Here is a 72,089-nt window from a genome sequence, read left to right as displayed (position 1 = left end):
GATATACCGGAACAGTTCTTATCTAGATATTCTTGGCCTTCCGCCACCCCCACCCCCCCCCCCCCATAGCTCGTTTGCGCTGTGGGGTGCACGTCACGAGCTCGACACCAGCTAATCATATAGCCCACGAGGCATAGAGCCTACAACCACGAGTCATACAGCCCACAAGCTAGACACTAAAGCCCGCCGCACACTATACGACCCACGACTCTACGACTGACAGACTTTGGATCCGAAATAAATCACAATAGCCTCAAATAAACACGTTTGTTTATTTCAGATTCAAAGTCTGTCAGTCGTAAAGTCGTGATTCGTAGTGTGCGGCGGGCTTTAATGAACAAGGCCCACGAGTTCGATATCAACCAAAATAGGCCCACGAGGTATACCGAGCTGGACACTAGGCAAAAAGGGCCCATGAGCCATCACCAGGGGTTTAAGGCTGTTTTTACCTTGTGTCTACATAGTGGGACTTTTTACGTGGTGTATAGCTCCTATAGGGCTGTATGACTCGTGGGTGTATGACTCAGGACCCTTTTTTCAATGTCTAACTCATGAGTCGTATGACTCATGAGTCGGATGACCCCCTATATTGTTCAGTGATATTGTCACCCAAATCTAATTGTGACCTGATCACAAAACAAGCAAAAAGACGCCAGGCATGGATTTTTTTGTGAAGGACAGACTCTGAAAGAACAGACTCTAAGTTTTTAAATGATGTATAACTCAATTCAAATTAACTCTCCTAATCTATCTAAATACTGGAAAGAAAGCACACACTCTGGAAAAGTTTGAACTGAGAAAAGAGGCTTTGTAGTACAGAGTCTATTCAAGCACTAGTCTTACCAAGCCGGGCTAGCTGTCCGATGAATGGGACAAAAACAAACAAACAAACATAATGTAAACCACCGGAGCAACAACAATGAAAAGAGTATCAAATTAAGCCTACATTGAGCATGCTCTATCAACACATTCTGTCCATGATTAACGCTAATTTTCAAAGCAGTAGCTTTCTCCTTTCAAAAGTTATAAGAGTTGAAAGTGAAAAATGTGCAAAGGATTTTCAAGGAATGAAAAGGGGCCCCTAAGACATACATGATCACACTACTTTAAAAAAAAAAAAAAAAAAAAAAAAAGGTTGTAGAAAAACTGCTGAAAACACACTTTCCCCGTTCATTTTATGATCCCAAACTCAGTAATAAAGTAGAAGAATAGCTCTTTCAGAAAACATGAGAAACTCAAGACTGACTTGGTTGACCCATTTCACCTTTTTTTTTTTTTCACGTAAAATCAAGGGGCGCGACTTTTTGTTGGGTTTTATGATACACGGTCATAATTTATTGCCCTAAACAATAGAGGGCGGTATAGAATTCAAGAGTGATGCGATTTTGTCTGTTTACTTTCAAAGTACAAACAGCGCTCGTAAATGCATGGTGACCTAGGGAATGGAGAGTCGATATTCAAAGAGGCGAAACTCCACTGACATCCCTCATCCTTGTGCACTAATGGGACAAAAAGACGATTCTGTACGTGGTGAACTGTCTCTCTGAGGACCACCCCACCCCTGAATGCCAGTGACGTGGTTTGTAAATATGCTATGACCTTTTTAAATTGCCCAATGGCATTTCACTACAATCCTAAAGAGAATCATTTCAAACCTTGGTACATTTGTCCTATATACAGCATCCATTATCTCCCATTCTTCTTGTCCTCCTCCTCCTCCGTTTTGTTTTTCTTCCGGCAATTTCAGTGACGTAAATGGTAGTAAGAATGTCTTATTTCATCATACATTAAAATAGATGATTAGATCATCATTATTTCTATCATAATTCATTCTGCTATACATTCCTCGTGAGGATTCTGTTGAAGTAATATCTATATTTGCTTATAATGAAAAAGTGCTCTCCTAAAAATTAATCATCAGATTCTTTTGTTGCAAACAAAAGGACGACTTTATACTCTTTCAATGAGGATATCATTACCCTCGTGCTTATCGATACTGTAACTTACACAGATGCATTATCCTTCTTTATATTCAATGAGTTGTCAGTGATATAAATTAAGATCGTGAATTTGGAGATAATTGACAGGTACATTATAACTCTTGAATAATAAGATCTTAGAATGCATTTGCTTTGGAACGCGGCTGGTAAATACAGTTCTCCGATTTATATTTGGAAATTTCCTGTATGTTATCACATTAATGATGTAGGCCCTATTTTGGTTCGTTCGTTTGTTTGTTTGTTTTTTATTATAGATTTTTGATTTAATACACAGATGATCTAATAATAAAGACCACAACTAACAGCAACAGTGGGTTTTACGCAAACTGTTTACTCGAGCAGTATTATAAGAGGGATAATCAAACTTTTCATATTTTTCATGAGCAGTGACAATAACAACTTCAAAAGAAATGAACCTGGTAATTCAATTTCAATTTATTCCAATGTTTCTTCCACAAAACATGTAAAAGATAATTACAAATAATCTTGAGCCTGTTAAGCACACACTGAAAATAAAAAATGAAAAACGAGTAAGGAATCGAAAGCGTTTATTCCAAACCAAACTTGTTGCATTATCTATGTTGTGAGAAATATGTTCCGGTATAATGCGTGACAGATCTCTGTGAGAGCAAATATAGACATTGGGTTACAACACTCGCTTCTTTTTTTTTTCTGTTCTTTTTAGCTTTAGAGCAAAACAAAAATGTCATATTTACGATAATGATTCTGAGGTTGGGATTTACTGAAACTTCGCTTCCTTAACTATTCCGAGAAGTTACATTAGTGCCCGTCGCATTAACCAGAATTCACTCTCTCGTCAGGAGCGGTGCCTCTGGTGTCCAGACGAATTGCAAATGTGTAATCTAGCGCCATGCTCTGCAAATTTGGAATAATTCCGATCGACATATTCGTTTACTTCCGAACTCAGGCACACACACTCTCTAAAAAGAGTGGTGTCAAGGAAATGATGATGGCGAGGAATGATTTCACTCGCTTCGCACGTGCACAGTTCGCGCCACTCCGGAATGGCTCTACCGCAATGAAATATAAACTACTACTATAAACAGTATAATGCACACTCTTTGACTTTCGGGGGTTTATTTTAGAAGCTCGCAGGTTGTTCTGCCTTTACTCCGAAAAGCGTGCATGTCATCCCAAAGAACATTTCATTGATTGCATCAATATTTCTGGCGACAATCGATCGCTTGTTTCGTGAAAGAAAAAAAAATCAGTTGAATGTCAGTGAGAAAAGCGTACAACATCTGATAATATGACATTGGTTTTCTGATTATGGAAGCAATATAATTCATTCAAACGCCCTTCATGTGAGACCATCATGTTGTGCACTTCGACCAGACAACCAAATGCAAGTGTTACAAAATTGAGGTATTGGTGAAGTTGATAGCTGGTTGCTGGCAGTAGAACTAACACACAGTCACAGAATGATGGTCATGTAAAGGTTACCCTAAATTTCGAAACATCAGTTTGATAGCTAGAGCAAAGAAAGAAAGAAAGAAAGAAAAAGAAATGACTCATAGTAGATTGTATTGGAAGCTCCGGCTACGAACATTCGTTCTAATTTATTTTATTTTATTCTATTTCATTCTATTTTTTGCTGTACATTTTCCTGATCAGATAAATCCCCATCAGACGCCGGCTGTGTAAGACTCACCAAGCACTCACAGGGAAAACGGAAGAAAACCTGAGGAGTAGAATCTTTCGGACTCGTTTTTTTTTTTTTCCTTTCTTCTTTTGTTTCTCTTCTCCCGCTAACAGTTTGGAAAATGACACTTCGAGATGAGTTTGACGGATGTTAGGAAGGCTCGCATGAGAAGACCGCCACATAATAAGCAAAGAATGCATAAACGCCGCATTTTTGGTGGTAACATCGATTCTCGTAGGCGGTGTGGGTGACCGTGGCTCATACTATACTGCATAGTGAATACTTCATACCTAGCTTTCTACGTGGGCTGCCGGCCGTAATGTTTGACTTGAATCCTAATCACCGTGATTACCCTTTCGGTTCCCTTTATTCTTAAGTCTCATCTGGTAATGGTCTTACTCAATTCCCCTTCTCGGTGCCACAGAAGCTATAAATCCTCAAATCATGGACGCCAATGCAAAAATATGGATATTGGTGATGGCCAACCGGCGACGTGCTTACCAACGGTAGACAGGCAGGGATGGCGACGGGGGGGGGGGGGGGGGGTGAAAAGGGGACAAGAATGGGCATGATGACAACTGATTGCATTGTTCACTAAAATAGAAATAAAGAAGGGGGAGAAGACAAACTGTTAGAAAGAAGAAATAGAGTAAACAAGAGAAGGATGATGAAGCCAATTCGAAAGAAGGACTTCAGGGAGGAAAGATATGGACAGACACAAAGCAAACAAACAGTATGCATGATAAGCTGCTTTAAGGGGGTCGTAGAGATTTGGTTAAGACCTAACTTCAGGTTTCTAACATTTTTTGGTGAGATGATGAGAAACCTCCCTGTGAAATATGAAATATCATGTAATTCCAAGAGGAATTCAACGTTTATTAATTGATGAAAATCGATTTTGAAATGGCCGAGATACCCAAAACAGTAATCCTAATAAAAGGTGGACCCATCAGCTTTTATTACGATCGCTTTGTTTTACTTTGTTTTTGGATGTCTCAGCCAATCCAAAACCGATTTTCATCAAATAAACTTTGACTTTGTCTCAGAATGGTATAATTTCTTTTATCTAGCGAAAAGCCCAATCATTGCCTTTTATCAATATTGTACCATCCCTTTAAATAATATGTTATCAGGTACGTTGATGTTACCAATTGACAATTCCCGTATTGATTTATATATTTTACTCTCTTTCTTTTCTTTGTTGCATACCCTATATCAATTTGTGTTAATTCCTCATTATACTTGGAGAAAGAAAATGCAGAAATAAAACCAAACTAACCAACCAGCAGATGACCCCCATAAAAAGTATGAAGTGAGAAAGGCAATATTTCTAAATAAAACAATTAGAAGAATTCTTGGGGAAACAAACAATATACACCAAATGTTGCGAACGGGAGGGGACTGAGGATAGAAAAAGAAAAAATGCAAGAATATGCACAAGGTGAGAAATTAAGGAGGAAGAGCGAAACAAAAGGAATGAAAAGGATAGTAAGAAAAATAAGACTGTTTGTTTGTCCGTTTGCTTGCTTGTTTGTTTGTTTGTTTGTTTGTTTTTCGTTAGATTACCCGTGTGTGTTTCTTCCCCTTTATTTGTGTCTGTCTGATGGCTGGATGGCTCATACTAGAGTATTCAGCCGCATTATCTGGTCTTTTATGGGATCCAGTTGTATGTACTGTCTGGGGCAGACCACTTCACCGGGTGTTGCACCCTACTCTTAAGAGTTTCTATGAATGGATTAAGAGGGATCTTTTACGTGCGTGGGTTGTGACTCTTTCACACACGCGACTTCAAAAAGTATGTCCTGTACGAGTGACAGAGTGCTTTGCCTCCACTAAAGGGGAGAGCATGATAACACTCAAAATTGATCAGTTATAGACTCACTGGAACTCGAACCTGAGCCCACGAACCTCGCTTACTTACTTTTTCTCTTTTTCCTTGACAGGAGAGCTGTCTCGAGTTTTTTTTTTTTTTTTGTGTGTGTGTGTGTGTGTGTGTCTGCGTGTGTGCACTTCTTTTCTCTCTTTCTTTTCTGTCTTTTTTCAAGCAATTTGCCAAGTTTTGTTAGTTTTGTAATTAGACATTTTCTTATAAGGCGACTTCAAACAACAAGCCCGTTTTAGTAGTCCCTTCCATTTCCAGCTTTCTTTCGGTATTTGTCAGAAGATTTACAACATTGTATCTCAACAAAAACAAAAATAACAACAGAGCCACTCGATGGCAAGGCAAATACGCTAGCCACCACGCCGCCGTCAACAAAAGAAGCAAAAACAGCTAGTGTGTAAACATATGAATGAACAGACGACAGAATGACAAGAAAGGGTTGAGTTCAGAAATGTGCATAGATTCAACTGAAAACACACACACACACACACACACACACACATCATAGCCACCGTGCAAGAGCTTTGATGAAATTATTCATATTCTTCTCATACAAATTATTATTTCCATAATATCTTCTCTTGGTATTGAGCTTCGCCTTTGGTTTATCTACAGACGAAAAGAATATAGCTAAAAACAAAAATAATCCAGCGTGGGTGTAAAATTCAGAGAAGCAGGTGAAATGGATAGCTTATCACGAGGCAGTTGGACAAAAGCATCTTCAAGAAATTATAAACTTATTTTTCTGTACACCTCTGCTTCGCAGCATCACACAAGTTCCTTGCATGACAGCGATTGCTTCAAACAGAGTTAACTTATTGCAAGAAGGGCATAAGGTCACCGGTCAGGGTCAGCGACAGAGCGCCTTGGCGTCAAGCCTTGACAGCAAGGAATCAGGCGCGAGAGGCACGTGAAGAATGAGAGTATCCATTACGCAGCCTTATAGTCACCTGCCGGCGGTATATCACACAGGGATTTCTTCCCGATTCATTTGTAATGGTAAGAACGACGTATGTCCAGGATTACTTAGTATGATGCGCGCCGTGGTTTTCATGACAGGGAAAGAGCAACATGACTGATATCACTCTTGAAAGGAGAGAAATAAAGAGGGAGCCGAAAAGAAAGATGAAAAGTAAATGCAAGATGGAAAGCAGAACGAGGAGAATGATGATACGAAGATGATGAAGATGGCTGGTGATAGAGGAGGAGGAGGAAGAGGAGGAGGAGGAGGAGGACGACGAAAGAAGAGGAGAAACCTGAAAATGGGGAGTCGGGGATCAGGAAAAGACATAATCATAATGGCGGCAGCGCCAACAACCATCACGAAGATGGGGAAAATGGGACAAGACGAAGGAGGAAGGAAAAGCACCCCAAAAGAGTTAATATCAACGAGAAAGACGAAGACGACTTCAGAAAATATATAGCATATTAGCAATGATAATGACATTGTGTACAGCAAAGAGAAGACATAATCATGTGAGAATGATGTGGGATATTTCTGGCCCTGTGAATAAGAGCATGCTTATAACATGAGGTCCAGGGTTCGAGACCTGCGATGGCACCATAGTGTCCTTTAGAGGAAGGACGCATGACTAGTCACAATGTTTCTCTTATTGAACCAGGCGTACAGGTGGATGGAATCAAGCATAGTTTCAAAGGTTAAGTATCATGTGATTATCTAATACCTCTGCTTCTTCTTTCTTTCTCCTCTTGTTATCATTATTATCATCATTATTATTATTATTAGTAGTAGTAGTAGTAGTAGTAGTAGTAGTAGTAGTGTTTATGTTATCATTATCATTATCTTCGTTATCATTATCGCTATCATCATCATAATCACTATCATCATTGTCATCACTTTCCCCATTAGCAGCGATAATTCCAACACACTATTTTTTTTTGCATGCACAGACCTTTCTGTTCTTCTCTCTGATCTCTTCCAGCCACAGCCATGCTAGCTGTTACTTTTAACCCGACCTTGTAGCTCAAGATATCAAGCATAGTGAATAGTGAAGTACATTCCTAAACTACGAGACAAAAAGATTCCTTCTATCTATCTCTCTTTCTCTCCTACGAACTGTAGTTCAATGAAACGGGCGCTCATTTAGATGTTCTTCTCTTATATTCTTTGACATATGAATTTTTTTCTCTTCACAATTTGTCATTCTTCAAAACTGTCAATTTCGGGTAAGGATTTATTTCAAATCAGCTTCTGTGAATATAATGCTTCTATGTAGATTCCTCATATTTCTGTTTCAGTTTGGTGGGGTTTTTTTCTTTAAATATACAGAACATACAATAAAAACAAGAAGGTACAAGATGAGATGAAAATACACGAAGTTCATAAATCATACAATATACAATTTGAAAAAAATATGGAGGTATGGACATCAGCAAAGACAGCGCAATTGGTGAGGGAAGCACTAAGAAAGGAAAAAAGCACTTGTGAGTAGCTGACTCATTTGCTGTAAAATGCATACCATTGACAGATTATAAAAGTGTCATTTAAGTTGACAAACCCGGACAAGTCAAGACAGTACAAACATTACAAAACAAACTATACGAAGGTATGAACGATAGCAACAGAAAAAAAAAACATTCCCAAAATACTCCTAGAATTAGCTTAATGTATAATTCTATTCTATTCTATTTCTTGTTATGTTTTATGGTTTATTTCGAAAACGTGGAATATGGAACAATAAAAAAAAAAGTGTATAACGGTGAGGACGTTATCAAAGTGGGACAAAACTAACATGCTCACATTCAAAATCACATACTGGAAATTTCACTCGGATAATGACGTATATTGTTAGTATAACAATAGGGAAAATAATTGTAATACACCATGCTTTGTTCATCTACCCACTCCTTTCAAATCCCAAAGGGGATTGTTCAGTCTAACAAGGCCCATTACATCAACGGCTTTTAAAAAGATCCTCCCTCACAAAGTTCAAACTCGGAATTTCACTTTTCTGAAAGGTACAAGATGCTAATCCACCATGGACGCAAATATAGATTTGACTTCGATCTGAATCATCGTTATAATTGCATATGTACTTACATTTGCAAATTGTAGTTGTTTCCCCATTACGCACACACACTCTCACACACACTCTCACACACACAAACATCCACCCACACACACCCACACACGCACATGCAAGCAGACACGCGCAAGACTATTGAACAACCAATCATCACTGACAATACCTTTCTCTAGCTTGGACAAGAACATAATTGCCTGATTGATTGATTGATTGATTGATTGATTGATTGATTGATTGATTGATTGATTGATTGATTGATTGATTGATTGATTGATTGATTGATTGATTGATTGATTGATTGATTGATTGATTGATTGATTGATTGATTGATTGATTGGTTCAGTCGGTAGCGCTCACGATCCTAAGGGCCTGGGTTCGAGCCCGAGTCTTGCCTGAGCAACGTTGCGTGTCAGCATACCGTCCCCTCGAGCAAGAGGCAAAACACTCTGTCCCTCGGATAGGACATAAAATGGCGGTCCCGTGTATAAGAGAGTAAAAACTCATGCACGTAAAAGATCCCACTTCATTCAATCATCGCAAAGAGCAGGGTGTTTAACCCGGTGAAGTGGTCCCACCTCACACCAAACTGGACCCCATGGAAGACGAGCTTAACGTAGCTGAATATGGCCATCTTCTCAGATGGAAATGAACAAACAAACAAACAAACAAACAAACAAACTGATTGATCGATTGATTTATTGATTTTCATAAATGATTACGTGTGATATTTGAAGCATACAATATATTTGACATTTATAGATAATGTAAACTATGGAAGTGATGATCGTTACCCTGGAGACGAGCACTGTGTGCCAAACATCATTGTGATAAACTTAATAAAATTTCCATACGGGGAAATTCGTGATGAATTACGAATTATAACACTTGCGACATTGTGCCAATACACAAAAGAAGTCGGCCAAGGGGACTCAGCATCGCCCACTTCTCTTCACACTGAATCAGATTTTCCCTCCTTGCCTTGTTTTGCTAGTTTATGTATTCCTTTTGTCTGGAGTGATATTCTATTTATGGCGCTCTATACCCTTAATAAAACAACAAGGAAAAAAAAAACATATTGCTGCCCGCATTGTACGTTTCCTAAGGAAGAAAGTGACAGCGTCCTACATCTTGACAGCGTCCTGCCGTTGGGAAATATTATGACACAAGGAAAAAGACATCGCTTTTTAGCATGGTTTTCACGCGTTCCTGCTTCGCGGAACCTGTATAATAGTCGACCCATTCCTGGAAATTAGGATGACCTGCATCAAATCACCATCATCGAAAAGGGATTATGATATAGATTAAATCTACCACGAAACTCCCCTTTTTCACTGAGTGTTAGGATTCTGCCCTCGCCAAGAGATGCAGTATACACAACAGTTTTCTGGGAGCCGGTGAATACACTGGGGTATACATACAGTATCTCGCGCTGTCACAAACGTGAAATGTTACACGTTGCATTAAAAACGCTATGAGCCAGGACAACATCATAGGCGTAGACCCCCTAGTTTAGCCTCAATGCCTCTTTCATATGTCTAATAGTCAGTTATCACCTTTAGCTTACAAAAGGAAAAGAATATAAGAAATACACAACATAGGATTGAAGGCACTATAAGAACTTGTTCAAAAAAAAAAAGTCAGATCACACATTACTGTGATACAAAGAGATGCTGAAATACCATCCATTTGATAGCCAGAAATAATTTGATTTCGTCCTCAGGCTAGAAATAAGTAAAATCCAATCAAATTTGACTGTTTATTAATCATTCTTGATGATCTGTGGGATAGACAATTTGAAGAAATACATGTCTTCTTGAGTGATGGTCATGCATAAAAAACGACTAGAAATGTGGATGATTAGCATATCTGTTCATCTTATTCTTCTACCCTTTGACAGATTTACTGAACTGAGCTTTAATAAACGAAACTGAAAACTGAACTTCGATATTCGGGAGCGTCCATATTTATCCGTTGTTTGTAAGGTTTGTGTATTTGTCAATATGCAGTTCATATAATGATCATCAAGCTGTGATGTTTTCCTTAGCAAAAATCAAAAGAACAGGAAAATTTTGCTCTTTAATTTATTTCATTTCCAACAAACATAATTATAACATTTGAATATACATAAGACCGCAACACTGTAATAAAACAAATTAACTGTAAACTGAGATGCAATGTTGTTTATTTCATGACAAATACCGAAAGAAAGCTGTTGTAAATGGAGGGGACTATTAGCCATGTCAACATCACAGGCGTAGACCCCCTATAACAAATAGCCATACTACAATATGCCTCTTTGATTATGTATATTAGTTAGTCATGCCCAAGGTAGCCTACATAAGGTCAAGAAATACACAACATAGGGTTAAAGGCAGTATAAGAACTTGTTGAATTTTAGATTAAAATCTAAATTAAAAAAAAAAGGGAGATCACGTTGCCAATTTTGGCATAAAGACATACTGAAATACAATCCAGTTGATCGCTAGAGATAATTTGATTTCATCCTCAGACTTCAGACAAGTAAAATCCAATCAAATTTGACTGTTTGTTATCATTCTTGATGATCTGTGGCATAACCAATTTGAAGAATCCTGGGCGTCTTCTTGAGTGAAGGTCATGGATAAAAAAAAAACAACAACAACTAGAAAATACGGATGAACGATATACATTGTATCTGAACATGTTATCGTACTACACTTATACAGGTTAAAGTAATTTCAATAAAACAAACTGAAAATTGAAACATGGTTGTCAGGAACGTCTATGTTTATCCGTAATTGTTTGTGAGGTCTGAGTGTCTGTGTTTTTGTCAATATGGCAGTTCATTTAACATTATAATGATCAAGTTTGCTTACAAGCTGTGATAGTTTCCTTTGCAAAAATAGAAATAACACAAAAAAAAAAAAAAAAAACAGAGGTCTTGCTCGGACAAAATGAAAATGTGCCATCTGCCTTGAATTGTATTACATCAGTATTCCGCAGCTGGGTTTACTGGGAATCTCTCAATAGTGATTCCCATTTATGGCGGCTTGAATGAAACGTGATCAACCTCATGTGGGACTAAAGGCACTCCCATCTCTGAACAGAATGTCAAGTTTAGTGTGCTGAGGCGCCGTAAGCGATATATTTGGTCCCGGATATCATCTTAATCCAGTCCGGAGACACGGAATTATACTCTCGGCTGGAGTGTGAAACGTAATTCTGCCGGATCCTCATGCACCAGCTCGGCCGATGTCCACCAAACTGCATTAATAATAGGACAAGGAAAGATGTAGTCCGTATAGTCCCTGGAGCGATTGGTCCCAGCTTTACGGTATGAATTCTCCTGTTCAAAGGAGATGAATACCGGTAGTGACCTCGTGACGAATCTTGAATAGCCATAGAATTGAAAACCTTGTATCATGCTTGCCGATTATCCATTCCCGCCTCCCCGTGATAAAGGAGTGCACATGCGGCAGCAAAAACGAAAAAAAAAAAAAAAAGAGGAAATCTATTCGTATCATTCTGCTCTCCCCGCACCATTTACGTAGGCAATAGCTTGAGCTATTTAAGGACATAAGACTTATATCGATATACTGTATTGATAATGGGACACGAAGTTTTCTTGTATCATTATTAATACAGTACATAGATAAACATCTTATGCCTTTTACAAACGCACACACACACACACACACACACACGTACTTATATTTACATAATACGAACCCAATATGTAGGCCTATTATGTAAGTTAATATTATATGGTGGAAATTATATTCATTTCTGGTCAGTTTCCTTTTGTTTGCGGTTGGTGATATAATATGAATACACATAATAGTAAAGAGAGAGAGAAAGAGAGAATGAAAACATTTTGAACATGTAACAAGAAAGTCTTACGTCAGTGACAACTTCACAATCAGAGAAATGTATTGGATTTTTCTTTTGGGGGATGACAGAGAGAAGTGGCGAGAGGAAGAGGGAAGTGTAGAGAGAGAAAAAAAAAAAGATAAAGATAGATCCATGCAGAATGACAGGGAGGGAGTGAAATGAGGCTGATTATTGTAAGACTGTCGGGGATAGAAAGTTCATAACTCATCTACCTGTGATGGATGTCTTACCCAAGGCAAAGTGAAGGAAGAGAACGTCGCACATCGGCGATAAGAGGCCATTCCACAGTAATTATAGCTTTTATTTGAGGATTAAAGGAACTCTTCGTGAGAGTAGATCTTCCGTTTGCCAGACTTGGGATATCACCCTAGGTATATCTCTTCAATTATTAATGGAAAATGTTAGAAATAAGGTGTATCTGATTTTGTGTATACAGAGTTTCTCTTTTAGATCTCACACTGTTTAAAGGTTAAACATAACTATTAGGGCCTAAATTTTGGAAGTCGAGAATATGCATACATCTCACTGACACTGCGGTCATGGCGGTGAATGAGATTGACGTCTGATGTTATAGATATTGTTACATCATGTGGCTTTTCTGTGTTTTATTCGGTATCACTTATTAATTTTGAATGTTTTTTTCTTTGTTTTAATCGGTCTCCCCCCCCCCCAGTCATAGTATGGTCTAAATAGATATATGTATTTTATAATTCCCCCTACTAGTATCTGATTTTCACAAGACCTGCGGCTGTACAAGCTTGCTTTTACGCAGGCCCCATTAAATTTCTCGCATTATGACCATAGCTCAACCTTACTGTATACAGACCTTTGTGTTTATACTGAATAAACTGATGTACATTCCGGTGAAGTTTCATCTAATTTACGCCTTGTATAATTTTGGTATTGTAGTTATAATTACATTTTGTTCTGTGCTATTTGTGAGAAATATGAAAATAGATTGAAATTGAAATTGAAATATACTTCAACCTCTATAGTCTCCTTCATAATCATTTTGAGAATATCTAGAACGTTTCATCAAATACCAAAAGGCATCAGCTTATCAACAGAAAACTGGCTGGTTTCATCACACAGCAATCACCATAAGGCACATAATTTTGTAACAGACTCGTGATTTCTGCCATTCTGCCTTTAAGACAATGATATTTAATGGTTGCACACAATTCATGTCGGGATGTGAGACACTCGAATCCGACGTGCACTCGTGAGTTTCTATGAAGAGCAATCGTTTGAGGCTTCGCCTTCAAGCTGGTCATGAACGGAATGAAAAGACTGGTACACATCCGTTTTACTCTCGAACCCGTTGTGCAACAATAAGACAGTACAGATGCACGGTTGTGTTAAGTACGACAGTGAAATGAATTCACAGCAGGAATTCCAAACGAACTTGCGTTGCGTTTTCATGAGAAGTACACTTGTAACAATCGGTCGTCGTGCTTCGTATTAAGGGATCTCTTTGACCACCACTTTGCGAGCTTTTTATAGTTAACAGGGTGAAGAATGTCTTCAACGTCTCGAACCTCTCGAATAGCATATGTTGGAAGGGCCCCACAGTACAGCACTCCACTATTGTTGTTGTTATTGTTGTTATTGTTTTGATCGATACCTTCAGTCTTAGAATAGTAAGTGGAAAGATAAATGCATTAGTGACATTTGTTGGGTATATAGATTGATAGAGAAACTTACCTCTGTCATAAGATCTCTTTGTTTTTGTTTGTTTTTCTACACCATTCTTCCATACAACAACAGCAAAACTACACGAGTAGATGTAATAGATTTAGAGCTTACGAACGTACTAGAACAACAATTACATTTATTTTGCCGGTTGGATTGTTAAACCGCAACGTCGGAGGTTCGTATTTTCCTATATGTCGAACCTGGTCGAAAGAAAAACAGGGTGAACAGGAAATCGTGCATTTTTTTTTTTCATTGCATGTACACGACTAAATTTCTTTGGTCTTATGATTAACCACCCAACGCATATTGTGTTCAGTTTTCAAATGTGGGTCAAAAAGGTGAACTTTGATTCTGTTTCATGAACAGTGTGAGAGACTGTTTTTGTTTTTTGTTTTTTTGTTTTTGTTTTTTTGTTTTTTGTTTTTTTGTACGAGGGCAAGCTAGCATTTATCACTATTCGAAGCAGGAAGTAACAGCAGTGAGGCATGGGCAATGTAATAACATGGCTTGTGGGTTTCTGTACTTTAGCACAACCGCAGTTTTGATTTCAATCCATACTGAGGCTGCCTTCCTTTGCCTGATATTTACATCACGTGGTTTAGGAAACATGAACGTTTATACCCCTGTATACCTTCTCGCGACAGAAGTTCTGCTTCCTGTAAATATATTCGATTTCTTTCTGGTTTGAGATGAGAAATCGACAACAGCAATAACATCAAATGTTAGTGCATATATGCTTGTTTTCCTCATGTAGAGTCTGGGTTTCGTGTTTATTATATCAAAAATACACGTTATTGACGTGAAACGTTTAATCTTGTTCGGGTTAACCTTCATAGATGAATGCTTTCACTCAGATTTCACATCTGCTCCTGATAGCCATACGTTTCGTAACCATATCGATGTAGATCAGGGACAGCGGAAGGGGGAGGGGGACTGAGGGCTGCAACCCCTCCCCCCCCCCCACATCTTAGGCTCTCTCTCTCTCTAAAAAAAAAAAACCAACACATTATAAACATATATATATATATATATATATATATATATATATGTATATATATATATATATATATATATATATATATATATATATATATATATATATATATATAATCTACGAGACTTCAGCCCGGAGATTCTTTCCGTGTAAGGAGGGAGTTCTATTGATCCTTGATCCCCCATTATATTATTTATTATATTATATTATATTACTTATATGCGGTGTATTTATGTAAAATAAGCATTTTGACAAAAAAGGAAACACTGTGTTTTGTTTTATGACGGATGGGGCTTTCTATTATCATTCATGATCAATAGTTCATATTTGCAACGCCCAACAGAGAGTGAGAAGTCCTACGTCGTTGTTGCAACATTGACAAGCACCTTAGCAATGTTTCATCCTTCACTTACTTGGCATTATAGCACTCTATGTGTGTTTCCCGTGGACATTGGTGTACTATTAAAGTATAAAACTCTATGGTGCTTTCACATGGCTGCTTCCGAAACAGCCTGGCTCTTTTAAACAATAGATGGCGATATTTCAGCTTACTGAAGAAAAAACCCATCTCTGTCAATTTTTGCGGAAAGGTGCGCCCACACAGTGACCCTTTAAAAGAGCGTCCTTCCTCTCAAACTGTTGCGAATCGGTGACTGTCTCACCATTGAAGAAAATGAGCAGCTTTAAGCATACAAATTAGTTTTAGTATCCGGTCGATCCAGGTATTTACATACTGATCAGCAAAAGGATTTTGCTATTTCCTGTGATTTTTTTTTTATTATTTCTTTCTAGGTCATTGACTGGACAATGGATTTTCTGAACTTCCGTAGTGCATATCTGAACGTTCGCTGGTTGGAGAAGGAATAAGTTGGTATTACTAGAAAGACCTTGTATAGATTGAAGATTTGTCTCATGCTTTCGTAAAGAGGATTGAGCGAAGTGCACCAACCTTGTTCTGCTTTCTTCAGTGACATAAGTGATTTTTTTTATTCATTTAACTACTTCAAGACCATGGTATCTGTTGCTCATTGCGAAACGAGTGTACTTGTGACTAATTGTTACATCCTGTTAGTCAACAATAATTGTTGGTCAAAAGAAGCTATCGACTTCAAACATATAAGGTGTGCCCTGCTTACGACCAAAACAAAACAATTTTCAATATCATTATCATTTTGTACAACATCTTCTTGAAACTCCAGTGGTGACACATATGAAATGTAATAACAATCGTCATAATCATCTTTAAATACAGTGTTACAGAGGTTTTACACAACATTTTAAGTAAGCACAGTATGAGCCATTAGTCTTTAACGGGAACACACGAGTTCCATAAGTTCCACATGATTAAAAGAAATGTTAATTTCAACCGCGTCGATGATACGATGACACGTGTCATCGCACCACAATTCACTCAAAGGTTTGTACAGTTTGTTCACCTCTCGCGTTACGAATGCACACACGTCGTTATATAGGGTGCTGTTCGTTATTCCGAAGGTTCGTTATTCCGAAGTTTCGTTAATTCGAAACACACAAATTCCCCACACCTAGAGGTTCGTTAATCTGAAAATGAAAAAGGGTTCTTTAATCCGAACATTTGTGGCGCTATTCCGAAGGTTCGTTATTCCGAAGGTTCGTTTACCCGAAAATGAAATAGGGTTCGTTAATCCGAAGGTTTGTTAATCCGAAAATGAAAAAGGGTTCGCTATTCCGAAGATTCGTTGATCCAAAAATGAAAGATGGTCCGTAACGAACCTTCGGAATAACGAGCCTTATTTCATTTTCGGATTAACGAACCTTCGGAATAACGAACCTTATTTCATTTTCGGATTAATTAGCCTTCGGAATAACAAACCTTATTTCATTTTTGGATTAGCGAACCTTCGGAATAACGAATCTTCGGAATAACGAATTCTCGGAATAAAAAGCCTCAGGAATAACGAACTGTAACCGTTGACCTACAGACCTACCTTGGCGGCTGCCTGTCTATAGCGGCCGCATGCCAATAAGAATTCCCTTCAATAGAAATGCCGTGCAAAAGATTCTGTCCATAGCGGCAAACTTTTTCGTCTCCTTTGGGTGGCCACTATGGACAGGTTTGACTGTGTAATGATAAGTCCTAAAAAGTTTGGAAATGTAAGTTTGATCAATTACTGCTCTCAGTTTCTGAGTAATTGAAACATATGCTTGGTAACCACAGAAAGATTGTTGAATTCTATCGAATGATATCCTACATGTCATGATTTTAGCTTATATGGAGGTTAAGAGGTTTAAAATATGTTAATTAAAAAGTTGCAAAATGACCCAAGTTTGGTAAGTCACTCAATGTTGTTGTTTTTTTTTTAACTCTTGTTATTCCTTCATTTGGATACTCTGTGATGTTTGTCCGCAATCCTGTACAGAGCAACGGCCTTGATGTATTAAATAAAACCGTCTTGCTGTTCCGTTGTGAACTTCGGAAGTCCGCTCCTGGGTCGGTCCTTGACATCTCCTTCTGCTTGGATTTTTGTTTTTCCATTTGGTGACGGTCCAGAGCTTACACCTAGTCTCTCAGCCACATCTTTTTGAAGCATCCCAGCTTCGATTTGCCCTATGGCGCGGGCCTTTTCAACATTGCTTTCACGTGACAAGATGAACAACCAAATACAAAATGAGCCTCAACCTTGCCTGTCATGGCACCACCATAAGCTAGAATGTTAAATTCAGAAATTTATTGAAATCGGCATTCATGGCTGACCAGCTGAGAGGAAAAAACATGATATTATTCCATACAAAAGAACGTGTTCTTTATGGTTTATTCATGACCACTGGTGTTCATTTCAAAACTTTTTTTTTTTTTTTAAATTTAGACCTTATCCCATATTTTCTTTCTGATAGTGTCACGACTGTATTGATAATTATTGAGAAAAGGGGAAATAATACCTCAGATTTCCCCTTGGGCGGCTGCTGTACACATTTTTTTTAATGTAAATGTTTGTGTGAGTGTGTGTGTGTGTGTGTGTGCGTGTGTGTGTGTATGTGAGCGCGCGTGTGTGTACATGGTATGATTTGCATAGAATTTATTATTTTATCGTATGTTTAAAAAAAAAGAATTTGATTCAACAACACAAGTGAGAAGAATACAGCTGCTTGGTTTGGTTCATACTAATTTTATTGCGAAAATGAACCTGATATTGAATGAAATTCAAATGAAGATTATCATAAAAAATAATGTGTGTGTTTGAGTATGAGTGTAATGTGCAAGAACGAATTACATCAGTTGCTGAATGTTTCTTTTTTATTACATACTGATCATGCTTTTGACCCACTGATACCAATTTCCAATATGTCCAATGTTTTGTTTGTGTAACACGTACACTCTGTATAAGCCCTGTCCCATCTAATGTCGTACGTAACCAAGCACTTACACCTACATCAAGCAAATATGGGAAAAAGAGATACTTTTCGAGGCAAGGTAGCAAAGTTTTGCAAGCATCCTTGTTTGCTACGGATGACCTAGAATGCCAGGTGAACCGGAATAGGGTTGGCTTGGGGACGGTCCGTTGTTATTCCAATGCTTCCTTACGATTACCGTTATCTGTCTACCTTAATTATGACTGACTGATTCAGGTCAACCTTTTTAACTTACTGTTTCTCAACCTGTTATGGTCTTTATCATCCACATTAATGGTATTTTGGGACATATTACCGCCCCCACCTTAAGAACAGAATGTAATGTATTCTGTCCGTTAGGACAACGTGGATTATAAAGACCAGAACAGGTTGAGAGACAGAGACATCAAGGCATGTTGATATTATCTACATTGCTGGAGTGTCTCCATATACCTCGAGGAACAAGGTCAATAAAGAGCGAGATACGTAACAGCAGTTTTAGGAAATTTGCATAAAGGTGAAACAGATTCAGTCAGTTTCTTAAGTTTTTAAGTGCTTACCGCTGTCTAACAATCCCGCTTAGCTGGTGATTAAAAAAAAAAAACAACAACAAACAAGCAAGCAAGCAAAATGAAGAAATCGACAGCATCAACAACTCAATCATAAGTATAAGTATTAGTAATTCACGTAGTATGGAAGTGACGTTACAATAGCATGAAAATGAAGTGTGCGGCCGGCGTTGTGCTCGGGCAAATATCTCTTGCCGGCTTAAAATGGTATGTTAGCATAATAATTATCTCAATTCATGATTTTCATTATCATTAGAGAGGAAATAGAAATAGCTGCTGATGGGAATAATACAGGTTTTACATAAGTTCTGACTAAAGACGGCCAAGTTTTCGTGGTGGGATTTTTTTTTCATTATTCAACTTTTATGGGCAATCCCAGCTAACAGGAAGTCGTACAGTTGATGTAGGTAAAGACTGCGTCTGCGCGGATTTCCTTTTTTGAAAGGAGGCGCGCGCTCGCCTCTTGCATGGAAGTCACGTAACACCTTGTTACCAACGTGGAAGCAGCGAAACGCTCCAAGGTTCTCCCGTGTAGCCAATGCAGGTCTAGGCTATATAATGAATAACAAAACATTCCGTGTGTCAGTTTCTAGTACCTCCTTGGTCAGTGTGAAGAGCAGAGGTTCAAACCAGTATATGAAAGAGACTCAGCCAATCTGAAGGGAAAACATGGCCACAATTACATCGAACTTAATGTTTCTGTGCGCTGCTGTCTTGTGTACTTTCATATGCAGTGAGTATGATTTGTTCTTACCTTCTGTCTATCTTTGCTCCTTCCTCTTTCCCTAACTTTACCATCTCTATCATTAGCACTTTGTCTCAATTAATCATTCCATATTTTTTCTATAACCGATTGTCTCCCCCCCCCCCTCCCGTCTTAAATGAACCATTGTAATGTTTTCCTAACCCTTTTTCCAACACGGTCTAAAATGTTCTCTCGGTCAGACGTAGTTGACGTTATCCAGGAAGGAATTTTTCCTGAATGCGTATTATGATACCAAGTCACATAAATGACTACTCTTAGTACTTCAATCTCTGTGAAGTTGAGGTGAGCGTATGTTAAAATGTCAAGGGTATCCTTTGTAACATTTCATTTCAAATAATATGACTATAGTAACTCTTCTAAAGCCATCAAACTGTACACGTCTGAAGACCGTCTTGGCTGAAATGTTTAGATCTGCGACTTTTTAAGTATTCTGAGAGGGAAACAATTATTAGATCTTCAAGAGATGTAAACATTCTATCGTTTCGTCTGTTTTATCTTACTTTGTAAACACATTTTCAGTGCACTTAAATAACTATTGTTACATGCACATGCACACACATATTCTCTAGTAAATTTATTTCATGTCTATAATACTTGATTTGCCTGTAGGTATCATGTAATTTGTACTACCTGTTAAATTCATGTAATCTATATATTTCTTCATCACTGCTTTCTATTCAATTCAGGTATTGTGGCAAGAGTACCTGATAATGCAGGAACAAGCTTTGTCATTCCCGCCTTTTACACGACGTACGACGAAGGCGTCGAGTACGACGGCAATCCTAAACTCTACATTAGTGGTCTGGAGTCGTCTGCCAGTATCAACCTGACCATCGCGGGAAATGATGAAGAGAGATTGACGTTCTCAGTCGGCGAAGGATGCACAATACCCGCCCTGATGAACTGCAGGTTATCTGCCAAGTCCATTGGCAAGACCCTGAGCGCCATCAAAATCAAAGCCGACAGTCCGATCGCTGTCCGTATGCATCAGGAACATCTGAGCCCGAACATGCCGACATCGTTTCTTTCCTTTCCGACCTCGATGCTCGGCACGGACTACTTTGTCGTTGATCCCGGGAATGTCGCGTCACCGACGGAGCTGTTGATTACGGCCGGTGAGGCTGGAGCTCGTCTGGACTTTGCGCCTAGTTCTTCGGTAGATTTTGACGGTAGAAATCACCACAAGGGTGATGTCTTGCAGATAAATCTTGGCGCGTTTGAAACACTAGTTGTTCGAAGTCCCGGTTATCTGACGGGAACTGAAATCAACTCAGACAATCCCGTATCGGTAATAGTTGGTGATTTTTGCTCGCCAAACATGCAAGAGGGTACGCTATGCCGACAGCCGTATCAGTTACTCCCTTCGGACAGATGGGGGCAGAGATTTGTCATGACGTCATTCTTAACTTCTGAGGACAGCATCTACCAGATATATGCAAGTTCCGACGACACCACAGTCCGTCTGCTCGGCGGAGGGTCCGAAGTCTCGACGGTGCTGAACCGCGGCGAGTCGTCACTAGAGACCGCGCGTGCCGGCAGCGTCTACGTGGTGGAATCCGACAAGCCTATTTACATTTTGCATCATGCCGAAAACGGACAGGCGTTGACGGCAATCAGTGCAGACAGTCAGCGGGTGACTGGTCGCACCTCGGTCCCCGTAATTGCTGACGAGACTCGAAACGCAGAAGCCCGCGTCCTCATAACCACGGATTGTGCAAACTCTGAAGGCTTCCTACTGGACTTAGAGCCTCTGCCTAGGTCGAAGTCAGTGTTGAGGTCGAGCGATGGAAACGACTGTGTGGTTAGTGTTCCCATCGAACGCGGTAATCACATGGTCTATCATGACTCACCTGATGTCTCATATTCTGTGACTGTTTACGTCACTGATGACGACATGTCTTATGCATACCAAGCCAGTTTGTCAACAGAGAGCGGCAATTCAGACTCGAATCCTTTGCAAGGTGAGGAAGAAATCTCATATGATGACGGAAATCTTTCTATCGTAATGATAATAATATATAAGCAAGTTAAAAAGAAACGGCAAACATCGCAACCGGATAATTTCCACTTCTTTCTTAATTGTTATTGATATTTATACATCTTGATAAGGGACAAATTATTGAGTTTATTGCGTATCGAAAGGAAAAGGTACTGATATACTATAGGATTTTAGCTATTGCTTCATTTGTTTGAATATTGAGCTTAATATAAGATACGTTATATTTATGATTTTGTTTTTCATGTTTTATGATGTTGGTAAAATGATGTCTCTCTTATGTCTTATATGTCATTTGAATGTTGTTTGTGTAATTGTACTGTATACTTTTTTGTAAAAAGCATGTGAACAAAACAAATAGCCATGATATGGAAAATAAATGAGTGAAATTGAAATTGAAAATTGAAATTAAGGGGATGTCGGCCTATAGGCCTACCAGGTACTAAACATTACCCCAACGCGAGGACACACAACAGATAATAAATATAACACATATACCCCAAAACAAAATCACCCAAACGTCGATCAAATACAACTTTTATTTTTCACTTCAAACGGTCACTAAAAATGCATTTTCATTAAGACAAGAAGCTATAATCTGTTGATACAGGATTGGTGCACCATATTGTCTAACTGAAAATAATCGTGTTTTGGAATGACAATAATAGTGATCTCACCTGACTGTAGGTATAGTATTAAACGAGTGACTTTGGAACTGACTGGTTTCTAGCAGGTGCTGGAGCGACGGGCGTGAGTTCTTTCGAGACGAGGCCAAAGGCAACCAGTGGCCTCCTCCTGAAATGGAGACCCCCAGCATCCTGGCCCGGTGAGCCAAAGGGGTACCGCATTCAGATCAAGTCAGGTACGAGACGCTAATAAATTCACTGTCTTTGGCAAAGACTACGCGATATGAATGTATTACATTCTGCTGAGCAGGTGACCATCAATTTGTCTTCAGTCAAGATGGCCTTAGCTGAACTCTTTGATGATCGTAATTTGCCTTCATATCCAAGCTGATCTAGTGCGTGGAAGATTTATAAAAAGTATAAAAAAGTATAAAAAACATCGACAATATTCTATTAAGGGGAGGATCGAACGCTTTGTTTACACATGATTTCACAAGTTCCGCTCACTTTACATAGCACCATTCCTATGTTTTCAGAGTCAAATTGGCCAAAAACTCTTTACGGTGAGTGAATAGGAGTTGAAAAAAGGTCATTTATTCAATAGCCTACACAGACAAGACGCAAAGTATAAACAATTAACTCGTTCTTTGTCTTCTTTCTCTATCTTTCTCTCTCCCTTTCTCTGTCTGTCTCTTTTCAATAATACGCACTCAATCAAGATGACGGGTCAATATTGGAGTTTGCGGCTACCTGATGATACAAAATCAAAGAAATCAATTTCTTTTCTTGTCATTAGTTTAATTTAGATTTACTGCATAATTACAGTATTACATACATGTATAGGTCCCATAATTATATGAAATCAATGACGCTCATTAATTTTCTTATGATAAGGGCTACTTTAGTGTAAGGAAATACAATCATATAATGTGTATTTACTGTATTAAAGAAAGAGATTGCTAGAAATGGATTACTTAATATTTGCAAATTAGACCAGTAATACGAGCAATGATTCTCCTACATGATTTTTGGGAAGTCTTTTTTTCCCTTCGAGTAGAAAGCTTATCCCTTCACATAATGTGTTTTAAGTTTGTTTTTTTTTTTAATAAGGTCATATGTACTTCTTTTGAATTATATGTATATATATATATATATATATATATATATATATATACATTCATAATTATATATAATTGTGTGTGTAGTGTATGTACATAAATTATGATGATAATGATGGTTTCCAGCATTTGTATGTCTGTTTAAAAAAAACACACACACACACTAAAAGGCACAAAGGCCCAAGAGAGTTAGTAATCGAATGTCTGGTGAAAAAAAAAAAATGTGAGTCTTGAGTGAAGCTTTTAATTAAGTGCTCCACATTGTCAGTTTCACGGAGAAATAGATCTTATCAACATGATTAAGAAATTAGGTCGATTTGGTAGGTGTCTCACCATTTTGTGTGTTAGGTTGTTGTTTACTTCTTGTTTCAATGAAGACGTAATGCACTAGAAATAAGATGGCATAAAAATTTTTTGCGTATATCATTGTTGTCAGTTGACGACCGTGCATTCTGCCAGTGCCGCAACGTGGTCATACACAATCCGCGTCGCACCTCGTTCTGGCTCCGGAACTTAAGTGCTGGTGTCCGGTACGTCGTGGGCGTGCGACCTTTCGGAAGTCTCGGCAGCGGAGAAGCAACAATGCGAATCGTTCGGAGAGCGTAACCAAGCCATGGACGTAGATGGCGCCTCATTCACAACAGGTAGAAGCCTGGACATAAAAGCCCGAATTCAAGAAGGTGGTACAGTCTTTGTCCATGGTTTAAACCGTGGTCTAAGTTTGTACCAGGTTTCCATAGATCACGGTTCAAATATCCATGGTTTAAACTTGTACCACCTTCTTGAATTCAAATGAGCCAGTTCGTAGTTCCATTTTGCGCAAGAGCAGAAAAGGGTCATTGGAGATGACAGGCATTTTGGTTTTTAAATGCACTGAGATAAGCATCTCTGATGTAATGATTATCCGTGACGTAATCCTTATAAATGACACCAACCATGGCAACAAAGTGTTTATTCTCAAAATCCTTTAGTATTTGGCATTATTATAGCATAAAATTCTAAGAAGTATTCAAAATTTATTTGATGAAAATCGGTTTTAAAAATAATGGCTGAGATGTCCACAAACAAAGTAAAACAAAGTGGTCCTAATAAAAGGTGGGCCCACCTTTTACTAACACCACTTTGTTTCTAGATATCTCATCCATTTCAGAACAGATTTTCATTAGATAGATCAATTCCTTTTAGAATCGTGTGCTCCCTAATATTTCACATGAATAGTTTCTACTGATCTCACAAAAAGTTAAAACCTAAATCCCTAATCCCAACCAAAACTATACCATCCCTTTAAAATCAGGCATTGTTGAGAAACCTTCATGACGTCAAAGGATTTTCTCCTGAGCTTTGCAAAAGGAAATTAAGGTGCGAAGAACTAAATACGTTTCTATGAATTGTATACTCCTGTATATAGCGCATTTAGGTGTTTGGTTGTCATCACTGTCCTAACAGTATTGATTCCAAGCTCTCGCTTTCTATTCAATCATTATGTTTGCATATTTATGCATACTTCCTAGCTGCTTTCTTCTGCTCTCCTAATGATACTGTTTTCACCCCCTGTCTGTCTGTCTGTCTGTCTGTCAAAGAGCCATCATTGCCCACGTATCATCTCACCCCCCCCCCCCCTCTCTCTCTCTCTCTCTGCCCCTATTGTCATCGTATCAGCGAGTTCCTGGAAATCTACGAACTCACTATTCCTCAGTGTGTAACTGCGACATCGACCGTTGACTGAAGTTACTAGGAAAGAGAGAAGAAAACCAACCAAGGAGGGAATCTCTTTACACCAGAAAACTTCAACTCCTGACATAAAACTGACAGCATAATCACTTCACTGGGTTTGGCACTTCCAGGAAAACAAAACGAAATAATTCCAAGGAAGTATGTGAAGTCATGGCAAACAAGCTACGTCACTTTAGCCAAATTTTCTGAGAAGACGACATTCCAAGCGGATTTTACCGGTTTCCTACAAATTCTTAATATAAATATATATATATATATATATATATATATATATATATATATATATATATATATATATATATACAGGGCTCGACACTAACGGTGGCCCGGTGGCCCGTGGCCACCAAAAACGCATGTCGGGCCACCAAAATTTCAGAAATGAAGAATTTGGTAGCCATGATCGGGCCACCAAAAAAGGTCGGATATTTGCCTTTGGGCCACTAAAAATAAAAGTTAGTGTGGAGCCCTGAGATATATATGTTGGGTTTTGTACAAGGTTTATCAGGTTCATGTAAGTATAAGTTGAATAAGATATCCTCTTTGCTGTCAGAGTTACTTGGTTTCGTTTCCATACCAGACCACAATATTCACTCAAATAGAAGAAATTGAGCTCCGTCTCTTATCACTCTCAATTTGTCAGTATTTTGTAATCATTATTTGAGTGAAAGCTAATTCGGGTCACGTGCAGTTTGTAGAATACAATAATCAAAGATTAATATTCTTGTATTTTCTAATCATTATTCTTTCACCATTAATTGGAATACTTTTAGCAAACGGATTTCTTTCTTTGCAATGTCATCTACCTGAGTAATGCTTACCAGTAACATAATTATCTCCTTTCATATCATAGATAATGTTGGGATTCGAATGCTGTCCCACATCTTTAATATTAAGAATCAAATTACAATTAGAGATTATCATGGCATTCAGTGCCATTTCATCTGAAACAATCGACGTTGAAATTTAAGTCACCAACGATTACTTCTACAAAGACACGTATGAACAAAATTGATTGCACTATTGTGTCTGTGCTTACTCCTTTTGCTAAATAAAATTGTCTCATTTTCGACGTAATTCTGCAGAAATCTATTGCCTCATGCCGATTTGTTTTTAAGCAACAAAAAAAAAAAAGGAATGACAGTATATCAAACAAAGAGGATATTTGTCAATTACTTCCTACCACTTTCTAACTCTAAGTTCTCTCTCTCTCTCTCTCTCTCTCTCTCTCTCTCTCTTTCTCTCTCTCCCTTTCAGGCCCCCTCTCTAGCTCTTCCCACACGAAAACTATGCACGCACACACACACATACACACTGTGAGTTATGTTTATGTACGTTTACGTTTGATTAAAGAAAAACAACCTATCAAAATGTTGGATTATGAGCAAACACACGCTCGATTTGTGTGTACATGAGAAACAAGTACATGAGAAACAAAGCAGACGCCAATCTCAGCATTCATTCGATACCTCAACAGCGCCATCTATGGCAGAGTAGCTCGCAACTCGATCCCCTCTCATGTAGATGTAAAAGGAGTGCATTCAACATTCAGTATCCGTCGAAATTATGATTGTCACTTGTACTGATTTAATCGAGAAAAGAATAGGTACTCTAAATTACAAGAAGTGCACAATACAATCATAATTTTCATTCATAATCGTGTGTATGTGTGCATATTATAAAACTGTACTTAAGTTCTCGTTGAGAAGTGCACAGTCTTGACCGGTGTGAAAACTATGCGTTTCGAATTCAAACTTCGATGAATTCGTGATTGTTCCTTTAATGCTTCCAATATAATTTCGCTTTGCCTTCACTTACCTTGATTGACCCACATGTAAGAAATGTAAACTGACAAGAATCTGACGACCCGAGGAGTGCAGTCTTACCAAGGAACGTGGAAACGTGAGATTTTAAGCAGTTAAGGTCATGCATCAGTACTGTCATTAGAGAAGGGCGCCCTTCCAAGGTCACATTGACGGAATACCAGTAATTTTCACGCTAGCGATGTTTAATACAAGAACTTGCTTTATCGTAAAGATCTTTAAAGAAAAAATAGCGGCGATAATCAGACAGTGTACTGATTTTTTGAACGGTCGCTCAGCTTTCTTACAAAATAATGACTACAGAATTATTTTTCTCAGGTTTTTATATCCATTTCGTTATACATGTACACAACTTTGGTTTTTGGAAGTCATTAGCTCCTTGCGCTTGACTTTAATCTCTGTTTGATCGATCAAATTAGCAAAGGAAAAAGGATTGAGTATTCACAATAACAGAAGCAGATTGTAACTACGTTTCGACTCATTAAATAATATATGGCGGCCTGGGAGGGTTATGCTGTCCGCTTGTACACTAATGACTTGTTTTCTTGCGGTCGCATGTGGCGCCTTCCAGAGACAAGTGCGATGCGAGAAAGAACAGCGTGACACGGAGCGCGGAATAACGCGGATGGGTAAATTAATGACACGTCCAAAGGTTGGCCATGCGTTGCTGATTGCTCGCCCGCCCTCCTCTGCCCCGCCAATCGGTGTCCTCTCGACCTTATCCTCTCCGACATCATATCGCCGTCGATTTTTTTTTTTTTTTTTTTAACCTCAACCTCTTTCGCTCGAATTTCTCCACACAGACACTCGATCCAAGATCAAGGGCGATTAGTCAGAGACGGGAAGAAAGAGAAAAAGAAGAGGGGAGAGAGAGAGAGAGAGAGAGCGATGGAAGAATATGAGGAGAGAGAGGGGGAGAGGAAGGATTAAAAAACAGAGCTCAGAGATAGAAAAGCTAGACCGATAAAAACAAGGCAGACACAATACGTCATGGAAAAGAATAAAGAAATAGAAATATAGGTAATAGTCAAATGGTTGTTTTTATATATATCAGAAAGAAAGAAAACTGTGAAGAGAGGAGAGAAAAGCATGACAAGAGCAATACGCAATATTATACCATTCACAGACTAGAGAATAAATATACTTGACATTAATACACCACCCATTCGTTTCAGTTTACTCTGTCTTCCATTCCAATAGTTACTTCTTCCAGAGTCCTGTTTTAATGACGGATGGTTTTGTTTTAATCATTCTGTAATCATGAGCAATTCGTAGTGAAGGATCATGTAGTCATTCTTGATAGATATTTTATCAACTCAGTTCGCTTTATTTTTTTTTTTGACATGACATAGCGTAACACAGGAAAAGCACAAATCTTGAGCGCACAATAGTTGATTGCACGATAAAATTAGAGATAACTAACAATTTAAAATCACGTATACATTTAGTTTCAAACCCAACTTGTTACATTGGCCATGCTCTAACAAAACAACATATGAGAGGTTCGCTAAAGAGCACAGCTCGTACACTGTTGCCAACTCATGCAATCGACGGAAAAAAAATTACATTTCTTCACATCCCATTCTTCCAATTCTTCCACTTCTGGCTTTAACATTGGAGAGGGGTCTCCTTTTCAGACTACTTACCAACATCCACATTCTACATTTTCTAGAAAAAAACACCACCACACCATCCGCACACGGTATACCCAGCAGTGGCATGTGAGCCCTAGCAAAGTTTATAATGAAAAAAAAAAAAAAAAAAAAAAAAAAAACTTGTCAAACGTAATAAAGGTCGTTTATAGATGTGTTATTGCTATGTGATCCCTGCATGACCACACTCGTAATATTCTATGCCGTAAAACAAAACACCTCGATTAAGCTATCGTTGACAGCAGGCTGCCTATTTAGAAGTGGAAGATTTTAACGAGTATATATTAGTAGATTTAATGGGCCCAACAACGATGACACAGATGTATTTAATCACCGAATATCTCACACGTGTCGCCATGAAAGAGTCGGCACAACAACATGCAGGTCAGTGCCCAGGTTAACGACATTGTAAAGGTACTGTGTCTGATCATTATGTGTGCTAAAAAAAAAAGTAAATAATGAACCACTATGAAAATATCCAAAAGGGTGGGTGAGATAGGAGAGATAGAGAAGCAAAGAGATGCATCATCTGTGTATGCACGTGCACGTGTGTGTCTCATTACAGGGGACTTTAATAAATTACAACCGATCTCCTTTCATGAAATGCTCTGGTCTTTTAAATCTCCCTAGACACTAGGTTAGTTTACCAATTTAAGAGAAAAGAAGTTACCTTTAATTATCTTACTGGCACCTCATGCTGTTCCATCTCTTAATCATGTGCATGTTTAGTGAGTCACAATGATAAAAAGAAAAATCATTATCATCAATTGAAAAAGCTTGATTATGCATCAACATTGTCATGTGTTGGTTATGAATTTCGTCTGGAAGTGAGAGTGAATAAACACACAGAATGAAAATGTATATCATCATTCACTGAGTGTCTTGATGAGTGGAATGTGTGAAAGCTACTTTATCTAACGTACTGTTAATGCGTTTACAGTGCATGCCCCCCTATAAGGCTACTCAAGGATTAGCAAAGTAGTTGTTACTACAGCTAATCATTTTGACAAGGTCTTTAGTTACGTACGAATGAAGAACCATGATGAGATGATTGAGCTAAAAAGAAACTACAGATATTTTATGACATGAATGATAAACATGCTAAGGTAACATAGATCCAACGTAATTCAATGCCTTCTTGCATTTAGTTGCTACTAAGTAATTCTGCAGATTATTATTACATTTTCTCTTTGTGTTTTCTGTTGTTGACTGTGAAGTGTTGTTGATGTCATTATGCTTGTATGTCAAAATGGTGCGGAAAATAAGGAAAGATTAATGTGAATAAAGTCTACTGTATACAAAGAACAAAAGACAAGATGAGAGATATTCAAATGATTATTGTCATCATAGGGTCAATGTTTAATCCACAAATACGTGCGCGCGCGCGCACACATACACACACACACACACATACACACGTGACATACACATACACACCAATACAAACTCATACAAATGACTCACACGACAAGCACGCAATACAGACACACGCAAACGCACACACAAACTCACACCAGTTGAGGGGATACGAAAGAGAGTGTTGAACATGCAGCGGCGGCTCTCCCATACCACTTGAATGCAGGTGTACTGTGTAAAAATCACTTTACCTGTTGGAGCTATGGTCTCCAATATTACATCAATTCAGGCGAAGTTAAGATAAGAATTCATCATATGCAATGTCTCTGTTGCTGTTATTTGTGACAGTGTATCTCACAAACCACACAAAATGCACGGGGTGATTTTCTAGTGACATGAAATAATCATGCATGCACTCTTGGTCAACTTCTGGGCTTAGAAGTTTCTGACTGAGTTAGATTTGTTTACGCTGTTAAAGCACACAAATTAATATGCTGCAATATGTTCATCGAGATAATTACAGAATTGTGTTAATTTCATATTAACCTTGATTGTTGTACGATGCCTTGAGTTTGTTAGAGGGAGAAACCTTGACAACGGTGGAATGCCATGGCCTTTGTCTGCAAGTCCATAATGAATGCCATTACTGATTGCTTCCTTTTTTCAGAAGTCAATTAGGCGAGGTCCGGTGGTATTGTCATTGCATTCTTCTATTGTCCTAAGGGAACACAAACAGCAGACATTCCGGTCTGTGTTCATAGCAGCATATCGATTAATTCTCTGTAGAGCAAAGTTCAAGTTAGAAGCGGGGCGCACAAGGTTTCAAAATGTTTCAAACTGGAGATAACGACAGAATGTCAGGAAAATAATCATGCTTCCTGTCCAGGTTAGTGTGGTGGTAGTAGCACGGTGGAACAATGGTCACAGTCACACGTGTGATTATTGTTTTAACTTTCTGTATTTCATTCGAGCAATCCATGGCTATGGCTTGTTGGAATAAAACTATCAATATTGTTTATTTGTGACCATTGACCGCCATGTCTTATTGTTTGAGGACGGAAGGTGGACATACTTTCTCCTTCACTGTGATATATCATTCATTACTGTCTATATTTTTTTCCAAATAAATACAGATAGAGGACAGACATGTATATCTAATAAACGTTATGAATTTCACGGTATATACAGTTACAAAGGGAAGGAGCTGTCCTTATTTCACCCTTTCTGTAAAGAATATCGCAAAGATCGAAAGAGTATTTTGGTCTATCTCTTATCAAATGTATTGTCAACATGCTTTAAATATTTGTTCTTTATTGATCCCGTTAAATCATTTGAAATGTGATATCTTGCCAAAATACGGTGTGACAAATTCATAATCATATTTTTAAATCCAAATAGGAAGACGCTGGTTTGCAAAATGTGTTTCTTCATGGCATTATAACTTCTTCTTCGTGTGGCACAGTGTGCCTGTTTGATACCGTTTGATGACAGTCACTATAATAGTTTCCTGAAAGGGTGAACCATGAAGGATTCGGCATCATTTGCACGTTTTCTGATGTGGGTAAATGGTTGGACCAATTCACTGGAATAGCGCCCTGCTCTTTGAATGAAGTGGGACCTTTTACGTGAGTGAGTCGTGACTCGATCACACACGGGGCTTTAATTCCAAGTCGTATCTGAGGAGACAGAGTGTTTTTACTTCTTATACTAGAGAGAATGGCATGATTCCACACAACATTGCTCAGCTAGACTCCACATAAATCGAAAACATTTGGTAACAAGGCCCTGTTTAATTGATACAAGTCCTTTAAATGGTCCCTGCCATCCAAACGCATGTTGATCTAGATCTAGTGATGCATTTTGGTCTTTCCATAACCAAATCACTAAACATTGCTAAATTCGTCATGAAAAATATGCACCACATATTTTATATCAGTTTTTTTTTTCATGACTTTTGACAATATTATCCTGCATGTTTGTTATCCTGGATGTTTGTTTTGTTTTTTATTGTATTGCATTATATTATTGTATTAGTTCAGTCGTTGTTTTGTTTCCTGCTTCCTGTTTCTATCATAATGGCCTCTAATCTAAGTTCTGTTTTAAGTACATTTTGATATAATATATATATGTTTCATTCAAAACTGTGATTTTAAACTATGTGGTAAAGGAAATCTCCATTTCCAAGCCCTAGGCTTTTGCGTGATTTCCTCCTTTGACTCACACATCTATGTAAATATCTTATATGTGATTTTAAGAAATGAATTGAATCTGATTGAACTGAATTGAATTGAATTGAATTGAATAGAATTGAATTGAATTGAATTGTATTGAATTGAATTGAATTGAATTGAATTTTTCTGTACCATGTTTGGTCCCACCTCCCCCCCCCCCAAAAAAAAAAAAAAAAATCCCTCTGAACATCTTTATTAAATTTTGTATTCTCGATACGGCATCATCTTCCTGTATCACTTGCGCTGAACAATAGACAGTTATATTCCTTGCCAATCATTGCTCTTACAACCTGTACTCACTCACGACAGCATCACATCTTCTATTTTAATGCAAATGTTTCTGACAATTTTTTGACATAGCAGTGAATGGTAAGGCACATAACTGTACACTGTATCTAGTGATAATTATGTTATGTACCAATCAATAGGCATCAATAGAAGTCATCATACATGTGGATTACAGGGATCGACCTGTTAAACATGACTGAGAATTTCATGTTACAATCATTCTCGGTTCCAGAAATGGAGTACCACTTGACGAACGATTTAATTTATTCGTTTGTTTAATTATATTTTTCACCCATATTGATAATGTTGCTGCCTCTATGAGGCTCTAGAGTTGTCATCGAAACTGCTTTGCATCTTTTAAATCTTTAAATTCCTTCTCCCTGAAATGATTTGAGATTACGGCGCAGGAAAGGGGCCGAAAAGAGAAACATTTTTTTCCTCCTAGTTTCACCTTGTTAAGTACAAACTCTTCTGTAACATCTCTCAACTCCTTTTGAGTAATATGTTTTAATTCATAGTTAAGTCATAGTTATATATTGTACTGTATTGATGTGTGCGGTATCTCGAGATAAAAGCACTTATCACATGATTCTGTTTTCAAATTTATATCATAATTCCACTTAAAAATTATGTAACTGTTGAACTGTACAAAATGTATTTGAATGTTTGTTGTGTGACACATTATCGCTGTCAAAATAACCTCTGCTATCCCCCTGAAAACAATATTACTTCCGTACCTCTCAACGTGTACTTGATCCGAAAATCACCCAAAACCATCCTATTCATTCGTTTCGTCAACAATGATCGTCATAATGCAATAAACTCCGATGGAAGCTGCCTCTCACCTGAATCGAGTAACAGGTGACAAGGTAAACGGAAACGAGCTCATGGCGTCCGAACGAGCGCGTCTCCTTGTTTGTACACGTGCAGTGTGGTCCAAGTGTCAAGGTGAGGCAGTCTATATCACTCCAATCAGTCTGGTCGTCATTAAGCAGTCATTGAACTTCACATCTGGAAAAGCTTCCATTCACTGACAGTCCCCACGTTTCCGATTGGATTATTTATGTCCCATTGCGCTTTGGCACAGAGGGCAATGAGATACATATTTATTTACTATCATCGTCTCTTTTGCAAAGTAATAGCGCTCTGCTCCTCGAGGCCTGCACAAAACGATTTAAAAAAAAAAAATCTAAAAACAGAGAGTGAATAAAATGCGATATTTCATGTAAATAAAGGAATAGTTACTTGATGTTTCTTCGTAGTAAAGAGAAGGATTCCGAAACTTAGTTATCCCCTCATTGAAAACCAGTAAGGATGGTTTGAAATAACTGACCGTGGCGCGACTATGCAGACACAAACGGAAATACTAGATCCTATAAATCGTCTATAGTACAGATGTCATATCAGGGAATAAAATATTTGTAAATTTCTTTTATTGAGTTTTCTTTTTAACATGGGGGAGGACTATCTCGCAGAACGACAGGAAAGGATTCCACATGAAAACACATTCATTAAAATAATATGCACATGCTTGACATAACAAGAACGTAAATGATGTAGATATGTTTGGGGTTTTTTTCTGTCGAAAGAAATTGTTCCATTGGACCAATTATTATATTCTAAGAACGCATAATTACTCAAAAATGCACGTGACTGAAACCCTGAGCACAAAAGTAGGACTGACGTTCCTAAAGCGGTGGGATTTCAGATGCGGTTCGTAAGTCAAGATCGAATCAGGAGGAAGATAACAACTAACGAAATTCGAAATGTCCGTCTTTTGTATTTGCAAAATGATAACATCCATGCAAGAAAAATGTGGCATAGACAATTGCTGTTGAGGTTTTTAAGGATACCATCTTTAAAAGACTCTCTGATAGTCGAACTTGTTCCAACATGATGATACTTAATTTTAACGTTAGTCGTATCAAGTATAATACTGGTCGGTGATTCCCCCTTCTGAATAGAACGACTGGCTGTTTTGGAAAAAAAAAAAAGTGATTGAAACAGTATGTCTCTCCGTTTCCAGGCTATACTATAACAAAATGAAAAAATAACTTTTGTTATTTTCAGGATTCAGTCACTAATGTCAATCATTATGTACGTAAAGTAAATCAAGAAAAGAAAAAGAAAAAAAAAGAACTAAACAATCTGTTCCGGATAACGGAACCATTGTTTTCCGCCTTGGACTTGTATGCCAAGCACTTAGTTTTATTCACAGACTCACCAATCTGAGTTTGTCAATAGCTCAGTCTAGCATTTTCCTGAATGAGATATCAAAATGACGACTTATTAAAAGTATAATAGTGTGCAAGTGTTCAGTCTATATTCCATGTGCCTTGAAGCATTTTTTGTTTTTGTTTGAGTGGGATATTTCCGTTACTTAACTTTAGATCATTGAAAAAAAAAAAGTTTGAAGCAAAGTCTATATCAGTGTCTGCTGTGAATGTTGGACCTACAATGGGCGTTCCTGTAACGGAGACTAGCTTTTCAACTGCAATTGTATAAAAACAAAAAAAAAATTAAACAAGTGAATCGATGGACTGAAACCCCTCGATTTGATTCGGGTAAAACCTTGGCGGGTGGGTATAAAAACGATAGTTGCGCCTACGATCAGCAGCTTTCGATCCGACGGCGTCCTGAGAAGCAGTTCTCCAGTTTTCCGGTTCTTGCCATTTTTCGTTTTCAGCCTAGAGTCCTTTGGCTGCTGCGAGCAGAGCAATAAATAAACAAATTAAAAGGAAAATAATCAGTCTCGCTGCCAAAGTCTTACCCAGCTTCGAGCATTCGATGTGCGAGATTGTCCTTAGTTGGTGAAAAAAGACCAAACCCGTTCAATCCTGACACGAATGGAAAATCCGATGTGCTCAATGGACAAGAAATTCGACGAGTGCTCCTCTTCCTCCACAGCTGTCGTCTGCGAAAAGGACCGAGAGCAGGTTACTTTCGAATACGGACACTTCGACTCCAAAGCCCACTCCAGGCACCTAAAGAACAACATGCTGAACAAACACAGGTATGTGACCAGTAGCTCTCGCGTTGAATATAGAATATATTACTTTCTTATGATAATTTGATAAAATTTTGAAATACAGAAGTAGGTGTATTTCGCCACTGCATCAAAGCTTTCTACTTCAAGGTATTGTTTACCATTGGAAGCAGTGGTTTAAAAAATGTTTGAGTTTTTTTCACATTTGATGCATATGTGTAGGTCAATTGTACCATAAAACACCCTACCATAAAGATTTCTCAATAAAGCCTAAAATATAAGGATATATTAATATTTTTCTCGATAAACTATAACTGTAGACGGTTTATTCTAGAAACAATTTTATTATTACTATTGTTCACATTTTCAATGTTTTACAGTATTCAACATTTATTATACTGATCAAAATTTTGCATTGATTGTTTCTACCCCTAACTCACGTTTCAAAACTATTTTGAAGCACTAAAGCTGGGTTTTTGTTTCATCTGCAAATGGTAAATATTTCCTTTAAATAATACTTTAATAATTCTCGTATCGTAACGAAACAGTGGAATACCCATTTAGCTGACTGATATCAAAGTAGTGCCTAAGATGTAAAGAAAACCAAGGGGGAAAGAGAAAGCCCGATTGTAGCGTATGTGTGGCACTGTCTTTACTATCTATCTTGTACAGTTCTGGGCTTCTTAAAAATTTGATGCCTCGAAAGTAGGATCAGGAAATAGCAAATCCCATTTCACTGTGGTTTTGGCTTCAGTTTTCATTGGTTTTGGGACAGGATGTAATGTGCACGGTGGATGAGGGCAATGTGAATGAATGAATCTAAACTTGGATGCGGTTTGATGTGTGCCTATGAGGTCACCCGACCGTATCACTGCAACAAATTAAAAAAAAAAAAAAGAACAAAAGGTGGGATATGCCATCAGTATAAAATTATCATTGTCGTAGTACGCTTTTTCGTGTGTGTCTTATGTGATCAATCAATAATGAATCCCCTTTGCAGAATTAAATCAACTATTCAGCGTGCAGTTTAGTTTGTATTTTTGAAGCTTACAATCAAACCCGCACATAATGGCTGAATATAAACGTCTTTTATAAGCCATTTAAAGAATGAAACGAACAATAACAGAGCCGATTTCTGCATTCTTTTCATCACTTTGTCTGTAGAATTAGAATTGGGTGAGATCTTCAGGATGTACATGTATTGGACTTCAAAGATTATAGTACTTTTAGCACTAACTTGTTATGAGGCTCAGATGTAAAGAGAGGGAGAGAGAGAAGGAGAAAACATATTGGTTTACGTGGGTTTCAATCTGATAGAATGAGAAGACATTATATAGGCCTATATTTCATTTCCAGGTACTTGAAAATCAATGTGTGATTATTGATCAGTCACGATCCATACGCTCTCGTGTGCCTTGTGCCTTGCTTGTGAACACATTCAGCCACCTGAAGATTTATACCAAAGGATCTAAATTATCAATGTTCAAATTTCTTTAAGGTATCTTTATTGGTCTATAAAGATATTCATGAATTAAGTACAAGCGGATTCGACGAAGACTAACTAGGAGACATGCGAGGTGCCCGAAATCGTGAAAGGAAACAAAAGAAATACTGTAACTCTTCCATCCATAACCTCGATAAAGACTGATCTTGAGCTTGTTACACGTACTTCCTGATACCAAATATCACCTTCGAGTAAACTTTGGTTGTAACCGGGAGAGCTTTTAAAAGAGAAGAGGGCAAGAGGAAGGTTATAATGGAGGCAGAGTATGCCTCCTTTGGAAAGGAGGAACAGGAAATGAGATCCTATTTCCATCTGAGATACCTTGCAAACATTTTCACCTATTGCTTAATTACTGGAGCCAGATTAATCCCTCTAAATCTTTTAAGGATCGAACCACGGTATCTCGAATGCAGTGTGTTTGGCAGTTCGTGACCTTTGCTTAGGTCCCGAATACCTGCTGTTATATTCACCAGAGCCATGAGAGGAGAACTACCAAACATCTTATAGGCTGATTAGATATTTTAACAAGTGACTAACAAAAAGACAAGAATCATTGCGTGGAATCTTCTATATCTCGCACCCATTTAAGCCAGCATTGTGTCATTTTTGTTTTTCTTTGTTTTGGTCCTACGTTGCATCCGTGCTCCTCATCTTTATCTTACACTCTGCTCAGAATTTGTGACCTTTAACAAGCTCGCTTTTAAGTAGGTTCCATCATATTTCTTTAGCATTATACATAGAACCAACCGTACGATGATTGACCGCTATGTTTTATATGTTTACATTTAATTTACTGCGCATCCAAGCCGGATACTATGATTCATTATGTTTTATCATATTTGATGTACATTCCTTCATTGAGAAATATGAAAATAAATTGAATTGAATTAGTACCAGAATAAGTATATACAATGAAAATTGAAGCTTTTCTCTTACTCTTGACTTGAAAGCAAAATTCAAGTGTGGAATTTTGGGGAAAAAATGATTATGTAAAAATCAGATTAACGTTGAGTAACCCTACTTCAATACTTTTCAGACTTGTTTTGAGAGCTGTTTCTTCCAGAAATGGCACGTGTGAACTTCCTATAGTCAACAAATTAAACTCAGTTGGTAATATTATGCATTATTCATTAAGTTAAACGAAGCAGGGCCGGGTGTTCTCCTATATCATTAGTAAGCACGGTCTGCTCCACAAAGTAAGCCTTATTAGAACTTGTTCTCACTTACATCACGCAGGTATAAGATTTAGGGAATGGCACCACGGGTCTCCATTCCAACAAGAACCTGCTTTTGTTTCATTCTCTTTTTCGGAAGGGCGGAGGGGGGGGGGGAATTAGAGCGTTTACAAGAAACCCCCAACTAATCATGATGATGAATAGGCCTTTGTTCTTCACAGAGAACAATCTGTAGCATGGTCTCAGCCATGCAACTAGGTGAAACGTCTTTCCAGAGTCACATTCATTAACGTAACCATGGTAGTTGACTAGGTCTTCTGAAATAGAGACATTATAACAATACCTGCTACAATTCGAACTTGCTGGTGATGCCGGCATGATTACACGCAACTATTCATTTATGGTAAATTGAAAGTACCATTTTCAATACCATACTTTCCAATACCATACTTTCCAATACCATAAATGAATAGTTGTGTGAAAGAGTAAGCCAGAGACTGATAGGGTGACCAAAAAAAAAAAAAAATCAATACTCCATCCAAATGTACCTTTTGGTTGTACATAACCAACTCAATAAATACCTCAAGAAATATGCGTCATATATTTGTAAACATTTTTCCATTATTTTTTCTGCACCGTGTTTAACCCCCACCTCCCAAAAATCCTCCAGAACATCTTTATTCATATTCCTACTGTGACGTAATCCTTGTGTAAAACTTGCGCTGAACAATAGACACATTTGTTTATGTGCCTTATCATTAGGCGTTTTCACATCAGCCCGATAAACATCCAAGCTCGAAAAATTTTTCCGCGATTGCGAATTAGAGCGCTATTTCATTTCTTATTCACATCAGCCCGAAGAGGGGGTAGCCCGAATAGTAATATTAAAAATTTTAAAATAGCTAATTCGACAGCTGAGTATGTGTGTGCCCTCTCAAAAATTATGCATGCTTTGTGTGCAGTTTGCCTCGGTCGATCGGGTCACACACGCTAGGAATGATGGAATTCATCGCGCAAATTTCTCGAATCGTTTTCACATTATCCAATAGCGCGCTACTATCCCGCTATTTCCGAAATTTCCCGAGTTGGAGTCGAGAAATTTTCTCGATCAGAGCGATACAATTAGCGCGCAAATTTGTGTTCACATTATCAAATAGCGCTATCGGGAAAATTTCCCAAGTCAGAAGATAGCGCGCTATCTCGAAACATCGGGCTGATGTGAAAACGCCTATGAAACTACTACCGGCACTAACTCAAGACAGCATAACCTGTTCTTTTTTATGCCAATGTTTCTGACAATTTTTTGACATAGCAGTAGGACAGTATACAAATGATGCACAGGACAGAATGGATCGGTGAGAATTGGATGGGCGAGTTGAACTTTGGTTCTGTTCAAACCCACGAGCTCAGCGAGTGGGTTTTAGACTGTTCCAATGTTAAACGAGAGTATCCAATTATCACTGATCCACGAAATATACCTGTGCATCATCTGTGTTATAAAACGGGCTCGTAAATTCATGAAATACAACCATTTTCCCCATCATGCATCTGGTACACCTACAACACTGTACAAGACTTGAGCCATGCGTTCGGATTTTACCGGACGCATGGCTCAGTGTGGATCAGTAAAAATCAATGCATGACAATTTGACCAATCAGATTGCAGAGATTCTAAAGCACATTCTATAACAACGAATGATAAGGCACATAACTGTGTATCTACTGATTAGGTTATGATTTGGTTATGCGAAGATCAAAAGGCATCAATAAAGTCAACATACATGTACATTTGGATAGCAGGAACCTTGCTGGGGCTGGCTCGTGATGCATGCATGATTAGCAACATGCTTTGAATAATATAAATGGATAGTTTTGTGAAAGAGTAATCTAGAGACTGGAGCTTACACTGGAAATGACGGATAATCATTTTTGTCCACTCAGGTAATGAGAGCATCACAAGGCCACTTAGATTTGCATAATGTTCCACGAGGAATTACAATCGAGGTATAGAACATGGTAGTGCAATCAACTTTGAACAATTTGATCTTGTCCAACATTATCAATTTTCGGCAGTTTGGTAGGCCTAAATAGGAAAATTGGCAGGGAAGCATAAATGGGACAGGAGTACAAATTCCGCTTGAACAAGTACTTTGTGAAGAGCATGCATGATTATAACTGATGGCTTCATGATAATCTTCTCCTCATGGAGGTGTTGCTTCCTAACTGGCAGGTATCATATATCGGCCAGCGATAATGTTTCCTGCCCAATATCTTTGAGCTAATAGACAAAGATCGTGACTCACGTTCATGCATTTACGTAATCGTCGCTACAACATGCGTATTATGCCTTAATGCTTGAGGTTAGAGTAAGGTAGGCAGGTTACAGGGGACAGAAAAAAAAAACCAACAACACTCCATCCAAATGTATCTTTCTTTGATATGAAACAGGGATCAAGTACATTAACATCATCTTTGCCACAAGTGACATGATTCACATTTTCCGATTTTTATTATCACATTATATTTCCAACGAGATTGCATCGATCGATAGTACTGCTATAAACGTAGCTGGAAACCGACTAACAGTTACTGGAAATCAATAGGGTCTATATATGCAATGTATTCCCAAAAGATCACCTTAAAAAATACGCATGAGCAAGTAAAACTTGCTGTCATTTTTAGACTTTGACCATCTTTGACAATGGAGTAATACTTCATACATACACGTAGAGGTTCTATAAGAAAACAGCTTTCACAAGTCTGGCTTAGGTCTTTGATATCATCTTTCCCATTATCAAATTTATATTATGCTTGATATACCAAACTTTGCCAAAATGAGGGATTTTTGCTACGCCAAGTGTTGTTGAGAGTTGAATATACGATGGTGATAACAGTTTGTCAGCATACTAAATCAAATGAATCCAGAAAAATGACGTAGATGCAAAGTTGATTCAATTACAACATTTTTGTAGTTTATGTCCCTGTTAATTTGCAAGCCAATAATCAATGAATTGAATATGATGCCCCGTAGTCCTTTGTTATTTCTTTTCCCGAAAAATAAGTCAAATGTTGTTGAGATTTGAAAATATGATGGAGACGAGATGGGGTTTGTCAGTATACGAAATCAAATCGAATGAATCCAAAAGTGTATAGCGCTGATGTAAAGTTGATTACATTACATTTTGTAATTAATGTCCCTGCTAATTTGCAAACCAATAATCAAAATCTTGAATTATGATACCTTAGCACTGTTAACAATACACCAACAAACTAACAAAGAGACAAGCGTTCAGGGAGCGATTCATGTGTTTTCTAAAAACCATATCACAGCGTCTTATACAGATATCAACGGCAAATTGTTTAGGTGTCACTTCAATCAGTGCTTCAAACTTACAGTGTACCTGCAAGTCACTTTGACTTAAGTTGGATGTCGAGTAAGTACTGCATGTACAAAATAGATCGTCTGCGACTAGTGTGAGCCCGATGTCCTGGTCTGTTGATCCCTTTAATCCTGGAAAAGAAAGGAATCATCCACACAAAAATTGCTTATGATGATGGTTGAGTGTGGCTCTTTATAAAATGATATATACCATCGTCACCGCGCCCACTTATGTACTAATCATATGGAGGTATTTCCTTTAGATCTCCTTAACGAAATACAAGTTCATCATTTTTATATAAATGATAATCTCTCGAGCTAAGTCTGCAGTGAAGTGGTAAAAACCGTGCAGTGTTTCATAATGAGACAGCTTTTGGTACACCAACTCAGAAGTTCATAGAATTGATAATCAATAATATAAAAAAAAAAGAGCAGGGATTTAATCAAGGTACGTCACTTTTACTCTACCCGCTGATTGATTTACTGATGTAGTAAGTAACTCATAAAGATATTACATTCATAGATTTAATGAATAAAATGCGGTCGGGTCACTTAAAGTAAAGTTTATAAGTGCTACCTCCATAAACCTCAGATCTTGCTAATAATGATTATCTGTCACTGTTGGTCAAAGTAGTTAAGCTATTGATATGACTTTTTTTATTTATTCTATTTTATTTTATTTTTTGATTTTTTTTTATTTATTTATTTTTTTTTTTGCTCCTTATAGGTGGGTGGTCCCATACTGCACTGTGGCCGCTGTTCTCATTGCATGCGGCGCCCTACTGGGTCTGGTAGCGGTGTACGTGGAGCTGTGTCACGCAAACTCCATACTGGAGACAAACCGAGATTTGATTCATGCTCAGGACCTCAAGATCCTCAACCAGACCATCGCTATGGAACGATTCAGGATGGAACTCAGCAATGTGCAGGTACAGACACAAGCTAATTGAGGGCTTTTTACACTTGTAAATTTTTGCTTAGCCCCGGACCAACGGTGGGGCTAAGGGGGGGGGGGGGGGGCCTTAGCCCCACCGTTGGTACGGGACTATCCTTAGCCCACTTTCTGTTTACACTCGTTTTTGCCAAAGTGGGCTAGCCCCACCGATAGTACGGTACTATCTGGCCCTGCAAAATAGCAGGGGTTAGCACCGCAATTGCGGTGCCAAGCAAGTGAGTGTAAACAGAACGAAAAAATAATCCTGGGCTAAGCGACGGAGACGAAGTCCGACCCTCACTGACCAATCAGAAACGAAGTAATCAAGTGCTGCCGTTGCGTGCGTGTACGTGTACAGTACACAGCGTAATTATGAATATTCATGTGGTTTGGAAAGTCCGTGGCTAAGAAATACGAGTGTAAAAAGGTCAGTTTTCTCCTTAGCCCCGGACAAGAGATAGTACGGGACTAATTGGCGAGTGTAAAAAGCTGAAAAAATTGGTACGGGACTAACGATAGTCCTGGGTCAGAGAAAGTCCGGGGTTAAGAAACACAAGTGTAAAAAGCCCTTTGGATCCCGTTCTATTATCGTGCCTTAGAACCATGACAGAGGTCTGACCTAGCAAATACGATAATGACACTTTCATATTCATGTTCATTTTATGTTCATTTCCGACAAAAGTTTACAATTCAAATGACATTTTCATTAAAAAAAAAATGAGTCCAATGTGACTTCTGCATATTCAAATGAAGGTAATGCAGATCTTTTTTTTTTTACAATGTTACTCTTTTTTTACAATGCTTTGTTTCTATCTGTGTGTGCGTTTGTGTGCATGACTAACCATGGCATGCAATAACATAATATGGCAACACATACATCTAAACATAAACAAAATGAGGTAGACATCATGACAATGTGTTACAATAAACATCCAGGGTTGAAGAAACCAAGACATGTGATGCGAGTGTGGCAGATCGAAAAGATGATGAAAAGACAGTGTGGGATGAGAGAGGTGAAAATATTGTTATGAATATGAAACAGACAAACAATTCAATAGATTCAATTCAAAATTCACTCAATATTGTTTAACAAAATACAATTTCACAAGGTACCGATTGGCAAATATTATCATTCTTTTAAAACAAATATGCTTGTCGTAACAATGAATGCTGAGTTTAAGAAAAGTCATGCTAGGTAAAAAATGAAGGGACCCACTAAAAAGCAGTGTTTGTGATGTGCGGATCGAAATAAATTGATGACGAACAAAGTTACTTAGAATTATCTATCTATCTATCAATACATCTGTAAATCTATATCTTTATCTATATATCTATATAATATATAAGAGAGAGAGAGAGAGAGAGAATATGAATATAAATATAGATAAAGATATAGATATAGGTATAGATATAGCTATGGATAAAGATACAAATAAGAACAACAACAACAGCAACAACAACAAAAAAACAACAACAGCAAATCCTCCAAAGGCAAAGGAAACATCGGAAAATACACAAAGAACCAAACATTTCGCTTCAGCGCGCGCGCTCTCCCTCTCTTTCTCTCTCTCTCTCTCTCTCTCTCTCTCTCTCACACGACGTTCGTTTTGGGGTAGATAAAAAAAATAATAGTCTTGAACAAATAGTATAACCAAATATGCCTTAATAACTTTGTTTTCAGCCGGCCTGTCCCTTAGTATCAAACTGATGGTAATCAATGCCCTGCCTTTTGAATGATTCTTAATCATAAGAAGTTATTCACAGTTGAGTTTGAAGATTTTAATCGTTTCGTTTTCTTTTCAGTTCAATTATTAGCTTTCTTCTTCGGGAGAAATATAGGTCAAGTAGTTAAGCGTTCGTATGTGCATGTGTTTTAAATAGTTTTTTTTTTTTTTTTTACATATTGAAGTTGCATGCTTAACAGATATGAATGAGATCGATTCACTCGTCGAAAGAACGTGAAATATTTTTTTCTTTCTTCAATTCATTTTATTTCATTTTATCGATTCAACTTATTTCCTGTGATATGTATCATAGTGGTCAGATGTACAACTGTGCTTCACAAATTAATTTAAATGTTGATTAATCCAGATTTTGCAATTTGAACTTGCGTGAAAGTCAAGGTTTTTCTCATTTAACGTCGTCACAAAAATCCTGCCCTTAGGCTGATTATTTCCTGTTTTTGACTTTATCTTCTGATCGTCCGTTATCTCCCCTTCCGTTTTGTTCGGTGGTCTGAACCACAACACATAATGTCGCCATTACATCTGTTTTTACCGGCTAGGGTGGTAGGTACGTCTCGCTCCGTCGTGCTTGAAGGATCCACTTTATTTCCTTGTATAACATGAAAAACGGGGTCACGATGAGGCCAATGAACAGACAATCAAGCCATGCCAAGGTCATCGACGGTAACGATTTCCTTGTTTTTTATGTGTTTTCCTCAAAAACTTCAGTATGTAGAGTTTATGAACAAACGATTTATTCTACGACAACACTTGGACGGATAGTATAGGTACTATTACGTAATGATGACGTCAAACAAATAGGGCACACAAAAAAAAAAAACACGGAGTAGATATTCAGTGTGATGTCATGAGTACTTATAATGCACTAGCTGGTAATAGCAAACAGGACGTTCGAACTCAGAAATAAACCATCGCGGAAGTTATTGCAGAACCATGATAGCAAAATATATCTAGGACCCTACATGTCTTTAGGGTTGGTTGTAATTTTTCCACGTAGTTTTATGATCATGATTAGAATCAATTGGTTGATCAGTCATCTAAATCAATAACTACCCAATAACCTTTTCAATAAATGAATTAACGATTAGAGTTTTACACAAGTAAACTAAAAAATGACAAATGTTAGAAACATGAAATTGTAAAGGATCGGTTTGGACCATTGATATTCAAAAGAGTAGAGGGTGATACTTTGAACAGAAAATGATAAATGGTAGAATTTCTTTTTCTCTCCTTTTCCTTCCTTCATTTTCTGTTGTATAGGATTCTGAATTGTTTCGATGTTCATCCAATGATCGATCAGACGTCTTTTTTTCTAACTGTCATTGACTGTTGTTTTTGTAATGTCGAAATACGCCATGAAAATTGTGAAAAAGGGGAATGCTTTTGTTCTTATCAATCAATGTTTTGCCGGAAAGAGAGTGTTCTCTCATGTACAAGCCCTGTCTGCATGCGTTTAGATAATCGTCAATCTTTGGACACACGCTAGAGGATGTGGAAGTAGAAAGTTATTAGCATTGTAAAAAATATTTAACAAAACGACCGAGGTTAGCGAACTAGATGGGCAGAGTTTTACTGAACTATGATAGAAATAGTTGTTATTACAGTTAATCACGTGGTTATCATATATATTTTATCCTATACCTGGAGGAGACAAAGCTCGTTGGGAAATGATAACCAGCTCATCGGAGAAGAGATAAGCGAAATATCGAGGTCAGATTGGTATAATCTGTGTAAAAAAAACACACCCCTGGCACCGTTCCATCAGGAGGGCTCCGCGGCCAATCTTCGAAAAGAATTAAGTACTAGTTATAGGAGACGCTTTCTCCCTGTACTAACACACGACACTCACCACGACCATATAGGTGCAATTTAAAATGCATGGCCATTTTAACTTCAAACCAGCTTAAATCATTAGAGTACATGGTGTATGTAGTCAAACAAAGAGAGCGGTGGACGTTTCATCGGAATCAGACACAAAATAGAAATGCTCTATAAAAATGCAACATATGCGTATCATCGGTCATTGAAAGCAGGTAATAGCTCAAAACTTTGAAAAATTGATCTCCCATTACCTCTAATTTTGATAAAAACTTTTACCATTCTGCTAATTCAACTTTATTGAATATTTTGTAACTCTAATGTCACCGTGGAGTGACATTATATTTCGAGGTATACACGTGAAGGTTTGTATCAGTATTCTTCGGATCGGCTGGTCAGAATATTATGATTGGAATATTTTCATGGTCTTGGAGTTATGTTGCCCTCCGTCCCCCCCCCCCCAAAAAAAGCGTTTAAGAGTATACAATAGCATAATTTGCTATGTTATGCCTCACATCACGATCAGCAGGGACAATGGGAGGTTTCTCTTTGACCCTATAATGGAGGAAATGTTATCTTGTTTTTAACAGTGATTAGTGTTCAGTACTCAATAGATTCGTCTTTGGCTGAACAAATTCCATCGGTGTCAGATGAAAATGTCAAGGGTAAAGATGTCAGAGGTAGTGATGTTAGACGAGAAAAAAAAAAGAAAAAGATGTCAGATGTGAAATTGTCAGGGGTAAAAATATCAGAGGTAAATATGTTACAGGTAATAATGTTAGAGGTATCAGAAGTAATATAATGCAGAGATAAGGTATTTACCTATGTTGAGAGGCTATGTGAACTTAGCTTTCAGATTCAATGCAATCAATGCAAAAATATCATTATTTTGAGACCTTAATGTTAAATATTTGTATACGCAGCACAGGAGAGCAGATGACCGTCATAACAGTATTACCTCTGACATTTTACCTTTGACATTATTACCCCTAATATTTTTTATATCTTGCATTATAATTCCCGCTGACATTTTTACCTCTGGCATTTTAACCTCTGACAATTTTACCTCTGAGCTTTTTACCTCGTACATTTTAACCTCTGACAATTTTACCTCTGAACTTTTTACCTCGTACATTTTAACCTCTGACAATTTTACCTCTGAACTTTTTACCTCTTACATTTTAACCTCTGACATTTTTACCTCTAGCATTTTTACACTGAACCCTTCCATCTCTGCCTGTCTTTCATTGATGGGAAATATTTTGCAAAATTGAACTTGCCAGGATACCGTGTCTGAATCCTGGTTTTTGCGTTACATTGTTGACCAGTCTTCTCTAATCAACATCGAGTATTGTTACTGGTGACCAACCATATTTCACGAAAATTTCGGCCATAATCATCGGTTGTCTGTGTAGCAGGAATTTATTGCACCTGAGTGTCTGTTTTCACTCGTAGACCGGTCCGTACTTTGCAACCCAAACTATTAAAGGCTATGTAGAGTGCTGCGGTCTTATTGGCTTAAAGAGATAAGTTTATAAAGAACGAAATCTCTCAACCTCCACTTTGGAACTTTCATTATCTATGAGCTTAATATAAGAGTGTTGAACGCAGTGATGGTGTTTTCATGGAGCGATATACAGAGCCACTGTTATTTCCATGCCCGGAAAATAATCGGAAGTGTCCTCGTTTTGCGTTGCTGTGAAAAGAGTTGAGGTTTCTGTCACCAGATCGAGCACGATGAAACACATTTATAACAATGTAAACAAACATTGCTCTGAGCTATACAGATGTCCGAATCGTTTTATCAATCATCGTGACCACTCCTAAAAAACAACAAAAAAAGCTGACTGCCCTTTGCATGGATCAGAAAAGATAGAGAAAAAATCGCAACGTTGTTGGCTGAAGTACAGGATCTATCGGGAAGCGAAAGGTGTCATCGATGAGCCCTGATGATTTGAAGAGGACGGAGATATTTATTTGCTGACGGTATCACAGCCGGTTCCGTGAGAACTGGGTTGCAATTCCTGTCCCAAATCCAAACACGATCAAAATATAGCAATATTTCAGGGAGTGGCACATTATGTGCCATAGTATTGTGGTTCATTGTTGCAGCTCGAAGGAAGAGAAACAAACAGCCAGTGGGTGAGGAAGGTCATGTGGCATTTCAAAACGCCTCATTTCATTTAAATACGAGGTCCTGATTTTTATTTTTATGCATAATTAGAATCTAACAGAGCCGTCTTTGGGTGTGTATCTGTTAGTGATTGCAAACTCAAGCTTCAAAGGAATTCCAGCTTAAAAAGAAGAAGAAGAAGAAGAGAAGAAGAAGAAGAAGAAGAAGATATATTTCCAGTACTACAACACATTGGCAAGTTGTTGAGATGTGGAAAATAAACTTGAAACTTGAAACTATAAGTGTGGATGCATGGGGCTTGTACACTCTCGTCAAGTCTTTCATTAATTTCAATCCGAATAAACGTGAGATACTGTTGTCATTCTGGCACCAAACCTTCCAGTCTACAATGTACTTCATGTATCAAGAAATTGAAATTTATAAATATGGAAAAGAATGCATTAATAAATGAAGAGCTTGCTTCCAAAAGGCGCTAAATCCATCATTTTTAAATAGATTTAGCGCCTTTTGGAAGCAATCTCTTCAAATATGGTTGTGAAAACATGCATTCCTGGACTCTACTTTTACTAAGATATTTATGGTTATGTTATTTCACTATCACTTTATGAAGGAAGAGGGTATTGGCAGGATTCTTCATGGGGCGAGTCCCTTGCTACCGGAAGAATAGACACTTGATGTCAGCAAGGTGGTCGTAGCTAGTTACAAGGTTCCCAATATTTTGCTTTCACACGCTCTTACTCCCACCTTCGCCACAACATTGCCTACATTGTATTTTCATTCTGTTTTAGCAACAGTCTGTGATCGCATCTGCTTATCAAATTGTAGTATTGGCTAGTTCTGTGAATTGATACTAGGTTCACCTACATGGTCATTTTTGTTTACATATTATTAAAGCACAATGATATTTCTGACGGTTACGAGATTTGTAAGTAGCTATCAGTATCACCATGTCTAATCAACGTGCACCTTTGTGCCGCATAGCCATTTGAAAAATACAATAGTTACCTTTCCCTATATACCGTCCCCTCGCTGTCGGAAGCCTCCCAACGTCTCCGATCCATTCAAATCCCGCTTGAGAACATTTGGCTCTGGTTTCCATAGTGAAGATACTAACGTAGCAAAACTGCTGAGACCGGAGTTGTAGGGCAGGGCCGACCTATATTTGACACAGCACTTTACTATATCTTGAAGGTCTAGGTGCAATTCAGCACCGTCATGACTTTTCTTCACCTTTGAAAGCTACTTATTTTACATTTTATTTCTGAATCACAGGCATCAAATAACTGTGCTTTCAAGAGAAAATCTAAAAATCACAGTGAATCTTATAAGGCTTTTTTTCGGCTTCATCTTCTATGGTTATCAACCCGGTATGTCATGCCTATTTCAGGTCTAAATGTAACGTCCAAACAGAGGTATAGCCATTAACCTGTAAACACGCTTACCAACGTTACATTGATAGGTGTGTGTGTGTGTGTGTGTATGTATGTATGTCAAGTGTATGTATGTATGTATGTATGTATGTATGTATGTATGTATGTGTGTATGTAGGTATGTGTGTATCTACATGCAAGTCATGTATACTGCAAGGAGATGCGTATAAAGGCCAGTTTACAGCAGGGGAGTGTGTAGGCTATTACTTCTATAGTGGAGACTTGTCATGTCTGTAAAGGACCAATGGCAAGCACTTGATCCTCTACTTGGATCATTCTTCTCCTTCTTCCGCCCTTTCCACACTTTTCGTCGAGAAGTTCATATTTCCTTTCTTGTACCCATATGGATAGCGACTAGTTTTAAAGGTAAGTACCATCTGACTACTCCTCATTGTATCACGACTTTGATTTCTTCCGCTCTCTTGGCCGCATGTTGTTATGCAGATAGGTTTTTTTTTTTTGGGGGGGGGGGGAACAAACTCTCAAGATCACGTTTATTGGTATTTGATTGGGGAAATAATTTTGATGTTTTAGAATTTAAGAGAAAATATCAGCAGTTTTTCAGTAACTACAATATGTCATTGCTAAATCAAGTAATCTTGTTCATGGATTTTTTTTTTCTGTCTCAAAAGATATAGCTTTTGAAAGTCCTCCAAATTCAGTGATTCTACTCGGAGCTGATTTGCGTGTGCCCTTTACATCTTCGTAAGCAAAATTAAACATTTCAGACAAACACCTCTTTATTGTTCAAAAAGAGTGGTGGATCCGATAGATGGATGGCGGTTCGCATCGAATTTATTTCTGTATAATAGAGATGGGCGTGGGAACTGGGAATCAAAGTGAAACAATGCATTAAAACCAAGGTCTACCTGTTTTGACAAAAGCGCATGCTAAACTGTGTACCGCAAAACAATAACTTTGACAAATCCAGGGGTCATAGTGCAATGTTGGTTAAATGTTTTGTGTAGATGAGTTCTGATGTATTTCACTTTAGAAAAAAAAAAAAAAAAAAAGGATAGAATATGTGCTAGACACATGATTGCTCACTGTCAGCTGTGAATGTAGGTCGTCAGTTTGAATGCAGACGGCAGCAAACGGTAAAATCTTGCGTATGTTTTCCTCCGAGACTCGCGATTTCTTTTCACATTTTTTTTAAAGGAAAACACTTCTTGACCAGTCGTTATGAATATTCAAATCAGCAAGTTGACGATGTCATACTCTCACCATTTCTTGTTCATTTCGTATACAGAAATTACAAAAATCTCATATTTCAGCTGTATAAATATAAAGCTTGCCTAAAAACCACCCAAAATAAACAAGAACAGATGCTAACTCTGATATATCTTGATATGGGAACATGCTTTTATTTGTATTAGCTAAAAAAAAACAACAACAACAACCCAGAACTTCATATATTACATACATGAAAATTATGAGGGTATGACATCATCAACTCACTTATTTCAATAACATTCATGTGGACTGGTCAGAGAAAGGTTTTCCGAAAAAATGTTAAATTTCAAAACGTCATTTCTTCCTTATTTCTTATCCGATTTTTTACATTTTTGTATTCTGTAGGCAATTTTTTTCTCCTTCTTTTGAAGTTCATTTATTCGGGGCGGATTTATAGCTGTCGCATGGTTGTTGTTGGTTTTTTGTTTTTGTTTTTGTTTTTGTTTTTGTTTTGTTTTTGTTTTGTTTTGTTTTTGTTTTTTTTCATCAACAAGATGTCAGTCATCCCCAGAACTGGCAAGAGTAATTAATTTAATTGAAGATATCTGTCTGATATAATGAACACAACAAACAATTGGTAGCTGTTGCATGAAACATCATAATGTCCCTTCTTAAATTAGGTTTCTGTCCTGACAGGATATTGCAATCGACAACAATTATTTCAACAACCGCAAAATCAACCGCAATGCACATGGTTTTTGAAAGACTGTCAGAAGAAAAAAAAATGCATCAAAAGTCTTTCGACGTCTATCAACAATTTACTTTCATACTCTTCACATCTACATAACTACACACAGACATCGCCTACACAATGACACACAATGTACGGAAAACTTTCGTCAATGTATATAAAGTCTCCATTCATATCCCGAAGGCATGCCTTTCTACTCGAGGACATCTTCCTTTGAACGACCTCGTTCGTCAATGTTTGAACGAAGTAACGTCATATCCTAAACAATTCAGTGAATGCTAATCTATACCCTTGTCTTCAGCTGAAAGTGGCTCGAACACTTTTTATCTAGAGTCCTAAGTACCCAACTACTTGTTTCAAGGCAGATGCATTTCTGGACCCACGTTTGTTTGTTTTTTTAATCTATTGTTTTTTTATTTCATTTAAAACAAATATATATTTATAACATAATATTTGCATGTATATATGGTATACAAAATCAATGCAGCTCATTTCTTATGATAAGGGAAAATACAATTAATAAGGATATACAATCATATACTGGGATTTCACTGAATGATTTTTTTTTTTTGGGGGGGGGGAATGGAGGGGACTGCTAAAAAAGCTTTTCCTTTAATTTCAAATCCCCTCATAAACAATAATTAATTATTGTATGCAGTGAACTAACGAAACTGGGGCAGATTGCCTGAAAATTGAAATATAGAGGAAACAAAAAAAAAACATGAACAAAGCATACACAAAACATATATGAAGCAGATCTCAACCGATGATAAGCGTCGAAAGAATATCAACTGAGAGGACTAAAGTGGACAGGAAAAAGAGGACAGTGAGAAGGGGCGAAGGAAGAGGAGTTCAAGGGTCAGTAGCAACTCACGCGAAGACAGAGCTCACTGATTTGAAAAGGAGACTGCTATGTTGGGATAAATAATAGAAACTGTTGAAATAAAAAAAAAGAGAAATAAATCTACGCCTTTCAAGAATGTCATATTTCTGCAATAAAAGAATTACAAAAACTTTTTAAGGTAAAAGTGTTAAAACTTAAAGATTCTTTCATGCTGTTGTCAAGAGAACTTCAAATTTAATGCCTGAAAAGGAGAATAATAATGGACTGTATATAATTGGTCCTAGCCAGGTATCACCCTTTGTAGCAGTATGGGCATAACTGGAACCACGGGAAAATGATAGAGAATTATGTACCAGTAACGCATTTCCCATCTTCAGAGACTGTCTTTAATTGTTGACTTCATAAACATAACTCTAAAATCGCCGAACGGTTCCGAGACATGTAGAGGCTAGTTATTCTTTGTTTTACCTTTATCAGTTGATCCAGCTGTATAGGTATTATACTTTTGTTATACTATTGTTTGTATTTGCATTTGCTTCATAACATGTCACATTCTTATCGATGTAGATTTTGATTCATCCAGGTAGTATGCTAAAAGTGTGATTTTCACAAGTAAGTCCAGTCGGACAAATTTAATTTACACGCTTTTATGTCCCTTTCTTGTACAAATCGTTAATGCTACTTTGCAATATTTTAGTATTATTTGGATTCGGAAACAAATAAACGAAATGAATAAAATAAAATCTGCTTGTTTACTGTCTTGTGGATCGTTCATAATAATTATGCCATGATCCACAAAGAAAGCGAACTGAAATTGAGTGTAAGCCCTACTTGTAATCATTTCAGTACGCCCTTTTATACAAGGTGTACCTCATAACTGTTAGGTGTGTGTATGTAACTGCTGTTTGAATACTTTTGAATTGTTGCCCTTTTGCATGATCTAGTCATCTGCCTAAATTTTCAGGAACTATAGGGCAGAATTTAATGTATCCCTACTTCCTTGAAACGATCAGGAGGGTGGTTTCTATTTAACCATGAAAGTAGATCCATTAACACATCAAAACATACAGTCGGTCCAAAACACAGGAAAATGGGCGCACGTGGTTAGCTCATCCAGGGACTCACTATCAGGTTTAGTACGTATACCAGGAAAGTCGGCGAGTCGCGCCGAAGTACATTCTATTCATTCTAACGAGGTAAACAAGTTCATTTTAAGCTTGGAGTCATTTAACCCCAACAGAACAGTCAATGCAAACAGGGAACAACCATCACCGGAAGCTTGTGTTTGAGCGTGTGGATTTCAAGGGTTCAAATCACTTTCCCCGATGAAGGAGAAGCGAGGTCATTACACAGCAATTCCTTTATCCTCGATGTGATCAGAACGTTGTTCCAAGGGCAAATCCAAAGTCGATTTAGCGTGAGCCAATCAGTTTCCACCTCTATGAGTCAGAATCTATATTTTGATTAGATACTTATGACTCCCCCCCCCCCCCCTCCATTCCTGCCTGGTAAGTTTTAACATCGAAGATTCCAGTTAACATGACATTGGCGTTGTTGAGACATGCTAAGATTTCCAACAATGGCATGATGGACAACACCTATAGTCTGTCGAAGAATGGACATTAAAATGTTCATGCAGTAGATCTAGTCACAGTATACACTCCAAAAGAATAACTTCATAAGATTTTTTTTTGAGCAAAAACTAGGTAAGAAAAAACTATAAAAAATAAACTTTGAGCCGAAATCACCTGTTCTTCTGATCAAGTATGCACTTTTTTTTTTAGTTAACCCTCGATCGCTGTCCCAAATAAAACGATACGCGTTTCCGAATGAGCAATGATGTGTAATGGTCAGTAGCAACACTGTCAGGTGTTTTTTCTTCGACTTCCAGAAGCTGTTTTTATATGGAGGTGACCAAAACCAAATCAAACTCACGTCCACTGACCTATCAACTTATTCATTTCCTGGACGGTTGTGAAGTGTGGACCAATGGTCATCCCTAGAATGATGTCAAAATATTTGATGGAAGAAGGCGACCAAACCTGATGCACCTGTACATTGTATGTGTTTATGTGTGTGTGTGTGTGTGTGTGTGTGTGTGTGTGCGTGTCTGTCTGTCTGTCTGTCTGTTCCCCCCTAGCCAAGACGTGTCCTGATCACCAATACCCTCCATTTACATAGCATTAACAAGAACTACAGCCCACAATCAACCATAGACAATCAGCTGTATTATCGTATCTTGATATTTGGCCTCCTAATGAAACGGGGCCACAGGTCTATGTAAGAATTGAGATAAGAGACATTCGACTGAGAAATCATAACCTCGTTGCTTGTTTAGTTCTCTTTTGTTGTTGTTGTTGTTGTTGTTGGGGGTTTTTTCTTTGCATGGTGTATTACTTTCCGAGGCGACTATCATTGTAAATTATGTTATCAAAATGGAAACGTGCAGCAAACAACGCCACAATGACAATGGGAAAAGGTTACACCATTATCAAAGTTTTTTTAGTGCATGGCCGTGAGAGTACTGTTTCAAAAGATTGCCGGTAAATAACAACAGAATCATAAAACAGGCCTTGGTGTCATGGAAGTAGGGCAAACTATACAGAGCAATGGCAACAATGAGTTTAATGAAACAGGACATGAGAGTACTGAACGGTCTCAATAACGACACGTAACAAATGACAAACGATACCAAACGATTGAACGATCATATTTTTCACGCAATCGATGGATAAATTTGCCTAAATTTGACTAACCCATATAGTATAACAGATGATGACTTTTGTTATCGGGAACATGTAACAAACGTTCCACCCTTAAGGTTTGAAATGCTATTTCGGGAGGCTATAAGTCCCTCGACTTCGTCTCGGGGACTTTAACCTCCCTCAATAGCATTTCAAACCCTTCGGCATTGTTCGGGTGGAACATTCGGTATGTTCCCTCCCCCGCCAGTCATCATCTACAGACTGTATATACTATAGTTCTCTGAGATACATTCAAATTGCATGCTAATAACCTTTATCAAGCTGTATACGACAGGATGCAGACAAGCACCGAACGTTAACTCTACGAGTATCTAGTGTTTGTGATGTGTATAGAACAGACTCCAATAATTTAGAATAATCAGTATATACATCACAAAAACAAATAAACTGTTTTCCTTCAGTCCTGAAGTACACAATTCATTGTGAATGTTTACTCTGCCATACATACAAATACACGAAACCTGATGGGGTGTGGAATGATAAGGAAAAGTTAGCCACGTGGTAGGGAATAAGTTTTAAATTTCTTTTATTATATGAATTGAACTGCACTGATTTCATATAAGCATGTATATGAAAATTTTTGAACTTTAATCGTATTTTTGTTGGCAAATAAAATATCTGAAATGAAATAAAATGAATGAAAGGTGATGTGTCTATTGTAATTTTTATTCTGGGTGAAAATCAGCTGCAAAATGATACATATTAAGCAAATTTTCCAATAATTATGATTATAATGATTTTAATTATGTTATTTGCTTTATGTCTTTCCTTGCTTTGTTTTTACATTTTTGTATTTACTTTCTTTGTTTACGAATACAATTTTGGATTTTATTTTTAATGATGTGCCCCCTAAAAACCCAACCCTAACTATGATTGAAAGTACAATCCTTCTCAACAGTGGAAAATAAGTACATAATCATACAACCCGCGACAAGGTGACCGCTGTATCATTTGTGTGCACTGTGGACAATGGCGCCATTCAAAACGTTGTCTACAAAGATTCACCTCTAATTCCCTGTAATGGAGATCAAGGACATGTCACATAACCCAAATCCTTGGATTAAATAATTATTTTTCCCCGCTAGATCTGTGCATGAACCTATTTGTCAATGTCCGCCCCTAGATCGCGAAATATCTCTGATATCCAATCAAATCACTGGAGAGTCAAACTTAACAAACATTACTCTGATCCGGTATATCGGTGGCGCAATGCGTTGACGCTCTGCGTTGGATAATCGTGAATAACAATATCCGATGATTGACAGATGCAGGTCAGACCTTGAAAGCCAAAAATTGGTGGCATGATGTTCTTGGCAGATAATGAGAGAGTATTATCTCACGAAGTGTTATAGGACTACTATTTCCGTGGTGGCGACATGGACTTCTCGCTCCTTCCGATTAGTTCTCCATCGCTGGAGTCGCCCATAGAATGCAATAAGAATCATTATGTATTATCACAGAGGTCATCTGAACTTTTGAAACTAAATAATCAAACGGAATGACACGTTAACAGACAGCATTGCCCGAAGATTACCCAAGACTTTTTGAAATGCAGCCAAATGCCCCTATTAAATGGGATGTAGGAAATTTCTACCGAAATTGAATTGTGTACTCTGAAGCTACGAATTACAGTTTAGTTGCCCATTTCAATGAGCAATTAACAGTGACTATGTCACAGTATTCTCTGAGTGAGTTCCACTTTTATTGTATCTTAATGATTCATCGCATTGCTAAGTCGATGGTGTTGTTAAAGTTATAAACTAATAAACAATTTATCATCAGGTGATTTTATCAGTATAATGGCCAAAGCAAATTTCTATTTTTGTTTTTACCTAATCCAACAGACTAAACAGCACATTCATTCAATGGACGTATTTCACGGTTAAACCGAATGTCAACAATTCAATCGTGACTACTTGTTCTCTTTCAATTCTACAAATGTCACAATTTTGCAATAATTTCAACTCAAAGCAATCCAAACATTTACACAAACAACAACAAATATCTTATGTTCTCACCTTCTTTGTAAATGAAATTTACACGACCAACATTATTTTCATTTCATTTCGTTGCATTTTCCATGTATTCATTTTCATTTTCAACAGAAAGTATAAGTGTACAAAATGTTTCGTGCAGATATATATATATACATATATATATATATATATATATATATATAATACATACATATATACTGTATATCGTCTTCACGTATCGAAATGTTATAGAAACACAAGATTAATTTTGAAACAAGATCCATGATATTTACTATTAATTTTTTTTTTTCAAATGGAGGGAAGCTAAAAAGCAAAGCCTCTTCCCCTCTTCCTATTTTGTGTTTCTGTGAAAGACGCTTCTTTTTTTGTGATGGTATAACAGGTAGAGCCTATGATGATGATAATGCTCAAAAGACAGAGAGGAAAAGACAAAAGCAAATAATTACTCAACAAGGCAGGTCAATGCTTGAATCTAAGGTCAAGTTCACTTCCTGCCATGTGTATCTGTCGAAATCCGATAATCAGGAAGCACATGCTCCTAAGATTCCTCCAGGCGTTTCCTCACTTGGCAAAGACTCGTCTTTCTTGCATATTGTTGTCAGGGCCCTGGTGCCGGACGTAGGATGGCGTCGTCGGTCGGTGGTAGAACCGTGCCGGTGGCTCCGGGGATCAACAAAGACTCGTCTGCTCCAGGAAGCACCTACATTCGCTGGGGTGTCACGGAGTGCCCCAATACTTCGACCCTCATCTATTCCGGTAATTATTGATCCCTATGATAAAGTTAATTCAGTAGGACAAATAAAAAAAAAAGTGACACGAGAGATTGTGGATAACAAGAGATCCTTTTTCTTTCTGAAAAAAAAAAAATAGTAAGGATTACTGAAATCGAATTAGTCATTTGGTGTGTGGCACACCCCTCTAACATCCAAAAGGAAGACTCAGTTCACACTCATATAAAATTACTTGACAATACGAATAACTGTTCCATGCTTTATATTTCACATAATAACTATATTAAAGTACATCACGTTTACATGGCTTTCCTTCTAATAATATAGTCCATATCCACCACCACAAACCCCTCCAAAAAAAGACCAACAACAACAACAACAACATCTGACAAATAAAATCATGATTGTGTTTTGTTTCTTTCCTTTTTTTTTTTTCTTTGACATGTGGCTATTAACTCCACGTTTATCCTTCATGTACTTGTCGTGGTGGGTAGGTGTGGCGGCCTCTGGAAGCAGTCTCTCCTTGGGTAAAGGAAGTGGGAGCAACTACCTGTGCATGACTTCTGACCCTGAATACGGAACGGTCATCCCTGGACGCCAGGAGCCGCGCGCAAGGATCTACAGCGTGGAGTATAGGAATGGCAACACTTTCGGCGACCAGTCGGATTTACACGGTCACGTGAGTAGATTTTTACTTGGAAGGACTTCAAAGCCTACTGTCAATTATCCATAGACGAGGATTTTTTTTAAAGTTTATCGGGCAGCATGTACGAATTTAAGTTCCAAAGTTTAAAGATTATCATCGCCCCACATTTCAAAAGCTTACCCTGAAAAAATTGACCTGCATGTAAGAATAATTCACGGACTTCAAAACATGAGTGAATGTAAACGCTGAACCCACAATCAAGAGGGTTCAACATGGCCTTATGTATGCCATTCGAGTACTCACAGCACTTTGAAAAGTTATATACCTCTAACTCTGATGCTAATAAGTTAGATTTGATGAGGACGATAGTGTTATTGTCTTTTCAATGGTCACAACCATTATTCCTACAGTTAGGAACGCTAGCACTATCAAATCTTACTATGAATATGATACCAGTACACTCAGAGAAATATGTGTATATATATATATATATATATATATATATATATATATATATATACATATATATATATATATATATATATATATATATATATATATACATATATATATATATATATATATATATATATATATATGAAGTGAAAACTTTGAGCAAAGAAAATGGGTTTTCCGTTGTTTTCACTATTTATCATTTGTTTCTGGTCAGTTTTCCCTTCTTTGTTTTATTTCATATATATATACGGTTGAGGTATTGGAAGCAAGAATCTAAAATTATTGTTTAGGAAAGTCAAAATGGAAGTAGCACTCCTTATGTAGGAAGGAGAGCTACCTTTTGCCGGGATTCTTTAACTACTGCATGTTAATATACATTACTGAAAGTATTTTACGACTTAAAACAAAAAGAAAGGAAGAAATGATGCTTTTTATAGCTAACTGCAGGGGAACCAGTCCAGAGGAGATACGGGAAAAGGAAATGAGCCATTCTGGAAATTAGAAATAAGGATGGATCGTAAAATAAACTCAGGGGTAATATTGGGGAGGTGACCGGTATTGAGACCAGATGGTTAAGATATCAAAACCTACCTATCCCGTGTATAGTCCATGGACCGAGGTGTGGGAAGTAACGCATGCGCAGAAAAATACATAGGGCACCTCTTCATTGTTAGTTCTTCAAGGTTATCCTTGTCGTTATACAATTTCATCGTGAAATAGACATCTTAAATAGATAGATAGACAGACAGACAGACATATAATATTATAGATAGATAGATAGATAGATAGATAGACAGATAGATAATTAGATAGATAGATAGATGGATAGATAGATAGATAGATAGATAGATAGATAGATAGAAAAATGTTCTGAAAATCAAAAGATTGTAGAGTTCGTATTTTTTAATAGTCTGCTAGGTCCCTCAAATAAAAATGGGACCTCCAAAGCCCACACTGTAAACATCATTTCTTGATGTCAGGTTAACTTTTACCATTATTAGACATTCGATGGTAACAAAGACTCAAGAGACCAGTGATGCTAGGGAAGGTAAAGACATTGGCTACCTTTAATTTGAGACCTGTAATAACTTTTCAATTTCTACTCACTCTATAGGATGTTCCGTGTGCTTCTTGCATGGCGAACGGCCGACAAGGCATCATTATGATCCCTGGGAAGGCTAGCTGTCCGACTAACTGGACGTTGGAGTACGGTGGAATTCTCATGGCTAGCAGACACAACAACGTAAGTTGCAGATGTCGTAAAGGGGACATCTTACCCAGTGTAACCAGTATGAAAATTATTAATTGCAGTAAGCACCAATTATAGTGTATCGTTACGTATGACACTCGGATACTCAACCTACAAAATATAATACGCGTAGTTAAGTGCAGTGGTTATTACAGGGTTGACTATTAATCTTTAATATAGGTCGACATCTGGTTGTCGACCGAAAACCTTCTTCCCATCAGATCATGGGCCAGCAAGAAGATCAGTCCTAAAAAGATCGTCGACCAATCGGTGCGGTTTGCCTGTACCGTTTCACGATCAAAGAACAAACAACAACAAACAAACAAACAAACAAACGACTAAGTTTTTGATGCAACATTGAAAACTTAAAGCAGCCCTAGTCCTGTCGCCGATTGCTTGCCAAAGCTGAAACCTACTCCATCGTGTCGACTTAAAAACAATCTTTGACGACCAACTACCGACGTGTGGTTTCAAATGTTGCAGGAAAGTCGGCGACCGGTCTTCGCTTATGTGTGGGCGGGTCCTCAAGTAGCAACTCATAGCTACTCAGAATTGTGATTGATTTTTGACGGAAGAATGAGGGCAGTTTTGTCTTGAAATTACCCATGTTGTGGCTATCAAAGAGAAGCACTATTATTGTATTCTATCTCTCTTATTGTGCTCGTAGATTCGAACGGCCTACATCTGTGTGGACTCAGATGCCGTCACAAGACCGGGCACGATGACCGAGGATGGAAACAGCTCTCTCCTTTTCCCCGTAGAGGGCGTGTGCGGCTCTGGCGGCGGACTACCGTGCGGCCCGTACGTGGATGGCAACGAGCTCCAGTGTGCCGTATGCTCGCGCTAAACACGCTCGTGAGAAACTCATGAAAAGGAAAGTTAGGCCCGTGTTCTGACCTGGAGTTTCATTTAAACAGCAGGAAGATTTTCTTTTTTTTTTTACTTTCACGTTATGCTGCCACATGCATGAATAAAACAGGGACGTCACATTTTCTTTCATAATTATGGATTTCAATCTTATCGCATATGCCTACTTTGTTATCATGTTTGAAAAAAAAAATAGCATGCACGGAGTGTGCAAATTTTTGTAATCAAGGAAAAGGAGACTTCTCACGAAATTGGATTTCCATCAGGGTCTGTTTTATACAAAAGGTTCCCCATCTTTCATTTCATTCATTAGAAAGGCAATTGCGTACCTCAGAATACGGGTCTGTGTCATCTAGTTACGCTGTTTGCTAATAGTTTTTAGTCGTTCATAAAACCTAACAACATACTATACTGTCAAAAAAAAAAAATGTTTGACTAATGCAGCTTCGGTATAGGTATGAAGAATATCGTCGATGAACCTGTGTAAAAATCATTGTTCCCTGAACATGGCAACTGTTGTGAATCATAAATGTAAATTCTTCTGCCATGACGTACTAAACTTTGTTTTGTACATAGAAAGACTAATATTATGGCCGGAAACTTTTCGTGCCGAGTCGTTTTTTACATTTAATTGTCAATTTGAAAATATGGTGATCTTTAATGAGATGGTATAGTTTTGGTTGAAATTGGAGATTCAGATTTGAACTCTTTGCGAAATAGAAACTATTAGAAACTATATAGAATATTATAGAGCACACAATTCTAAGAGGAATTCAAAGTTTATTTGATGAAAATCTGTTTCGAAATGTCTGAGATATCCAAAAACAGACTAAAACAAAGTGGTCCCAAAGTGGTCCCAATGAAAGGTGGATCTCACCTTCTATTAGGACCTCTTTGTTATTTAATATCTCAGCCATTTCAAAACCGATTTTCATCAAATAAACTTTGAATTCCTTTTACAATTGCATGATCTTTAATATTTCATAACTTGTTTGTAATTATCTCTCAAAAAAGTTGAAATAGGATTCCCCCATCTCAACCAAAACTATACAATTCCTATAACAAACTGTGACAAAAGCTAAATTACTTCTGGCATGTAAGACACTGCTTGACAAGTTTGTATATGTCTAGGTAAGACATACAGAAATCACAATCTGTTCTCTTAATGTTCCTTTTGGAATGCGAATATGACATCAACCCTGATTAGGTATCTGGCAAGATGAACTTATGTAAGCTTAACTTACAATATTTTTACTAATGACTTCGTAGTATTGGCGCATTAGTGTCTCTGTGATGTGTTTTATATCAGAATGTATATATTGTGTCACAGTCAGTGCCTGGCATCAATGTACATAAGTGCAGGGGGACCAAATAATTCATAAGGTACATGCAATATGCAATGCGAGATATTTGTTGGTGAAGAGGTGAATCAAATTTGCGTTAATGTTGGAAACGAAGGTATATTGCGTCATCTTGAAAAGCAATTTTATGAACAAAGGACTCTATTAGTATCTTTTTCCACAAAAAAAAAAGTTGAACAGGATGAAAAACGTCTCTTAATATTCTTCCACATTCTAACTCTTAATACAATCATTTCCAAAGACACGAGACTGTTATAAGCAAGAGTCAAAATGCCGACTACAAGTTCTACAACTTTAAAGTCCAAACGCCGCGTCTTTGCTTCTTTGAAATACATTTGAGATTCAAATCTAAAACCATCACATTTTCATACAAACAATACAAACTTCCCATTTGCCGAGCGAGAAAAGTAAAATAAATGGGACCAAACACATACCACATTCTGTTCTGGTAACAGTCATTCTTTAAACTTCTTAAACTTCAGTGGTATAATGGCTTCCTAATGACACCCATGTCTGTCTTCCAGCTAACTGACGAAATGATGATGATAATGGTTATCTCGTCTTGCCTTTGTTGAAGTCACGTGACTTTCATATGTCGCCCAGCCTTGATGAACAAAAAAGAGGAATAATATGCATCCTTAGTACAAGATTTAAAGGAAAGTTCTCCTGAGATATTTACTGTCACTATTAAAAACAGGAAGCAGATATCAATGGAACACAAGGTTGTACGAACTTTACCAGTGACTGTACACTGGCAGTTGAACAGGCCCTTGCAGCAAATGACTGGAATAAACATCATGTACACTTGTAGAGGCGGCAGAGCGGGGGGGGGGGGGGAGCTGCACCCCCCCCCCCCCACACACACACACATACACTGAAACACATACCGCGACCCCTGACATGTCATGTGATGACTGTCTGCTATCGGACAATCTGACGATATCATGAGTCATTCGTGTGCTTGACATCGCCAGTCTTGTGATGATATCCTTCAAACCAGTAGTCATGTAAATGTTCTCAATGTACATTATTCTAAAGAAAACCTTTGCAGTCATTTCAAAGAACAACGGTAAACTCCTTTTTTCCTCTTCTTTTAATAATCCTATCAAATATTGATATGAATGGCGGATTGCTCTATCCAATTCCATATTCCCAGTATTAATTTACATTTCATATATTTGCTCATATTGATGCAAACCGATACCAGTATGAATGTCAAACCTGAAATTTGAAATATGACGCACCCACGTAATCATACCAAGCAGCATGAAACATAGGGTTATTAAAATCTACAGACAGCAGACCTCCCTTGCATAAAAGTATCCTCTTTGATACGTCTTGCCGAGACCGTCATGACTGAATATTGCATCGCCAGTTGCATCAAAAAGACAGAACTTCGGACAGTGTGACATTATGAAAGGTCTACTAACCATGTGTTCATCTTTGTATTGATACTATTCGATCTTATAATGTTGTAGAGGATATCGTATTCTATACTTACCCCTTTTTATGTAAAGTCACTCGTTATACAATATGGTATCGCATATTAAATGTTTTTACACATTATTTGTGTCTGAATGGTGTTGCTGTGTGTCTTATTCTCTGAGTAGCCTAAATCATAATGCATGCTGTACAAAATGACTTGTAATAACATGTATCTAGTAATCTCACCTCTACCTTCATTCAAGTTACTCATTTCTTGAGGAAGTACAGTTTGATTTTATTTTATTTCATTTTATTGTTCCACATCTCAAACACAAATAACATGGTACAATCAACTGAACATAAGACAGGACATAGCGTCATAATTACAAAGAATACAAAAGAAGACAATTTTACAAACATGAAATGTGGGGGACCTACTAAAAAGCAGAACTTGTAATGTATAGGTCCCTATATAGTTCTGACATCATACACGAATTGAGTGAACGATATAATTACATGGTGTAATGTTTAAGTTTTATTTTGCTTTGTGTGTAGTTCCAGCTTCAAAAGAGAGCAAAGTGTCTTCTCACAATATCGTTGTACTTCTGAGTTCGTTCATTCGTACAATCTGGATATAGGGATCTGCGAATAGGATTAGACCAATGGCTGGCATGGAGGATTCTGATTTCTTTGATTTTTGAACATTCAGGGTTGGCAGCTGGTTGGGAGATTTAACAATTCGGGCATTGAGAACCTCCCGAACATGGTTAGACCAACACCAGGGCCCTACTTCATAAAAATATATAAGGGTAGCAACTCTTGCTGGAATGGCAATTTCTCGTATACGGTAGCAGCTAATCAGGAGGCTGGATTTTTGTCGTTACCACGACGATTGCCATTCCAGCAAGAGTTGCTATCATATCAACTATATTATGAAATGGGGCCCTGAAGTATGATTGATCATCCAACTTAAAGAACCGGTAGCGAAGAGATTCGTGGGTGGCCCGATTCCTTCGCTGCACACCGGGGTACATTCGAAAAACCAAGAATAGCACTGATCAGGGAACAAATGCGCATCGTGCATCTTGGCGTGCGCTCACCGGTAGGATATAATAGTCTACTCCAGGCGGGATTTTTCGGCTGTGCGCCTACTTTACATGATGATCAGTGATAAAACTGTACACAATATTCGTTACAGGGATTCCCCAATAAGTCCAAGTCAGGCTATAGCCTTTCCCTTTCATGGTATTCCCATGCATGTTACATGGTCTCTAAGTGCAGTGCTTTAGGGCAGTGGTATCAGGAAAAAAAAAAACATCAGTTTTTAGATAACCAGGAAATGTGATTATCATTCTAACAACCTAATCTGTGATATAATCGAGGTAGTTTAGTGCATGAACTTTTAAAGTTTGTATACAGGATTAATCAGTCGACCGTTTGTGATAATCCAACTGCGTTAATTTCACCAAAGCTTTTTTTCTAGGTGGAATCCTGGATAGTTGACAGGGCAGAAAAGATCAATTAAAGGACAGTTAACCAAATGTGACTGATCACACAAACTTAAACAATCTGAAATTCTACACACTGTAAGCAAACACACTGCAAACTCATAATTTATGGTTGTCTTATTTTGCGTTAGCGTTGTGTGTAGCCTACAAATCGATTTTCTGTTTTGTATGTACGTATGTTTGTATATTATCAATATAACTAAAATGTATCCATAATAGGTTTTGCAGAAGATAGAAGAGTTAGAAAAGTCAAATCACGTATCATGAGACCTTAACAACAAATTAGGCGAATGAGGTTTACTTGCTTTAAAACCCCTGGACGTTTTGGTCATCCCCGATAATCTTCATTAGATGGTAACTGTACCGCAAAGGAAACAGCACGTGCACATGGAGAAAATATAAGGGAATGATTGTTCTAATCTAGTGCGGCGATATGTGTATATCATTACAATGGGTTTACAAAAAATCAAGAGATTCTCTTGATAAAGCAGATGAGATTATGACATATTCTAGAAAACAAAAATAAGCAGGTAAGCACGAGCTGGAGGTGTGCAATTACTGTTAAAAATGTCTTTCCCGACTGATTCATTCCTTCAATTAACATACGAAAATGGGGTGGCGATTATTTTGTTGCTGCTGCCAATAAATGTAAAGGGCTGGAGTGTGTGCGCGTGTGTGTGTGTGCGTGTGTGTGCGTGTGTGTGTGTGTGTGTGTGGATTTGTGCGTGTGTTAGTGTGTGGTGAGTGAGTGAGAGAGTGAGGGGGAGAGAAATTGCGTGTGTGTGTGTGTGTGTGTGTTATTAGGTGAGCGATTGCGTGAATGAGTGAGTGATTGATGAGTGAGTGTGAGTGTGTGTGCGTGTGTATGTCAACAAGTGAGGGATAGAATGAGAGAGAGAGTGTGTGTGTGTGAGTGTTGAGTGTGTGTGAGTAATTGAGTGTGAGTGAATAAAAGAGTGAGTGAGTGAATGATTGATTGAGTGTATGTGAGTGGGGTTGAGCGAGTGAGTGAAAAAGTAAGTGTGTGTGAGCATGAGTTAGTGGGTGAGTGTTCATGAGTTCATGGTAAGTGTGTGTATGTGTGTGTGCGTGTCTGTGTGTGTGTGTGAGTGCTTTTATGTGCAAGTAAGTGAATTTGAGTGTGTACATGAGTGCGTGAGAGAATGATAGAAGAGGATTTAAGACCAAGACATAAGCGGAAATACATAGCTAATCAATCACCCATATCTAATACTGTGTCACTGCATCTTGAGGAGACATTGTGTTGTTGCATATCTAATATCATCTGTAAATATAGGTATTTGGAACTATGAAATGTGCACTGAGTTACGACAAAGTTGACGCTTTAAAACTTTTACATTTGAGACATTTTTACCCACCATTGATACTGGTCAAAATAGCGTATTCAGGTCGGCTACCAGATGAAAAGTTAAAACCTTACAACTTTTTCTCATTTTGGGAATGGAAATATGTCTCTATTCAATTTGAATACATAAGGGGAAAAAAATAGGGGGTTGATAAAAAGAAGGAACAGGCACTGTATAACAATATGGGCTCAGAGAGCGGCCTGTATGTCAAGAGAAGTGGGACCTCAAAGGATGGTTTATTCCCGACATGGCAAGACCGTGTTTCATCCTGTCATCACAAGCGGGAAAACGACTGACACTGATTTTTCCATTAACAGTAAGTTTACCGTCGGCAGGCACAGAAACACTGACAGCCTCACTCTCACACGTCACTCACTACCCCCATCCATCTGCCTCGTGTGTAAACACACTCGTGGACAGTTTGGGGAGGCAGGGGTAAAGTAGGGCAGGAGAGGGAGACAAACAAACGGACAGACAACCATCGACCAAGCGAGAGAGGGAGGTAAAAGATCGACGAGCGAGGATGAACATGGCTTAGACAGCGGAGCTTTAGTAGCTACTGGGGCAACGCATGCAAAATTTGATACGCAATTACTATTTTAGCATACATTAACACATACCAACGTGTACACATCTACACACACTATCAAACATGGACAGACAGACAAGCCTAGTTTGACCAGATATTTGTATAATTACAACAAGAATTTGGACATGTTTGTTTGGAAAGGTAAGAGCACGACGTTGGATCTTAACGATCATCTCCTTGGAATTTGACTCAAGATTAGCAATGACCAAGTATTCCTATGGCTCAGTCGGCCGAGGAAGGTACGAAGATAGGGACAGAGATGTGGAGTGACGAAAGATGTACCGTCAGTCTGAATGGACATGCTCTCTGTAATGACAAATGAATTGCTCCCCGAGTGGATTTTATTTGTAATGCAGTTGAATTGCGACGTTTAGCACGATCAGATTAGAGTGGAACGAGAAGGCCAAAGAAACGGGAATTGGGACGTCCCGTATGAGGTATTAACGTTTGAGAAGACGAAACAGAAAAACGAATGTGCGTTTCCAAATGTTGTTTCCTTCAATACAAGTTGTTGTTTTTCAAAGGAAAACAAAGGCAGTTTAAATATAAAAAAAAAGAGGTTACCGGTGAATTGGTGACCATGCCGATGGACCAACTGCTGTTATAAGGACTCAGTCCGTCTATATACATGTAGCTACAAACAAAAATAGGCGAAAGTTTGAGATGACCCTGCAAGTATCATACAAAGGGTTCACATGTTCTCTCGCATTTCGAGGCTGGGAACCAGGTGAGGTTGTCTGTAAATTGAATTTAAGCCATACACAGGGCTTGCAATATGCGACAGCTGCTGTAAATCACCCTGTCTTTTCCGGGAAAATGATATATAGGTTTTGTATGAGTTATCCATCTTTAAGCATATCATTTCTTCCTAAATAAATCCAGTTGCATCTAACGTTTTGCAGTACTGGAAAGTAGGACCCCTTATGAATCGGTTTTTTAATGAGGTTTACAAGACTTTTCATCAAATTCAACACAGCGGGTCTATCGAAAACATTTATACTGTTCTTGGGCATTTCAGACATGTCAAAACAATCTGATGTTCATTGTATAGCGAAAATGGATAAAGGCAGCATGTACCTGCCGGTTTACTATCGAAGGCGCCATTGCACCATTCACCTGTCCAAACGTTGCCCATGCTTAGCTCTCGATCGAAAAAAAGTGCCTGCCACCCCATTCTTCTTCTTTTCATAGATCCGCTGTAGGCCTACCTCCAATCACATTAATCATGTAAACATCGACAGCATCTTGAGCGCTCTCAAGAGCCGATTATCACCCATCATCGCTGCTGGGAGGATGTCAGAATGAGGACAATATGGCCGTGACACCCATCTATCCATCATTGAGCCCCTACGTCACCCGCGGCATGTCCATCCAAAGACAACAGCGCCCGTGGGATTATAAATTACTTGTAGCACGTACGCAATTCACAACTGCAGCTTAAAGAACACGCTATCATCTTAGTCCGTGTGAGAATTTGTCCCACAAACGAAAAGTCGCCCTAGTCTTTGAATGTAAGACGCTAAGCATGCAACAGTGTGTACGAGCCAATAGATGAAGATGGCCATGATATTAGCACATCTGAAAGAATGTAAAGTGCAGAAAAAAAGCAGGGGGAGGATGGCACATTGTGTGCGCCACTAGATTAGCCTAAATTTGATGTGGGTGGAGAATAAAATACGCTGCGTCCAAACGTTTTGCTAGCCACTGTTGCCAGTGGAAGTGCAGTAGATCTCACATTCTCCGACGATACCCAGATGTACGTGCCTCTTTTTTTATCACCGTCGCTGCTACACATTTCCGGATTTGGTGATTAGTCGGTAGAAGGATGGCCTAATAGGCGAAAGGGTGAACATGAACTCAAGTTTGTTTAGATAAGCTTGTCGCTAACAACAAGCCCATAAGTTTCATGTTCCACGGCTGAGCACCAAGGAAATGATGCAGCTGTGAGGGTATCCCAAGAGCCGCTGGAGAGGAGACACACCAAAGGTCTCCCCTGACCGACGGCTATGTATCGATGTGATACTCGTGCCAAAAATACAAGTGGCAGGAAATTGACGAGAGACTCACCGGAAATAATTTCGTCAGATGATTCCCCCCTTTTTCCCCCATGCTTTAAAAGCCTCGTCGGAGGTGGACCCGGGGCTTAGGCAAGCATGATGGAGCGGAAATGGCGTCTGAATTCCTTAGGCTCGGTAGAATCCCGACCGCTGGGGATTCTCCCAAACCTCACATCGAGCAAAACAGTGAAAAATGTGACCTACATAATACCGTGGAGCTTTGCGTTGCAGCGCCATGATAATGACATTGAAAACACGGTCTTTCACTATGCCTTTTGTGTTCATGAGATAAAAATATTTAACCAAAATAATATTTCAATCACCCCCTCCTTATTTTAGTTAAACACAAAAGGGTGTGATAATTATCGTGCAACAAATCTTTACTTATAGCGTCATGTTTCGCTGCGTTTCGCTGTTCACTTCTTTGCGAAATATGCAGATGTTTGTCTATTGAACACATAATTGTTCTATAAGGCATGCCCATAAGTGTGATTGCGGGATATTTACATGGTAATGTCTCAGCAAGCGAATACAAGAATGAGAGGGGTGAAATAGAGCAGGAGAGATGGACAAACAAGAACTGCCCCGTAGGTTCTCTGGGCCAAACTGCCATTTTCGTCGATTGGTGTGCTCTTGATGGTGGCGGACGATTTTAACCTTGTCCACCTTTATCATGCTTTATAGCTCTAGTTAGAGACGAGTGGGGGTGGAGCTGTATTTATGATAATACTACAACAGTCTTCACAAGATATCCGTCTATATACTTTCCTCGCTCGTAATTACAGAACGGATATGGAATTCTAAGCGTCACGACGAGACGACAGAATGCTGATGAAAGAAGTCAGGGACTTAACTGCCTTCATCTTTCATTTAAAATTCTCTTTGACGCCACAAAGAGTGACAAACATCTATGGTTGGACCCCACCATGTCCCTCAGGAATCTTGTAATCTCTAATAAGCATGTAGCTTAGAACCTGGTTTATAATGGACACGACTTCTAGTGCCATGATAGATCTCCAAATCAAAGTAAGTGGCTTGCAATGAATATGATTTCCATAACTTTCGATACATGTTCAATCTTCACTTTTTTTTTTCACTACTGAGTCCAACCCGTTTCTTCATACTAAGAGGAAACTGATGATTATCGTATGGTGTTTCACTCGCGTTGACACGCTGGGCAAGACATGGATCCATTACGATTAATGCTGATTTCGTGTGTAGGAAGACATCCCGACGCTTTCCAAGATATTAAAATTTAACTTTTGAAACAAACATATCCCCACTTTGAAAGTGTAAGCATGTTTACTACTTTATTTCACGAAGAATTGATAAAATACTCGTAGAAATACTCGATGTGGAAATGATTATTGTTGTTTTGGAGTTTTGTCTGTTTGTTGTTGTTTTTTTTTTGGTGTGTGTGTGTGTGTGCGTTCTTTCTTCTCTTGTACCGAGTATTTTAGAGAAATGTATGCCGCTCTGTTTTGACCAAGTTCACCGTTCTTAGGTGCCAGTATCGTTCTTAGCCATCAGTAACAGGAAGATAAATAAACTGAAATGTGATGACATTCCATACAGCCAATCGCACGTTCCATGCTCACCGAGATTAATCTTATAATGCCATGACCTTATCTCATTGTCCACTTTCCAGAGAATGCTAACAAAGAGGCAATAATTTGCTCGCACCTTTAGGTAGCATACCGGTAGCATACTTGAGAATCGTTAAACGCTGACCCACGCACTATTATTTCGAAGACTCCTGCAATCGATGAATATGCACGACGCTCCAATGGCCCTCTAGCGGCAGGCTTTCTCGGCAGCGGCAAAGCAGCGAGGAAAGAGCCCTTTTCTTGCCTGGCAACGCGTTCTATTATCCACGTATATTTATCAAACATGGCTCCAGCATGCTTTGCCGCCACCTGATATACAGTGTCATGCTTTCGCATGCCATCCTCGAGTTGGCCTCATGTTTTGCGCTACAACGCCGAAAGCAGGTGTTATTGCTGGAATTTAACTCTACAGAGAAATCGGCTACTGAACGCGGCTGAGTATAATGAAGGTCACCTCTGCGCAAATAGCAGCTCGATCCATTCAAAGTACAGACTCCAGATCAATCAGCTGATTCTAGCAAGTCATTTACCGTGTTCCATATTACATCTTTCTCTCAAATCATTCTCTTGAACACGAACATGAACTGAGTCGTAGTGTGCCTACCTCTCCACTTCTAATTCTATTAATTCATCTATTTCTATTTCTTCTTCTTCTTCTTTTGCCATTTCAGGTAAAGTCTATTACAGAGTAATAAAAAAAGTTAGGTAAAGATTTACATGCCCTTTTTGATTGCTTGTTAGTTTTGTGGGAAGAGGAGATTGGTCGAGTAATTTTCATTAACTTTTCTCTATGGTCGGAGTTTGGTTATGAATTGAGCATGGAAAGTTAATGTTATTACATCATGAGGATAAAGCCCTCATTCTCTATTATAGTCGCATCGTAAGTAGTAATTAAAGATGCATGATTAAAAAGAG

At 38.1% G+C, this 72,089-nt stretch overlaps 2 protein-coding genes across 2 annotated transcripts; both read left to right on the top strand.

The window, feature by feature from the left end:
- The first annotated feature begins 19,758 nt into the window (after positions 1–19,758).
- On the top strand, positions 19,759–25,520 carry LOC140240774 (uncharacterized). Its single transcript, XM_072320549.1, has 5 exons — positions 19,759–19,822; positions 20,542–21,816; positions 22,585–22,713; positions 24,032–24,239; positions 25,255–25,520. Exons 1-4 carry the CDS (start codon positions 19,759–19,761, stop codon positions 24,199–24,201), a joined length of 1,638 nt encoding a protein of 545 aa, XP_072176650.1. The 3' UTR covers positions 24,202–24,239; positions 25,255–25,520.
- A 9,976-nt stretch (positions 25,521–35,496) lies between these two features.
- On the top strand, positions 35,497–61,367 carry LOC140240764 (uncharacterized). Its single transcript, XM_072320538.1, has 6 exons — positions 35,497–35,689; positions 42,448–42,649; positions 57,914–58,067; positions 58,537–58,721; positions 60,259–60,387; positions 61,061–61,367. The coding sequence occupies exons 1-6, from the start codon at positions 35,523–35,525 to the stop codon at positions 61,238–61,240; spliced, it is 1,017 nt and encodes a 338-aa protein (XP_072176639.1). The 5' UTR covers positions 35,497–35,522; the 3' UTR covers positions 61,241–61,367.
- Positions 61,368–72,089: the final 10,722 nt, after the last annotated feature.

This window comes from Diadema setosum, chromosome 2, assembly GCF_964275005.1.
Source record: "Diadema setosum chromosome 2, eeDiaSeto1, whole genome shotgun sequence".
Classification (NCBI taxonomy): Eukaryota; Metazoa; Echinodermata; class Echinoidea; order Diadematoida; family Diadematidae; genus Diadema; species Diadema setosum.
Note: the sequence above shows the minus strand (reverse complement) of the source record. Positions and strands in the feature narration are given on the sequence as shown.

What these genes read in the sequence shown, in the direction of transcription:
- LOC140240774 (XM_072320549.1), top strand. Translation starts at nt 19,759, where the DNA reads ATGGCCACAATTACATCGAACTTAATGTTTCTGTGCGCTGCTGTCTTG. An exon ending in CTTGTGTACTTTCATATGCA is followed by an intron (nt 19,823 to 20,541) that starts GTGAGTATGATT and finishes TATTCAATTCAG; the next exon opens with GTATTGTGGCAAGAGTACCT. An exon ending in AGACTCGAATCCTTTGCAAG is followed by an intron (nt 21,817 to 22,584) that starts GTGAGGAAGAAA and finishes GGTTTCTAGCAG; the next exon opens with GTGCTGGAGCGACGGGCGTG.
- LOC140240764 (XM_072320538.1), top strand. Translation starts at nt 35,523, where the DNA reads ATGGAAAATCCGATGTGCTCAATGGACAAGAAATTCGACGAGTGCTCC. An exon ending in TTCGACCCTCATCTATTCCG is followed by an intron (nt 58,068 to 58,536) that starts GTAATTATTGAT and finishes CGTGGTGGGTAG; the next exon opens with GTGTGGCGGCCTCTGGAAGC. An exon ending in TGGCTAGCAGACACAACAAC is followed by an intron (nt 60,388 to 61,060) that starts GTAAGTTGCAGA and finishes TTGTGCTCGTAG; the next exon opens with ATTCGAACGGCCTACATCTG.